Raw genomic sequence first — 72,089 nt, 5'->3', positions numbered from 1 at the left:
AGGCAGCTTGGGCAATATTGCCATGCAGGTGATTGCAAAACAACCCTTACACATATGACTGGCTTAAGGCATTTTAAACTACAGTGCAAAAATGTGTGCTAACTCAAATCCACTTTCCAATCTTGTACACTTAAATACAGAGGTTGTGGAGTTTGATAAAACTTAACATTAGAAATTACCTGAATATTGACTAATACATTCTGCATTATTGCTTTCAGTTATTATGTTAGCTTTAACTCAGTGCTGCATAAACCAGTTTAGGATTGGTTCTTGTTTTATTTCCAGCAGCTATACTTATAATAATTCATATTTATAGTTGCAATATTTAATTTCCAGTTGTTTTGAGTGAAGGGAAAATTAGATTTGCTCTTAGATTTCACAGTCCTTTACAGGAGTCTATACGTTAATTATTTCCTACAGGAGTAATTCTGAGTATTTTATGGACAAGAATAATGTTTATTATTCATAAATAGAAATATATTTGGTTACTTTTGTAGTCTTGATCAGGTTTCATTTCAGCAGCCCATCGATATTAATTTTTGGCAATGTTTATTTGTGTCTTTTTTTTGTTATTATTATTTTTTTTTGCTGAATATATGCTTCAGTCTTCAGTTGTTTTCTCTTTTTCATTTGTTATTTTTGTTTGGTTGTTGCAACTCTTTGCACCTGGCTATGCCATCTTTTTTATTTGCTTCAACCATCTCTTATTTTGTTGATCTTTTAATTCCCTTTTAATTTAAATGTGCTTTATTTGCAGAATAAATAAATGGATTACATTCCACATGCTATATTGTATGTTCTAGGATAGATAGTTTTGCTCTGCTAATTATTTCTACTGTCAGATGAAATGGACATATTCAGTATTAGCATATAAAATAAGAATCAGTTCCTTGAGAAAAGGCAAGGATTAAAAAATGCTTAGACAGTCCTATTTTGAATTTGAACTTTTTGAGTGTGTGTATGTGTGTCTGGTAACATGGTTTATTTTGTTATCACTGAAATGAAAAATAAAATTTAGGATTTGAAGTTCTAGACAGTTCATTGAAGTAAAGAAATAGAAAAGCAGATCCCAGGAAGGAGTTTGTTTTGACCAAGTTCTGTGTGGTTTACAGTGCTACAAGCAGGAAGTGAATGTTATGTCTAGCACAGTATATGTCTAGAACAATTCTTAAATATCCTTTGCATTATTTTCAGACTTTACTTACTAAGTAAAGGAACTCTTTAGTGCAGGGCTCTTGAAAATCTTCCACAATTCAGTATTTGATATGCTCAATAAAATCCAAAATATCCCTTGAAAGTTTCAGCTAAGTTTTTGTTTTGTTCTATTTTTAATATTTCTTGACGTTTTTCAACAGAAAGTAAGGTAATAATTTGTCTAGCTTTCGGGCCATCTATGTACAGAATCCTTGGCAGTAGTACCTAAACACATGCTGGGTTTCTTGTTACTTTAGACAACATTTTGTCTTCATTCATCACCCCATTTGCTCTGCTGCAATATTTTTCTCAGGTACCTTTCTTTTATCTGTCCATAATTATAAAGAATTCAGAGAGATACATGAAGAGCCCTCAAATTACATTAAATGCATGTTAGCATTATAATATTTATGTGTGTTCATGTTGGAGAATATACTTTCATTATTATGTTCTCAGTGCGAAACAAGAGCCTTCTGTTTAAATTCAATTTCAGAACAAATTGATTTCTGGTTCTAATATGACAGTCAGGAATGTGGTTGAAACAATTGAGAAAGTGAGGCTGCAGGTTATCAGAATATCTTATATCTAATCAAAGATATAGGTAGAATGGGTGTTTTGATTTTATTTTTTATAGTTGGGAAATTTATATAATGTAGTGGACAGTAATAATAGTAGTTTTATTAATCTTGATGCATACATAGAAAATAGAGTGCTGGGGAAATTCCTGACAATGACATACAGAAAGAGGACTCTGGAAAGGAAGATGGCCCTCTGATGTTTCATTATTAGAAAGCACTGCTTAGCATACAGATTAATTAAACTTCTAAATAGATAGTGGAGGCCCTAACTGAAACTAGAATAGGAAATAGGAGGGCAAGAGGTGCTCCAGGTGCCAGAGCAGATGTTCCTCTATGGCCCATGGAGAGGTCCACTGTTGAGCATGCTGTCCCCCTGCAGCGCTTGGGGGGAGGGTGTAGAATAGGGTGGATGGGAGGAAGGTGTTTTTAGTTTGTTCTTAGTTTCTCACTGCTCAAGTTTGTTAGTAAGAGGCAATAAATCATATTAATCTCCCTATGCTGAGTCTGTTTTGCATATGATGATGTGGACGATCTCCCTGTCCTTATCTCAATACTTGAGCCTTTTTCATTGTATTTTCTCCTCCTTTTCCTTTGAGGAGGGGGAGTGAGAGGGTGGCTGTGGTGGAGCTTGGCTTCCCAGCAGCGTAAAACCACTACAGCTTGTCTTGCATCTTCTACACCAGTATATTAACCACTAGTCCATTCATTTTAGACTTGTACACATTCACCATAGAAAGAGCAAGAGGAATGCATAAATTTATCTCTCATATTACTCAGCAGTGTTTTCAAACATAATAGTTTGTTGAGGAAATTATAGTATTTTGTAAGAATTCTAATAGAGTCAAGTACATCAAAAAGCAAACCTGATTTTGTAGGCTTTAGTGACAGTGAAAAATTTTATCTTGGGTTGTTAGAAAGATTCTTTTGAATGACCTGAGCATTCCTGGGTCCTGGGTTATCTTCATTTATTATTATACCTGTTCTAGCTGATACTACTGTTGGCTAGCAGTTACCACCAATTCAGTCCTTTCCCACAGGCAGAGCTACCTTCAGCATCCCTGTAATTTTATTGCCTTTCTTAAATTGTGAGTTCAACATCCAAACTACTCTTAACAGTCCACAAAGCCATTCTATGTACCTTTCTCTCAGTTAGCAATGATGCTGGTAGCTGTTACTGCACAACCACTTTATTTATGCAAGCATAACTTGTATGCCATATATTTATATAGGGCATGCAAGTACACAGTATAGTACTTAGTAGAACAGAGTAGTGAAATACCAGATGTAAAATAATTATGGATATGCCCTGGCATGGAAATTCAAACTCTTGTGCTGGCTCATTTTTAAGGTCAGTACAGGCCTAGAAATAAGAAGCTGGGGGCAGGCAAAAAGGAAGTCCGTAAGAAAGCACTGTCACCAAGAAACCAGCTTGTAGAATTGCATCCATGTTGCCCTCGTGAGAGTTCAGGCTTTTATCAACCAGTGTGTCATTGGTGAAAGTTAGTACCTTGATTTGAAGTCAGTGATGCATGGGGCATGTCTGGGAATACTTTTCTTCCTGACAACAAGTGTAATATTATTAAGTAAATAACAGCAGCAGCCAGTATGAGCTGTATATGCAGTCTCCTCATGCTATTGGCTTTTTCTTTAAAAGTCACTTTAAAATGTAGAGATCAATATTAAACTACATTCGGGGTGTTTCCTTATTAAAAGCCACAATTTGTGGTATTTTTTTTTTCAGGGATTATTTATATTGAACAAATCAAACCAAATATTCTTTTCAGCCTAGGAATATGATAATTTGGTTTAACCTAGTGTATGTGCCACCAGAAGCAAAACTTTGTATCCCACAGTTATGAGACCAGAACTGTCAAAAGACTTCCATGTCATGCTGGTGTACAGTAATTGTTGTTTTAGAGAAGATTCTGACTGTAAAGTTTATTTACACCAGAGAGCGTAATAGATACATCAAATAGCTTTGCATAGGAATGAAAAAAAGGCATCAGGTTCGCTAAGATACAGGATACTTTATTATGTATTCTTTTGGTCAATGCCCTCAGATGTTTATATTTCATTACAATCACCAAAAGCTTTTGTTTTCAGTTTTGGGCAACAACATCTGCCATTTATACTCTAGACCTGTTTTAACACCTATTTCTTTGGCCTCAGAGGGAAGTGATAATAGAAATAAACCATCAGTACCATTCTTGTACATGTTTTCTTGTGAATCTTCTGATCTTGTGATCAGAGGTGCTCTCATCAGCTGAAATACCATCTGAATAGCACATTACATAGGAACAGCCAGCCAGGGCTCTGTCTTTGCTAGAATTCAAGCAATTTTAATTCCTCCTGTAGCTGATGAATTAGTGGTGTGATGAGGGGAGATACTGGGTACAACTACCCTCATTTTGGGCTAGCTTAAAGCAGTAACTTCAAACAGTTTGGTAAACTGTCCATTTTCTTAAAATAAAAAGTTCTTTAGAATATGTGAGTTAAGAAGCTTTTCAAGGTTTTGCTTACATGTTTATTCAAAAAGGGAAGTTTTATTTAAATTGTGCATTTATATGCTGTAGAAGAAAAAACATTTCCCAGTTGTACTGTGAATCCAAGCAAAATAATCATGCTTTGTGTAAGAACCAGAAACTCAAACTGATGATAAACAAAAAAGTAGGAGGCTTGTCCTCTGCCATTGTCTCACCCATGTTAATTCTGAAGAGTATTGGGGTGGAGGCAGAGGAAAGAATAGAATGGGAATTTAGAACATCAGTATTAGAAGTGCAAAAAGACAAATATACAAAGTCAAATGGCATATCATGAATGATTCAAAACAATAGAAGCAAAATAAATAAATAAAAAGTAACTATTGATCTTATATTTCATGATCATACTTTTTTCTTTAAAAGAGAAAAATAAAAATTGAAAATGTAACTTAAATTAAACTCATGGTAAGTACTGGTTATATAGTTCCCCTGTCTTTTCTGAAGTGCATTTAAATTTTATTTATTTATATTTATTCAGCAAGTGGTTTAGGAGTCAATATTCTTCTGCTTTCTTTTTAAACGAAGTTACATTTACTGTGCTGGTATAGGCCTTGCACCAGATCTAATTGAACTTAGGGGAAATAAATCTCTATGTTTAAATAGGCTCATGACCTTTTCAGACAATATGGCAATCTGTGCAAATGCCAATGTAGTATAACAGAAATGACCCATCATATTTCTCTTAGATTCAATGGATCAGAAAATCTTCCAGTTCATGGGTGGCTGGGTGGGCCATCAAATTTATAGAAAAAATACAAAGTGCTCACTAGTTGCAGGCAAAGATAGAGAAAACCTTTATTACTATTTTTTTTCCTGAGGTAGGAATTTGTCTTCCTACCTTGCATTTTGAATTTATTACCTATTCAGGCTCCATTTTATCTCAATCAATTGCATCTAGGACCCGGATAAGTGTACTTTGTTATCGCTATCTTCTAGCAGCCTGGAGGGTTACATTCTTTATTTTTTGTTAAACTTTTTACAATATAGTCCACTAAAATTTATTTGGGATGTCCATGCCATTATTCAGTCTGGGTGGGGAAAATGGAGAATTCTTAAGGTTTAACAAACTAATTATACTGCCCTCTATATATTTAAGACTCCAGTAGCATGCCCAAGTCACTAACAAAGCTGATATTTTCAAAAATCAGTTAGCTGCTTTGAAGTCCTACATTTTTGAAGTCCTACATTTTTGAATGCCAGAATTGTAATGCCTTCTATAGAAATGGCATTTCATAAAATGATTAAGAGTTAGATGTTTTACAATTGCCTCCCTATGAGCACCTTGATACTGAAGAGTGTTCATCATTTCTATTCACTTGGCAATCCAAATCTACTTTTCTTGTGCCTCTATATTCTGGTTTCTCTCTCTGTTTCTCTCTCTCTTTCTTTTCCAAGTTCAGTGTAGTTAGATATTAGAAATCCTAGCTAAACTCTTCCTTTAACTTCCCTCTAGTATCCAGTGTGTCTGCAAGGGACCTGTACATTGAATCTTCTTTCCATGTGCAATAAGAGATTTGAAGTGCATACACAATATCTATGGTCCTTGGGTGTGCATTTTAAATAACAATTCTTTCACATCTTTTGGGATGGTGATATCATTCTGGAAATGTCTCAGAAGCAACTTCTTCACCATATGCTCCTGTTTCTCCTATATGAAAAATAAAGAAATGAGAAATTACCATTAATTATTTTTAAATGTAAGCTGAATCCTCTTAGCAAGTGAACATTATTTAAATTTGTTCTGATTTAGCTTGTGTGTCAAACTGCATTGTTCTTTGGGGTCCTCTAAAAAATAAATAAATAAATAAATAATGTACCTATCCTTACCAGAAGCATAAATAGATAGGCAGTTGGAAAATTCTGCAAATAGAACTGTATGTATTTCAATGAGCATGCATGTATATGTCTGTTCTTATTATTTTTCCTGAAGGAGAGTCAATCATCTGTAAATACCTTTGATATTAATTAGTTATTACAGCAATCGGTGAAAATAAATCTGTAAGAAATCTCATTTCTATTGCCTCTTTGTCCTCAGAATTTTGTGAGTAGGATGGAAAGAGACAGTCATAGTTAATTATAAGTAGCTCACAATTACCTCAAATACCATAATGTGTCTGTATATACAGAGATTTTTAAAGACACTTTCTTACTTTGGAGACGATAACCCACTGGAAAATGTGTTACCTAATTAGCAGCGGTATGCTTGATTTTTTATTATAGTAGTTGATCTCACAAATAATGTCTCAGCTTGCTCCAGTCATGGGAGATAACCTTTAGTTTGTTGCTGAGCTCTGTGGAACTGAATTATGTAGGTTCTAGCCTACAGATTCTGAACATGTGCCCAATTTAAATAGCTACATCTGTTTTCTGAAAGATATAGATTTATTGTAACACTTGCACATCTCCGCTGTGTTTGTTGATGTCTGTAGTTAAAAGATTTTGCATCTAAGAATATAAAAAAAATCAGACATACAGAAATTCATCTGTTGTCTATTCCAGAGCAGTTCATTTATATAAAATGAAATGGTTTAGGTATTGATACATTGATTGCACACATTCAGGGGGGTGGGAGTGTGGGGGAATCTGCTGTCATTAAAAGTTTAGGTGAATACGAGCAAGCATCAGTATTCAACAGTTTATGTCAAAAATAATTAGACTAATATCTGCCTTGTAGATGTTTAACTAAACTACTGTGTTATGTTAGATATCCAAGACATTACACAAAGGTGTATATTAAATACTTATATTCAAGGATGTCAATGTAAATTTCTTCTACAAAGACATTTATGTCAGATACAAATTTATTTCTCACTTTGAGAGAACTGTAGATAAGTTTTGAATTGGGTAACAACAGTTACTGTTTCATTAACTGTCAATACTGCTAAACAGATTGAAAGCCTGGATTTAGTCTCTTATTTGTGTGTCTCATCTCATATAACCCTCAAGGGCTTTCTGCATATTTGATTTTAAATACCCAGCATTTAGAAAATGTGAAGCAAAATACAAAAGGAATATTAATATTTAAGATAAACAAGCTTCATAACTAAATTCAAGAGAACTTTCACATCAGGCATTTGGAAAAGCAGCCTAACATATGGTAATTATATGAAATGAACTGCATAATATTCACATGATGACAGGTTTCATGAGGTCAGGAAGGGAATTTAAGAGTACAGCAGTAATAAATGAGTTCAGGTTTTCAGTGGCTCAGCTCCTGTTTAGGGGCATTTGGCCAGTTTTCTGTAACTATTAACTATAGGAAAAAGGAGAATGGTGAAAAGACTCTAGACTTTGCAAACACCTCTGATATCAGAAACGGTTCTTTAATACATGCCTTTTTTTTTTTTCTTCTGAAAAAGGATTCCACTGGACTAGGCATTTATCATTTTCTTAATGGAGGAATGTGTGAGAGGCAGTGGAAAATTGGTGCCATGAAATGTGTATTTATTTCTTTATATTTATTTAGGATATAATAAATTACATATTAGGTAATGTGGGAAAAGAAAGAAGAACAGAGAGAAGTTTAAGCAAGAAAAAGATGAGTGACAGTTGAGGAAGGGCAAGTGCAAGATTGTGCCAAACAACCAGGCAATGTTGTGCAGAGCAGACAAAATTGTAGAAAATTATCTGCAAAGCTTCAATCCTTTCTGTTGGCCATTGTGGCCTTTTTTTTCTTTTTTTTTTTTTTTTGCCTTTCCGATTGAGGAGCTAACTGAATTTTTGTGCCTCTTCTTTCTTCTTCTCCTTCTCCTTCTTGTCCTTCTTCTTTCTTCCTCTCCTCATTTCTGTTTTGCATCTCATACAAAATAAAATAAACCAAATAAATATTTCAATCTATCTTTCTTGCAAAAATGCATCTCCCTTGATTTTAAAAATAAATATTGCACTTTCTTTCAAATTATGCTAATACTTCTGTGCTTCTGATATAAGTTACAGGGTATTGCAAAGACTATTAGGTGCCTCAGAGTATTAGGATTATTTTACCCTAAAAGGCATTAGCAGAGTTTTAAAATATTCACCCTATAAATCAGAAACTGTATTTGAATTTCTACATATGCTGAAAATATCCAATATCATATTATTATTCTGCTTATCACATAATTCTTCTCTATAATGTACAGAGTTGATGGAAACAAACAAAATGTTACTGATACATTTTTTCTGTATAATCACTTTCTCAGTACTTCTCCTCCTAATACCCCATTTTGTCTGTTTTTTCATACCTGTCTCAGATTTTGTAGCACTTCTAAATTTTTTAAAGAAAACAATTTATTTTCAGTGTCCTGTAACCTTTCTGGAAATGAAGAGCAGAGGAAAAGTAATCTGTTCCACTTCCACTCAAAATTTTGGTACTCTCTCATATTCATGAACTTCTACATTTTCTTTGCACACTGCCCAAATTTCAACTAAAACTCCTGAAATTAAGATATGAAGGTAATTTGGTATTAGCTCTGTAGCTCTGCCAAAAATAGGAGTCAAGTAATGTTACTGCTGAAATGAATTAACTGTTAGGAGATTGGGAAATTCCTGTTTTCTTCCTAACATTCAAGAAAGTCTTAAATTTTAATAAAGATTTTGTTGTTTGTGTTTGAAGTATATATTTTGAGATCAGTTTCTAAGCAATTTAATACAGAGATTCAAACTTTGGTTTGGTTCAAACTTTGGTGGATTTGATTATTTTATGTAACCATTTTGTTTTGACATTTTCCTATGTGTGAAAAATACAAGTGCTCTAAATAGAGAAAGAAAACTTCATAAAATTCCTTAATGAACGTTGTGTGTATTTCATTGGAATGTACTGCTGTGCTTACTAAGTGTTCTAGTGAGTGAAATATTGCACTCAACGGCACTCACACTCATTTTAGCTACTTGGGTTTACAACACCTGTGCAAACAAGTTACTATATGCAAAAAAACATGATGAAGTTGATTTAAGTGCTTTCTGGATCTCTGACTGCCAGGTTTTTATGGACTCATGATTAATGCACAGTGATTGATTCTGAAGGCCCAGCAAGAAATAAACTGTGGGTCTGTGCCTATAATGGTAACACCATTAAGTTATTTCCTTCTGTTACTAAAGCTGGACTAATATTAACAAAACTCTATGCATTAATATTTAAGGAAAGATGTTATATCATAAGTGACAAAGTTCTGCCCTTCTAACTAACTAGCATGTTTCATTATGATACAAATGAATTCACGTACTCTTTAGGCCTTGTGTTAGGCTCTGCCCTACAACAGGACAACTATCATGTTAGGTAGGTCCTGGTGAATGAAAACAGAAATGAAAATGAGAATTTTTTCTGAATATTAATTCAGAGCAGAGGAAAGAAATCATCAAATTGCCACTTTTGGTTTTATCATTGTATTACACTTTCAGCAGTAAAATTGTTAGTTATTTTTTCTCTTTTAAGATTAGAGGCATTTTGGGACTTAGTGTGTCTGGAAACAAAATTTTATTTCTATCCTGAATGCCTTCTGTCCAGAAGCTTCCTGTGACAATCATATCTAGTGATATGATTTTACTGAATGTCAATAACTCAAATTTTTTGGATATGATACAATTCAAGAATGATACTCTCATGTGATTAGGATGCAAAATAAAAACGTAGAGAGACAAGTAATGTTATTAGTAGTTCTGCAAAGGGATCTTTGCAATTAGAAAATAGGAAAAATCTCTGTTTAAAGATGGGGATTTATATATCATTCATGTGCTCTCAGTGTCTAAATTAAATTCCTATGGATCTTGGCTTTCTGAATGGATACACAGTTAATTCTGACAGGTCAGCCACTATGCTGTAGCATGAGAGGGTGGCAAGTGGGATGAACAGAGCCAAAACTGCTTGTCTGTACAGAGTATCTCTCCTTTCCATGTGTCTTCTTTTTGAGATGATCAACATGCAGGCCCATTGAAGCTTTGTCTCTCTATGTGAGATGCTTTCCTGTGTTCTAAGTCAGCTCCCAGGCAGGGCAATTTGTTGAACAAAGCCTGCTGCTTCTAGCTATCAGTAGGAGGAAGCTCAAGTTACATTAGTTACACTTAAAATCAATGCTCTCTTTTGATAACCTGGTAAATATATTTGAAACAGATTAGAAGAAAAATAGTAAAGCCCTCTGGCTGACAGGAAAAGCAAGCAGTTTGGCTTTTATGGTCAGGTGGGTAGCCTGCTTTCAACCGCTGCTGCCATAAATTATGGCATATCTGATTACTTAATCATAATACCTCAAGAGAAAGATTGCAACTACTGAATGTGTTTCTATAAGCATTGAAGTATTGCCTTTTGTAAACTCAGTAGTTCCATTAAACTGGAGATTGTGAAACTTGAGTTACTTGCTTATCCGTTTACTAACAAATGTATCAATTTAATAGTTATGTTGCTTTTCCATAGGTAAAAGGTTTCTCACTTAAATAACTCGTTTACATACTTTTCAAATATTGATTCTGCTAAAGCCATAATCAGTCTGTTATAAAAACTGTTCTGAGCCCCAAATGGTATTCAGGAGTTTTTCAGAGAAGAGGCATATACCATGAGCTGTGTACATGATAGCATTTCTAATGAACTTTTGCTGCACAACATGTAGGCATCATTAGCACACTATTAAAATAAATAAATAAGTAAATAAATAAATAAATAAGTATATAATGTAGACCAGCATTCATGATTTACTTGGTGATTTAGTCTGGAGGTTTGATTTTTTATTTATTTTTTTCCTCCTTTAGAAAATATGAGTTTGGGTGCATTTTAATCTGATTTTGTTTGTTTGTTTGTTTTTGCTTTTTAAGGAAATGAGTTTTTATGACAGAGTGAAAGAGACAAATAGCATGATTTTTCTCTTCTCCCCCTACAGCACCCTGTCACCTAGAAAAAATATTGAATCTGTTGGTGAGTTTTGAACAAGTCTGTCCAAGAGACAGGAGTAAAAAATTTATACTTTTTCAAGTCTGGGGAAATTGATAGCTGTTTGGAGGATAGCTATGATGAGTTTTCCTTCGGAACTAGTTTACTTCAAACTCTAGTCAAGTTTAAGGGAGAATAGCCAAAAAAGTAGTACATGCATGCTGGCCATCGCAGAAGTTGATTCACTACTCTAAGTTAGCCCAAGCATATACTTCACACTTGCTTATCAAGATGAACATGTTTGTTAAAGGAAGAGATGAGGAGATGAGAGATGAGGAAAAACTTGTGAAGTTGGTATATGAGGAAATGAAGTTGGCTCAGAGGTATATGAGGAAATGAAGTTGGCTCAGAGGAAAATGCTTGGGAAAATGTAGGGACACAAGCATAGAGAAAACCAAGTTCTGTTCATTCTGCTAACATAAAATAGTTGTTTCTGCATCCCTTTTTAATAATGAAGAAGTGTGAATAGCCTTTCAAAATATGCATTCAGAAATGCCAGAGATGAGCCAAGTGGCATGGTACTGCTTCAAGAAGGCAGCATCACGGGCAAAATTTATCCAATTTTGAGTCTGAGGTTCTTTCAAAAAAATGTTGTTACTTTATACAATGTTTTAATATCAACTGAACGGATAAAAGTTGAGCATTTTTTCCTTATATATAGATATTTTGAAGCAGTTTTTAATAGTGCATCTTAATTGTGTATATGTCACTTAACGGAGAAACTCAACTCTTGTCCCATGGATTCAGAATTTTTTTTTTTTTTAAATGCCTATTCCAATAAAGAACTTGTGCTAGTGAGAAAAGTCCAACATCTTACCAAAAATTCCAGACTTTTGGGGTTTTACCTGTAGGATGAATGTTTTCCTTCTTTCGTTCTTTCTAAATGTGGTACAGGCTTTACTGCATAAATGCATTCTTGCATCTTTAACAAGGAATCAAGGAAAAGCATCTTTAATATAAATCAAGGAAATCTGCATATGCCGCTCTAAAAGTATATATACCGTGCACGGTAAGGCATCTTATAAACTAGCCTTCATTACTCTGTGTTAATCTTCACTTTCCTGTCTTTTGTATGTAGGACAAGTCAATCTCAGGCAAGTGAACCTAGTAGGGTATAAATCACATTGTCTGAACTCTTGCTTCCCGTTTACACTTATCTAGGTAGAGCTCCAATAGTATCGGAGAAAGAGATTGTGACAAAGTACCACCCGAGCTGGAGGAAGAGAATTGAATATAGCATGAAAAAAGTACTTCTACCTTGTCTGTTCTCTGCCATCTATCCTCTAGAAGGTTTTCATTCTCAAATACACCTGTCAAAGTCCTTTTCTGCTTGAGCAAGTAGAAGTATCTTGATCTTTGTAGGAAATGATCCTAAACAGAGCCACACGCTTCATCAGACAGTACAATGCAGGTATATGTGGAAAAGAAGACCTTAAGGACCTTTAAATGTAAGGAGGGCATTTGTTGCTTGCCTAGAATTTTCCATGCCCTGGTAGAAGCCACTTATTGGCCCTTATCTGAACAAGTCATGTTCCAGAGTATTTTCCCCTCATGCAGTCCCCAGAGCCTTTTGCTGCAATAGAGGAGTAGGGCTCATAGCTGGCTACCCTTTGCATCTAAGCCACCATCCTCTGTTCACTGAGAAACAGGATAAGATTTGGCTTCAGGTTTTTAGCTTCCAGCAGAGGAAGGTAAACATTTCTTTAGACAAATGTTACAGGCACCAGAAAGTCTGATTTACCGTGGGAGATGATAATTTAGGCAATGGCTATTTAATAGTGCAGGTGGGAGGAAAAATGATTGTTTTCCTGTCATCGGTGATAAAGGAAAGCATAGGACCAAAAGACTAGCAAAATTGAAGCATAAAACTCCAAAGATCATAAACTAACTCCTAAATCCTTTTTTTTTTTTTTTTTTTCCCAATTTATTTTATATTTTTAAGGAACAATGCACCTTTATCAATACATCTGTATTGTTGCTCTGTATATCTTTAGATTTATATCTGTAACTTTTTTATTTCAGTTCTAAGTTCTCTGTAAGAAAAATGAAAACCTTTTGGAAGGGGAGAACCATACAGAAACAGCAAATCCTTGAATAGTTTTCTGCTCTTAATAGCCCAGGTGAGCATGGAAATATGCTCACTTGCTCTATTGGCTTAATCTGTGACCTAATCCATACATACATTTTTAGATGGATGTAGAATCATGGATTTAAAAATTCATTTGAAAAAATGTCTTTACAACCATAATTATTTACAGAACTATCAAAATACTTTTCATTATTAATCTTAATTTTTAAAATAAATGTTTATTTTTCTAAAAGACAAAAAGAGAAAATAATTATCAAACAATCAATTTTCTGTTGTTGTTTTGTTTTGTTTTGGGGGTCTTAGGCAGCTCTTAGAGCCCTTCTAAGAAACCTGTACAGACTGATATTGACTCCTGATTAAATATTTAATAATTAAATTATTTCAATGACAGATGGTAACTCACCTGGAAAATTCAGGTCTTCAGAATTTTTAAAGTCAGATTTTCAGTGTCTGTTAAATCCTAATGAATCTAAAATATACTGCTTGGGAAAACCGTTTTTATTTGTTTGTTTTTAATTCAGTCATAGTTTTAAACATGCTTTGGGACCTCTTTTCTACAAAGAAAAGGGTAATAAAATTCTACTACATATGAATTCAGCAGACAAGGTATTAAATGGTTGCTACCATTTAAAGTATAGTAACATGCCTACAGAGTTACTGAACCAAAGAAGAGAACACATTCAATAATTTCAAATACAGATCATTCTGAAAGATTTAACTTTTATTTATTTAGAAACTTTTGAGAAGGGAGTGAGCTGAACTAAGTGATAAATTATTTCTAGCTACTCTTGTCCTCATTTATGCAATATTCCATTCAGCTTGTGTTTCTACAGGCAAGATATGTATCTCGTGGTTATTGAGATTGTTTGTTTCATTATTCTATACACAAATTGGAAGAAAAATCAGGGAGTCAAAACCTGAATTTCTAGTTTTGGTTTAATCCTTAAAGTGAATAAAATATATATATATATATATATATTTTTTTTTTTTTACATAGAATTCTAATAAATTTTGATTAGGAAATGCTGAGCAATAGTGTTTCCAGTGCAGAATACAAGTTCCAGAACTCTCCATCAACACTAACTGATACTGATATTCCTCCTGTCAGATCTATTGCTTACCACCTGTAGATAGTAGTCAAAAAATTGAGAAATGATTCCCTAAGCCACTGAACTCAACAACTTCCACACCTACCCCCCAAGTGTATGTGTTTCTTAAAAGGACATATATTTCTTTTTATAAAATTATTTATCTTAACTGGAAAATGCAGTTTTAGGTCAGCCAAATAATATTCATTATGTGGTTTTCTCTGAAAATATGAGGAAAGCAGGTTTGAATGTTTCTTATGTTGTTTTATTCATACACTTTAATTTCAAATGGAGGTTTTATTTCAGAATTGAACTAGATTTATTTGTATCCTTTGCATGACTTATTTCAAAAATGAAAACAAAGCTCAAAATCTGCTAAGATCTCTTCTTCATAGTTTCTTAATTTAAGCCACCAAACACCAAAATAACCAGTATTCACTCTGCCTTACCCATCAGTGCTTTGTAGTTTTCAGTATAAAATTTCTCCAAATTCATTGTAATTCCAGAAAATATCTGCAATAGAAGTTACTCAAATGTGTATATGGAAGCAGGGAGATCAAAGGGATAGTCTCTGTAGCTTCAGGAAATAAAAGTAATTATCTACAGAATTTTATCACTAATGGAAAGCATTACTTCCACTATTTCTTTACCAAATTCTTTGTGGTCTGTCTGAATTTTCTTTTCTGAATACAAAACAGCCTTTTTTCCTTTTTCCCCTTGTTCACTCTTTTTTTTTTTTTTTTTTTTTTTTTTAACCTCCCTGTTGACAGTTAACCAGGTTACTTGCATTAGCTGTGTAAGCATTCCATGCTATTTGACTATATTCAGGCTCCTGCAAATACCTGGACTTGTTGTTGTTGTTGTTATTGTTTTCCAAAAGAACTCAGCATTAACCTCAGTCTTCTTCTGAAAACTGCAGATAAATTGCAGTAGGGTCCAATGCTGCAGATTTAGGCCAAACTGCACAGAGTTTCTAAATCGAAGTCTTATTATTGAGCATCTCTAGAAGCCTGATGCCACATTAGAATTTCTCCATTGATACAGCATTTGATTTACATAGTTATTTCCATGCCAATAATATGATATTATTATTATTATTTATTGGAAAAACTCTACCTTGTAAGTTCTTCAAGGTCTTGCTGATGTCTTTCCTCTTATTTTTCCTCTTATTTCTTCTGATACTTCCAGGAACTTTTCCAGAAATGAACATGCTGTGACTGCAGCACAGCAGTAGGCCTCAGAGAGATTGTCTTTGGCAGTTTTCACTTTGCTGCACACATAACTTGTCCATTTCCCTAAAGAAGCAGAAAAGTGAATCTTACCAAAGCAAGATAATTGGACTTGGAAGATCAGTATTTTGATGGAGAGAGATATAGAAATGCAACCAGGTGGTGAGCTGAAATGACTGTGGGCAGTAGAAGAAGGTCTGTATAGATGCAGGAGAAAAACAAACAAACAAACAAACAAAACAAAAAAAAAACCTCTCTCATTATCTTGGAAAATGTGTTTGCAAGTTCTAATTTGTGGGTTACATTTAATTAAAGTACCCCACTTCTCAATTCTCTTTCTCTCAACCTTTAAACATTGCTTCTAGTAAATGAATCTTAAAACTAGGCAGTATTTCCTCTTAGATTTTTAAAAATAGTGAATAAATTAACCCTAAATGAAATTTATGCTAATGAAGGGTAGACAAATTGCAATGAAATCTTGAGAAATTTAAAGAAAATTAATCTATAAGGTATTTGTTAGATGTAAAGCCTAAAAACAAAACAAAACAAAACAAAAACAGAAACACACACACACACACACAAAAAAAAACAACAAAAAAAACCACAAGATCTGCAGAAAGGAATGATTACAGAAATTGAAAAAATGACAAGCTATTTAATGGTGCTGTATTGTATTAGGATTACACCAGCATTACTAATGTATTTTCGTAATGATGATTTAATTGACATTATTTCTAATCGATCCTGATAGAGTATAACTTTTCTCAATTACCATTCTTACTCAAAATTGACTAGAAAATGCCCCAAACTGTGAACAGTTTTGTCTAGTTTTTTGTTTTCTTTTGTTGTTGTTGTTTTGGGCTTGTTTATTGTTTGTCTTTTTTATTGTTTGTTTGTTTTTCCTTCAAAAGGGGAAGAGAGTCTGTTTTCACACACTTCTAAACAGGATAGTTACAATTACAATCAGTTTGTCAGTGAGTATTTTGTGACAGTCTAATTATAGACCAAAATAAAGAGAAAAATATTACTCTGTCTTGTCTGATTTATGTATAATGCATATGCATTTATAATGCCTGAAGAATATAAGTACTGTTATCATAGTAGCTGAATGCTCTAGGTATGATTTATGATAATTTATTCACATTCAGTAATTTCTTGGGAAATTTGTTTAGTCTATAAATTTATACGTTTGCAAGCCAAACTATTTATTTATAACTATGAGCAGTGAAAATTCATACCAAAACAGAAAATAATATTGTATCTTTTTCAGAGGCAAGTGTCCTGGTTTCAGCTGCGATAGAGTTAATTTTCCTCCTAGCAGCTGGTATGATGCTGTGTTTGGGATTTAGGATGAGAATAATGTTGATAACATGCTGATGTTTTAATTGTTGCAGAGCAGTGCTTACACTAAGCCAAGGACTTTTCAGCTTCTCATGGAGGCTGGGGATGCACAAGGAGCTGGGATGGGACAGCTGGCCCACACTGGCCAAAGAGATATTACATACCATAGGACATCATGCTGAACAATTAATATGGGGTGGCTGGCCAGGGTAGGAGGGACCGCTGCTCAGGGACAGGCTGGGCATCAGCCAGTGGGTCGTGAGCAATTGCATTGTATATCACTTGATTTGTACATATTGTTAGTAGTAGTACTATTACTATTATTATTATTATTATTATTATTATGATCTTTATTTTCTGTCCTAATAAACTGTCCTAATACACTGCTTTGACCATGAGCCAGCAGTGTGCCCTGGTGGCCAAGAGGGCCAGTGGGATCCTGGCGTGCATTAAAAGGAGTGTGGCCAGCAGGTCAAGAGAGGTGATCCTCCCCCTCTACTCTGCCCTGGTCAGGCCTCACCTGGAGTACTGTGTCCAGTTCTTAGCTCCCCGGTACAAAAAAGACAGGGATCTCCTGGAAGGAGTCCAGCGGAGGGCCACAAAGATGATACGGGACCTGGAGCATCTTCCCTATGAAGAAAGGCTTAGAGACCTGGGTCTGTTCAGCCTGGAGAAAAGAAGACTGAGAGGGGATCTCATCAATGTGTATAAATACCTGAGGTGCAGGAGACAGAGGGATTTGGCCAACCTCTTCTCAGTGGTGTGTGGGGACAGGACAAGGGGTAATGGCCACAAGATGGAACACAGAAAGTTCCGCACCAACACGAGAAAGAACTTCACGGTGAGGGTGACGGACCACTGGAACAGGTTGCCCAGGGAGGTTGTGGAGTCTCCTTCTCTGGAAATATTCAAGGCCCGTCTGGACGCCTACCTGGGCAGCCTGCTCTAAGGAACCTGCTTTGGCAGGGGGGTTGGACTCTATGATCTTTCAAGGTCCCTTCCAACCCCTATAATTCTGTGACTCTGTGTGATTCTGTCTTTATCTCAACCCACAGGCTTTCACTGTTTTTGTTTGTTTTTTGTTTTGTTTTATTTTGTTTCTCTCCCCCATCCCACGGGGTGGGTGGGGAATGGTGAGCGAAAGGCTGTGTGGTGCTGAGCTGCCAGATGGGTTAAACCACAACAGTCCTTTTGGCGCCCAATGTGGGGCTCAAAGGGTTGAGACAACGACAGATCTGACCAGACCATGTTAAAACAAAATTGTTATAAGCATTAGATCAGTTTAATAGTTGCTAATCACAATGTTGATTTTTTTGACCTCAGGTCTGCTATGTCTGTTCTCCAAACTGAGTTACATAGGTGCTAAAAGACTTCTAAACATATCTGACAAGTCATTTGGTAATATCTGATACAGGACAGAATCCTGTTCACTCTTCCAGGGAGTCTGGATCTCCAGGTCTGTCACCAATGAAGTTCAGGGCAATTTGGAATCTGCTATTTCTGAGCTCATTTCAGGTCAGCTGTCAGCCTGAATGTAGCAATCAGGTTGCATTGCTTGTGGAAATCAGTCATCTTTTCTTCAGCACCATTTTTCCTTTCCCACTACCATATCAGAGGCTGGAATCTGGAGGGCAGCAGTTAGTCGAAAGTAAATGTAATGTGACAGAAGTGATTTAAGAGAGCAAACATATACCAGGTTTATAGTTGGACTTCTGAACTTTGCTTGTCCTCTAGTACTGAAGAGATTGAACTTTATGGTTGAAAATGTACAGAACTCAAGGTGATCTTGAATTCCCAGGTAACTTCGTAGTTCAAGTTTCTCATCATGGTATAGCTTGACCTTCAAGAGACCTCTGTTTGATCCAATTGTGTTCACTGCAGTCTGTCGTGCTGTACTGCTATGGTAGTATTTGTGTACTGATTTTCTCATTCATGTTTCAATATAACCTCAGGTTTAAGAAGGTGCTAGAAGTTCCAGGTGTGACAACATATGCTTGACTTCATAGAAGGTTTTATAATATTGATTTATTTTATGATGTATTCAAACATTTTAATTTTCTTTTTTGGTAGGATTCTAACTTTGATTTATCATTCTTTGTACTACTGGATTATACTATTTTGACTTAAATATAAACTATAAAGTAGAATTTAGCTTTATGCAGTGTACTTATGATGCAGTGCTTTAAATAATAACAACAAAAAATCTGAAAGATTCAGTCTAGATATCAAATGCATTCTCTGTGTAATTGTCTTGCATTGTTTGAACATTTAGATCAAGTTTCACAGTCCTCGTGCAGATGTATAAGCAATGTGTTAGCTCCACATTTTCCTAATGGTCACTTGCATCTCAGTCCAAAGCTTCTGGAATTACCTACTGTCCGTTGTGACAATTTCTATATTTTTCCACAATCAAATTCCCCAAAAGAGAAAGGAGGTCCCAAATTTGACTTGTGGTAAATCCAATTAATACTAGAAGTGATTCCAGAAGTGATTTTTATTCATTCAATCATGGTAACGATACCACAGCTATAACCTCTTTGACATCATGAAGGACAGTAACATCCTTTTGGAGTGCTTAATATTCTGATCCAGGACTAGAAAGTTATATTTTTAGCACAGTAGAAGTGATGTGTTTCTTAAAATAGATACCAAAGATGAAAGTTCCACATCCTATTCTTGACTTCATCATTGATTAATTTTTTCTTTGGTGCTTTTCTTAGTACACACACCTATAGAATGTATTTCATTTCATTCACAGTACAGATGTTAAATTCCTTTGTTAGTTTAATCTCTTAAATCTGAGGGATAGTAAAGGGTGACTTTTAGTTCTGCAGATTTAACTTCTACTCTTTAATTTTTATCCTGAGTTTAAATTGGCTCAGATGTGCCACATATCTTTAAAGGGCTTCTGTCCTTCCGATCTGCCAGGGACACTGTCATGACTGAAAACATGGTCAGATCCTGGGATCAATCCTCCTTCCCCTTCTTTCCCAGTACTCCCTTCATGTAATTTCTTGACTACTTTGAATTCATAAAACCACAGAAGAAAATGACATTAAGTAAAAAAGCAGCAAGCTCTGCATATGCTCTTCAATTTACAAAAATGGAGATCTAGCAGTTGCTAAGGAAACAAAAACCACTTCTTTTTTCCATGCACCTGAGGAATTATCAAATCATTATAGACCAGAAAAGAGATAAATAAGAGATAAATATAAATATTTCAGTAATGTGATATGAATATAGCTTTTTTTTTTTTTTTTTTTTTTTTTTTTTTCTGGAATGCTTTCAGTTCTCACTGCTGTCACTTTGAATACTGAAATCCACTTTGCCATGAAAACCAGTCTGTGATATATGTTGGCCAGCTTTTTGATATCTATCCATATAGAGTTATTAGCGCATCTTTTATGTTAAAGCAAAAATGCAGTACATTATGTTTCACTGCAAATTATAGAATGAAAGCTCATGAATGTCCCATGAAGCAATGGGAATTCTATCAAAAATGCAGAAATGTTGTGATATGCAATTAGAATGAAATCTTTAGGATTGCTCCTCACCTCCCCCTTGCCTCCCCTCACACCGCAACCCTAACCCCATCTCCTAACATGTTTCACTCTTACCTATTTCAGAAAATGCTTATTAAGAATCTGATGATACTGAGTATTTCCTCTTACAGTTTTGGATACTGTTAAACCCAGTTAGCAAGGGAAAGTGTAGAGCGCTTACAATGACACCGTTTTCATTTCTTACATAATCCTCTATTGGGGACCTATTTATGAGCTATCAGGATTACATAAATGTACCTCCTGAAGAAACATTTCTGTCAAATGAGTGAGAGACTCAGAAGAGATACCTACCTTATCAATTCTGAACACTAATTAGCCATTAATAATAAAATTACATGTAAGAGACTTCATGTCCAAAGCTTTTACCTTGTCTTTTTTTTTTTTTCCTTAGTCCTTTGCTAATATCTAACTACTTATAAAAAAAGATAATTTCTAAATCATTTAATGACTTTTATACCAAATTCAGGCACCTACCTTTTCCTTTCTGATATTTATACCAAAAAAGAACGAGGTCTTTTAAAACACGCCAAACATCCATCCAACATGCAAAACATGCCAAACAAGTAACCCTGCTTATTCTTACCCTATTATGGGGAGAATAAAATAAAATAAAATAAAATAAAATAAAATAAAACAAAATAAAATAACTATATCCATTGAATTAAAAACCTGTGTGTAATTAATTAGCTAACATTAATTAGCATTTAAACTTCTTAGAATACTGTCTTGTCTACAGATCTGGAGAAGATCTTGTTAACTGTAGAAATATACCTGAAGAAATATCTCATTTTGGAATTACTGTAACATAGTTTCTCTCTTGGCTATTTTAAATTTACTTAGAAAGTACTGAAAATCTAACATAATTGTCCTAACATAACCAACATAGGCCTACATAGTAGATGGACAACAGAGGTAGTTATTACATGAACAACAACAGAAGCCTTCCAATCCAACTTGCCATCTCCAACAATGACTAGCAATAGATGATTCAAAGGAAATGCAAAAAAGTTATCTAGCCATCTGGAGTTAATTTGATTTAAAATGGAATTTTAATATGACAGTAACATTTGAATATATATTTAAGATATGTGATAATTATATTTTAAAATAGCCCACTTCCCTGTGATTTAACATAAGACTCCAATTGCATTCCAATGTTTTTGGTTCTACTGTTGTGAACAGAAGTAGGTTTAAACAAACAAACAAAAATATGATATTGTATTTCATGCAAGATTTCAATATTTTAGTGCTTGATTTAATGCCATTTTAGAACACATATAGAACGTGCCAAAATGTGTCTAAGAAGAGAGATAGGATCCTGCCCCTGAGAGTGGTAGTGGCTGTGGTACAAAGCATAGGCCTGTGCTCTGGAGCCTTCAATCCCTTCCTACTCTGTTTCCAAACTCCATGTTGCTTGACTGCCATACTGAAAAGAAAGTAGGTTTTGGAGCCTTCCTTTCCCTCCTCCCATCACTTCATTGAACTGGGAAAGATTCTGTTTCAGATAAGCATATTGCACGCACATAAAAGTTTATTTCAGGTACCGGTATGATTCTATGTTCACTATCTACATAGTAATGTGACTGATAGTGTTTAAGTATGAGCAGAATGGCTTTTTCTTATTGTTCTTTCAATTACAAAAATAAGATTTTATGAGCAAATACAGACATGGTAAACCAATAAGATGTGATACTGTTGTAATAAATTCAGATCCAATAAGGATTAGTACATGTAAGTGGTGTTTTCTTCTGCTGCATTGGGGCTGCTACTAACCTCACTGGTATGGAGATTTCTGCTTTCAATTGCTTGAGCCAATTGAAAGACAAACAACTATAACCTTTGGCCCTTAAAATTACAGATGATGTGATCTGAAGAACAAAAAGAATTGCTTTCAGAGAGAAAATTTTGTCTGTCATATATTCTATTCCACAGCTTTATGACAGTCATTTTACTTTGATTTATAATCAAGATGTTCTTATTAGCTCCATGCTTGCTGTCTCTCATTTATGCTCCAGCTTGGGTTAAAACCAAGAGTGAAAAGAAATGATACAATGAAAGGCTAAAGCCTGAAGTAAATTGAATTGCTTAGTTTACATGAATGAATAAATAAATAAATAAAATAACAATAAAAAAGCGCTGATAAAATGATTGATGTTATGAAGGGTAAATACATTATTTTATTTTTATTATTATACTTATTACAGTCATTCCCAGCTTAGGAACAATTACAGAATAAGTCAAAGGTCACTGAAAAACAATGTTAGATATCAAAAAGGAGAAAATGAAATTACAAGCAGAACCTGAAGCGGCATAAATGCAAAATCATAGTGAAATTCCTTGGTGCTGTAATTTAAAGTGATACGACTGAAAATGCCATGCCATTTGGCTGTATTTGGTTTGTTAGAGCATGCTGCTTGTACTCAATTGCTGTCAGGAGGCTGTGAGACTGAATACAAATGTGTACCACATATGATGACAAAGGAGGAATTAGGTTTCTTACTAGGGCTTAGAGAATAAGCCACTATTAACTTACTCCTCATGTGACAATGGTGAGCCAGCTGTTAGTATTGCTTTTATTCTACATGTTGCAGGGCTAGTAATATTGGGGTGCACAGTAAATTATGTAAGTGAGGTGCTGCAGTGTACAGTGTCAAAGAAATGTCACAGAGTTGGGGCTTTCTGAACTGAATTTATAATATACTGCAGGATAGTAACAATCAATGAAGATCAAATATTTTCAAACCTTTGGAAAATAGGTTTGTATTTTAAATGTATGAGGTGATGTAGAGGTATAAATCCCACTGTGTTCTCTGTACACTGTCTGATTTTGGAAATAGGAAAATGTACATGGGTATCGAAAAGGATAGAAACACAAACACTGTCTGTTGTAATTCTGTGGGTTTGTATTCCCTTGCATGAATTTAAGCTTAAGCAAGATTTACACATCCAAGCATCTTAAGTCAAATAGGTACAAGGCACTTATGATTACACTAACCTAAGTCCTATAAACATAAAACAGATGTAACAAAATACATTTCCTCATAGAGATCACAGTGATTTGTTTTTGAGTGGTTTATGGAGAGAGGGGGCACTGATAGTGTTACAGAAATGTTGTAACTCCATATCAAAATCACACACAGACAGTGCTCTGCAGTTTTTATCCCCAATATGGTGGACTTCCATTTCTTGTGGGCAGTATATGTTGCCATTCCTATATTGATAACTTGTACTGATTAAGTTAGGAAACAGGTGATATTCAGTCTGGCTTTGGAATCAGACACAGATTCCTAGACTTTCATTGATTAGACATTGAGATTGTTTATGTATTTGTTTGTTTGTTTGTGTGCTAGTAAATACCAACCATTACTGAAATTCATAGGGATTTTTAGATTCTGATTTTAAATCAGGATGCCTATTAGTAAGTATTTGAGGGGAGCTAAATCAGCATCTCTGAATACTACTACTCTTTTACTTAGGTTCTTAGATATGTATTCAAATATGATGATGTTTTTCCTATGTTTGTATAAAGTAAAGTCTCCCTTTTAGCAAGTCCAATCTAAAGTATGCAATTGTAAAAGAATACCCTCATAATATAGCTAGAAAGTTTAGTTTGTGTCTATCAGCTGGATTAGTTACATGACTTTATGACTTAAAATATAAGAAAGAAACACCGTATGCCACCAACAATGTCATAGGAAGAAGATGCAAAATCAAAAAAAAAAAAAAAGCAACATGAAATTTATCAAACAAGTATAATGTATGAATACATCTCCTTCTCAATTCTGATAAACTAAAAGATGCAAATTCAGGAAGACAAACTGAGGGGACCTTAAAGTGAAAGGCCAACTCATGTGCCTAAAGACAACAAAAATTGTTCCATCAGGGAGAAAGATGAACAGAAAGAACTGAAGTTGTAGTGAACTTATTGACACAAGCTAGCTCACCACCATGGCTAAAATACCCTGCCTTATTGAAAGTGTTCATTCCACTGTGGGTAGAAGTATTGTAAGATCAACGAACAAACAAGTTGAGGTGTAAAAAAAAAAAAAAAACAACAAAAAAAACATTTTCCAAGAATTATATTGACCTGAGTATTTGATGATCTTCTAGTGGGCCATGTGTCTCTTCAGAAGCCTTGTTTCTGGAGCAACAGGAAACAACAATGCGGAATGGGTCTAACTTGTGGCGTGTAGCTAAAAATATATCTACTAACCTTTTTGCCAGTTTATAAAAAATAAAAGCATAGCTACATGCAGAAACAAAGCAAAGAAATTCTAGAATTTTGGTGATTAAAGCTTTTATTGGGCAGTCAGAAATCAAAAATCTTTTTTTTTTTTCGTAATAACTATATCAATCCCCTAATAAACACATTAGTAATTCAGACAGATATGGCTCTTCTTATACATCAACTGTTTCCTAAGGGAAGATTACATCTGTGTACGCAGAGTCATAATTACTCACAGAATCAAAAGTCAAAATAAGATGATTTTAAACTGAAATGACATTGATCAAGAAATTTCAAATGCAAGTTAATAGTAGATACTTTAGAAATCACAGAACTTTGTTCACGTTACATATAATTTGCAAATTCATAGCGATATTGAGAAAAAATGTGAGGTTGTTCAGACCCACTCGATTAAAGTAGAAAAGCCAGGCTATTTCCAATTTTGTTGTTGTTGTTGGGTTTTGTTTGTTTGTTTGGGGAGGGGGGAATTGGCTTGGGAAATATTATGACATTCTTGAAAGAATGGTAATGGTAGAAGAAGATGGCCTTGGTAGTCAGCTACCTATCAAGACCTCTGTTCATCGAATAAGACTGTCAGCTTGCCCTGCAGTTCATCTGCTTGTCATCTGCATATACTGTGTTTTCTTAAAATCTAGAAAGTGTAGAGGCACAAATTAATGCTTTTTGTTTTAATATATGTGCTGTGTGGGTGGAGGAGGAAGAGTAAATCTTAGATTTATTCATTGTTTCAGGTATAATGTGAAAATGTAACTTTGAATGGAAGCTATAAAATTTGCATTTTCAAATTTATATCTAGTTTGACACCCTCTGGGCCATGACAAGGAACAGATGCTGTCAATACAAATTACAGCACTTACATAATATTGAGTCATATTTGAGTGAATTCAAGTTTTCATCTCAACTGCCTACCTTTTACAAGGACAACCACTTTTCACATCTATCCTTCTTCTTTCTTATATTCTGTACCCCATTCTTTAGGAAAAAACAAACAAACAAACAAAAAAAACACTAAAAACCATTTCCTACAAATACCCACGAATATTCTTGCATGTGAAAAACATTTACCAAGAATATTATAGACGTTGATACTATGCAGTGAGAGTGGTACATTCCAAAATTGCCTTGAAAGCCAAACAATTTCACTGGAAACTTTTCCCTTCTTTTGCTTTTCCAGCCATTTACTTTAATACTGCACTCCTACTTGCTAGGAGTAAGATGATATGATTTTTCTAGTCTTAGAATGATATACAAGAAGGCAGACACCTTTCCTTTCATCTGAAACAAGATGTGAAAGAAACTAACAACAAAAGGGAAAATACAAAGATGATAAACATCAGGTGATTTACCTTTTTGCACATTACATTTTTATTCAATTGCAGTGCATGAGAAGAGTTGTACCGTTAAACTGTCTGCAATAATCAGGGTGATGACTACAGTGGATATTTTTCACTTCCTACTGGGAGTTGTACTGGGCTGAAGTTGACTTAAATATGAGAGGGATAAAAACTGGAGCAACTTTTATGACAGGGCCTATGGATTCACCAGCCATTGCTTATCAAGTAGTTAGTATCAGTTTCACCAAATGGCTTATCCTAATTAATTTTAATTAAAAATCCTAATAATTATCTCAAGACATTTATTCCAACCTCTTGAGGTCATTGGCCAATTAAGGGAAAACTCAGTTGAGACAGGTGGTTAGAATGTGCCTGAGAAATATAAGTAGAATTGAATGCCAGTATTGTAAAATTCATTAATCTGAATGACCTGCTTAGCTGAATTTTAAACTGCTCTTGTCCCAGCTGCTTATGACATCATTGCTGCTGCAGGGATTTGGTGTTGGTTTATGACGTATAAAATTGTTTCTTTTATGTTCTAAAATGATTTTTAAAACTTTCTTAAGAGAAAATGCTAATAGCATATCTGAAAAATACATAGTTATTCTAGGAGCCCCAACACACCGTGTGATAATCTTTGTCCAATTCAGTCAGGAGCTAACAGCAGAAGCCTTTTTAAACTTTTCGTTTGTTTGTTTGTTTCCAATTATTCACTTTTTCTACTAGTATATGGACATAAGTAATTACACACATGTATGCACGCTACATGCAAGCACTGTCAGCTACATGTTCAGCTGAAATTTTTGGAAGCAGTTGCTAGAACTTATCTACATCAGATAATAATGCAAATGGTGTAAGGGAAACAGTTAGAAGTTAGGATATCAAGGCAGCTGAAAAAAAAAATATTAAAAGTAAAGAATACAATTGCTGCTGGAGGGCAACTTTGCTCCAATATACCCACTCTTTTGCATAAAGAACAGCTGAAATTTCTCACAAATCACTCCAGAAGCATTAAGCCCAGGTGGTAAAAGAATTACATTCTTAAAAAACACCATTAATTATGGGATGATAAAAGTAGAGAAATACTTACTTTTTTTTTGAGAACTCTTACCTGATGGTTCTTTCTGAGTGAATATTATTCAAGGGGTAAAAAAAACAGGAGTTTTTTGTTGATTTTTGTTCATCAGGTTTGGAATTTTTATGTCTGTCAAATATGCTCACAGGACCACTGGAGGGTAGGACTTGCTTCAGTCTACTGAGTTTTCCTGCTTATCTAAGGCTATGTAAGTAGAATCACCAGTCACTCAGAATGTCATTGCTGAAAACAACTTGGACATCTTCTACAGATGCATAGTATGTCATAGGTTTGATAGCCACAAATATTACATTAGAGAACTTCTCCTCACGTGTTTGTTTTTTTTTTTTCTTTCTGACATTAACCTGTGTTGTTTTTTTCTCAATATACCTTTGTTTTGATCACCAGTCTCTCTGCTTCTATATTACCCTTTCAGATATCAAATTCATATGGGCTTATAATTTACGCAATGAGACCTAAAAGTAGCATGGCCAGTTTCCATGTGAGAATAATAGGAACAAAATGTCCTCCTAAAATACAATACGACAAAAATAGCACACATTCAGCCATTAAACGGCATGCTGCAGGGCTCACACAGAGTGGTGGGAGAAAAGTGATCTTGAAAGAGCACTCAGTGTCAGTGGTCCTCATCTCATTCACATTGAGGTCAAAACTTAGGAAAAGATGAAAACTGTGATATGTTTCCTTACAGAGAGAGAAACTGTCTCAGAAGATTATCAACAATAGTTTGCCTATTTAAAAGGCAGCATTTCTTGGCTCTGACTGAGTTTCTGCTGGCAGACACAAACCTTGGAATTTGGGAAAGACAAAAGACAGTCTGGCAAGCTCTCTGAAAGGTGTTCAACCTCTATACTAAGTTGCATGCACAAAGATCTGCACACACACACACCTCCCCCCTTAATAAATTATCCGGGTTACCCAACTTATTTTTTTCTAAACATATTGTAATAGCTGTTTTGACATGAACTACCACCATTTCACACCTATCTGTCATGCAGAAAATATTACCTCCCAGTTGTCCTTAATTGAGGCATAGAAAATTGAAATTAATTGTAATCAACCAGCTACTAACTGTATTAAACTTTAGTGTCTTTTCAACAGTGTATTTCCTATCTTCAGTTTATATATACCTATATATATGTTAAAGACATGAAATAAATTTGGTTGTTAGCACCCTAAACAGTAGGAAGAGTATATATTAGGCTAATAACTACATTTCCTTTGCATCAGTATTTCTTTCATATCAGCATTTGTGTTAACAGGAGATATTTCTCTATTGCTACCTATATTCTTTTCTTCTATTGATAATTTTATCACACCTTCATATTGCTATTCATCTTTTTCCTGTTTCATCCACCTCAGTAGTATCTTCTGTGCTGTTTCATTTTAAAGAAATTCTTCTTATTTAATGTATAAATGGCTCGGTCCTGGAAATCTTCAAAATGTTCACCTCTTCTTGTGAGGATACCTACTGTGACCTCCACATGTAACTAACTAATTCTATAGAGTATGCCATAAACACTTTTAACATTTAATGTTAAAGAAACATTTTAATGTTTCTTTTGGAAGCAGGTAGGCTTATAAGGCCTTTCAGTAGTAAGTTTCCTAAAGCAAGATTTTTATTTTTTATTTGGCATCTTTCACCTGTGATACAACAGTGTGTCAGCTGGTTGATTACATACCTGACAATATCAGACAAGTTACGTGCAAACTTTGGGTTATGTTCTAGATTTCATCCATAACTCCTGTCCCAAAATTGCTGGCTAGGAGTATTGGCTTATTTATTTCATGTTAAAAACTGAGAACTGTTACAGACTCAAGACAAATCTACATGTTGCTGAAATTTAAGACTGGAATAAGGCATGACAAAGAAAGATGATTTAACCTTATTTCTTAAAAAGTATTTAATATCATCATCATGGGCAATACTGGTGCATTGATTAGTATTTCAGCTTTTAGGAGCAAAAGAAAATCTGAACAAAATTCGAACTCTTCAGACTAAAAAACAGAAGTCACAGTCCTTATTGGCTTTGACAAGCCATGTCATCATCTTTCAAGAAAAAAAATAAAAAAATGGGTGAAAACCTGCTGTTCTAGGGATCCTGTCTCTGTAAAACAAAAGAAGCATTTGATAAAACAACAAAACTTTGAGGATCAGGGAAATGTAATCCTGAATTACACACCCTTTTTCTAGAGTAAGATTGGTATGTAGAAGATGAAAAGGTACAGTGAAAATGAAAAGGTTTGGTTATTTGAGTAAGTCATCTGTTCAAATTATATACATTCTTACTCTACTTTTGAAATTATTATACTGAAATTGTAGGCAGCACAGGACAACTGCTCCTTAAGCAACAGCCTGCCAGGAATAACGGGGGGTCCCCAAAGGGGCATGGTGATGGTCCCACCGCCCCCAGTGAGGGTGCAAAGCAGACTAGTGTCAGTGGAAAAAACAGGTTCAACTGAGGCCCAGCTGGAGTTGAGGTAGGGCCCAGCACTGGAGCCTGGGCCCAAAGTAGCTCCTGCAGGATGGGGCGGGCCCTGGCCCAGCTTCCTCTCAGTGCTGACAGGGAGTTGCGCTCCAAGGCCAGTGCATGAGGGGACTGCACTTGGCTGCGCTGGCCCTGGGCCCCCCAGACAAACCCCCCCAGAGGGGGATGCACCTGAGGCCGTGACAGCAGTTTCTCCTTTCATCAGGGCTTGTCCTCACATCTTACACAGCTCTGGGTGTGCAGACACCTGGCTATGAAACACTGGTTGTAGCTGGTGGAGTGCTGGCTCCTAGGCCAGGGCAGGAGCCCCTGTGAGGCTACTTGGGGGGCCTGTAGAGCTGTATGGGTTGGAGTCACAAAGGATCAGTCCCTGGACACTATGGGGCTCACCCAGGCAGGTATTGCCAGGGAGCAGTTATTAGATAAAGGGGTGTGCAGGGTCTCAGATCACCACTGAAGAGCTTCCAAGGCCAAGTGGAAGATCTGGGCTGCCCCTGAGAGGCCTCTTGGCTGGATGAAGGGGTTCAGGTCATCACAGAGGAAGTCAGGTTAGGGGTCAGCACTGTGGGGAAGCCTTGGGGCAGGCCTATATCACTCAGCTCATGGGAAGCTATGAGAACAATCCCCTGCGTTGCCAAGGGCCAGAATCCATGCTGTTTAGCTAGGGGATTGAGACAGCCTGATCTAACCATCAGAAAGCATGAGGAACTGGGAGTCAAATGTGGTGCCCTGGCCAGTCCAGCAATAATCCTTATCTCCAGGTGCAATCCCACAGCACAAAGCCCGGCAAGCAGAGGAGGATGCTGACAGCAACAGGTCTTACTGACAGTACAGTGACCAGCAGGCAAATACAAGGTCACTAACCAGGCTCAGATTAATTCCAGGAAATCCAGGCAATCCAGGAAGAGGGCTGGAGGCTGGTACTGCTGACTTGTTTGGGCAGGGACTGATGGCCTCAGGCTGAGCTGAAATGGGACTCCTAGGCCCGTGGACAAGGGTCAGGGAAGGCTCCAGGGAGAAGGTTGTTGAAGTCTATCGATTCACCCAGGCCCTGACATTTATATTAAACGATCATACCAATGGGTGCCTCTGTTCACAGAAGATGTGTCAGACATCCATCTCTCAGAGGTCAGGCACTAAGGCAGACAACAGTAATGAAATACCAGGTTATTGGAGTGGAAATGTCTGGCCCAGTGAATGTCCTCATACCTCAATATAGGGATTGAAGTCTGGGGACTAGTATATGATCTAATTCAGAAGACAGAGAGGAAGGTGCATTTATTCAACTAGGAAAATTATAGAAATAGGGAGGATTAGTGAAGCTCATATAACAGTAAAGGAGTTGTGCCAATAAAGAAAGAGTATGCATTTGTAGTAAGGATAAACTCAATTTACCTGAAAAATAGCTAAAATAATTTTCTACAGAGCAGAAAGTAAAGAAGTTTAATTTGTAGACAACTCCTGAGCTACAAGAGAAAGTTCATGTGTCTGACCTGTGCCCATTTAATGCTCAAGAAAAATAATGACATTGAAGCAGGACCATTACTGCGAAGCTTGTTATTTCGACAATACAAGTGTATATATCATAAAAAATAAGCAATTTTAGAATCTGACATTATAACTGATTTTTTTTTTTTGGGGGGGGGGGGAGGGGGTTCTTTTTTTTTTTCATCTTTCTCCAGTCATGTGATACTGAGCAGACAAAACTTAAAACTAAAAAACTTGAGAAGAATAGTTGCAAAACAGTGTATATTAAAGAGTCTGGAGAGTTTAGGTGCATGCTGCTAGTCCTTGAGGAAGAGAAAAACGTAGCAGAGTTTAGAATGAGAGCCCTAGATTCCTAGCCCAGAATATTTGCCAGACTTATCAAGAAGATAAAATGTGGAGCAGTTTGTTAAGGTCAAATACTGCTTGTTGGGGTCCAGTACAATGACCTGGCGAAAGTCTACACTACACCTTGTAAAACAGGTATATTTTTTCTATTTATGCAAGCCCTCCTGTCAACTATTCAATTCGTACGGTCATGGCAGATATATGTTGTAAATTTGGTGGTCTAATAGCTATGATAGATTTGTTAATATTGATGTTTACCACCTTGAAATAGAAGGTGGAATCTTTTTCTAATGAAGAAAATATTTACAGATAAAACCAAAAAAAAATGTCATTTTGGTATTTTTTTGTTAGTTACTCTACTAAATTTACTTGCATATGTATGTTGCAAGCATACCTCCAGGCACCCTTTCTCTTCACCTTCCTATTTATGCTGGGAACCGCACTATCAGTTAGTAAGTAACAGAGATTTTCCTGAGAAAAACGTCTTCTAACTGTCATCTTTGGCCAAACCAAAGGACTGATGTGGCTGCAGCAGGAAGAAATTAAGGCTCCAAACAGAAACTTTTATTCCTACTTCTGAATATGAAATTCTTACTGAGTTAAAGAGTTTTCTTTACAAGTTATTAGTCTTGAACTCTTGCTGCCTCCATTTATTCTCCATTATTGTATTGCACTTATTTATCTTCTGTAAGATAGCCACTGGAGAAAATGTATAGACTTCCCAATATCATACAAATCCCTATTAAAAAGTCTGTGTTCTAGTTATAGTACATTTTTTTCTTCATTATTAGTTATATGCTCAGTGGTGACAATAAATATAGAAGTGTCTTCTGCCTCCAAAGATTAACCCTATTTACAAAAAGTATAAAATCCATTTTGCTGAATTAAAAAACAAACAAACAAAAACTACAATACAGATTACATATTTGAACCAAATTTATTTCTATACCCATGAAGGATGCGGTATTGGATATGTTTTGTGAAACGTAGCCAAATATTTTTCAAATTCCAAATACTTGCATAATTATGCTGTTTGCTTTGACTCATAACTTGGTTGTTTCAACAAGTTCAGAACAAATATTAAATTCGTATTTTTCTGGCATCCATTAATAAAGATGCAGATATGACAGGGCATGGTAAAATAATAGGAAAAATGCAGTTATGTCATTCTCTGTTATTTTTATGGTATAGAATTTTCTAGATAGATTTCTAGATTATGGAGACTAGGTTTATGATTCTGCAATAGCTACGTGAAAGACGAATTGAGTGTGCCACATGTCCTATCTCTTTAGAAATTTATCATGAAATGGTTTTAGAAACTGAAAATAGATTTCAGCTTGGGTAATGACAGAGAAAATACTTATTTTAAAACATACGAATTGCTTTTAAATTTTGGTGGAACAGACTAAAAATGAAATTAGATTAATTTTAATACATGTGAAATAGCTGTGTGGTTCCAGACCATTTCACAAAACGTGATCACAGCAGAATTTTTACCTCTTCTATGGATGTTAACAGAAATGAGCTGAAAACCTGAGATGACAGTGAAAACTGAAAAGCTTCCCTCAGTCATGGACTCCCTGTAAGGTTTCACAGGATGCTTTTCTCACAGTAAGGTTGTCAGGATGCTTTATGATAAACAGATGTCAGCTCATGAATGAATAAATTCAAGAATGAATAAAAAACTTCAGAGCAGGCTTTTGTCTTCCCTTTTATTCATGACAAGAATTGTATATGAAGTAATTTAGATCCCTGACATTAAAAAAATTGTGTATATATATATAAACAAAAATAATAATGCTAGGTGTCAGATCTCAATGCCTCTTCCACTTAATAATAATTTCCAAAGAACAAAACTGGCAACAGCCAGAGATACTTCATACACTTAAGAAGAGAGCCAAGTCTCCATTTTGCCCTCCTTGATTTGCCCCACTTTCATCATTTCCCAAGTTCCAGACTTTCCCCTGCAGATCTCCCGTTTCTTTCCTGCTTAATTCTTGCATGACAATTGTTGTTGGCATTCTTGTTCCTTCAAAGATATAATTCATTAAAAGTTTTTATTTGTGTAGACTTATGATTCTCGTCAACTCTATGCTTACAGTATATTATCAGAAAGATCATCATAGTGGAGTTATCTTGTTGTGTTCATTTTAATTACATATTATTCCTTATTTTACATTGTATAAACGGACAAAAAAGGAAAATAAAAAGAAAAAGAGACAGGAAGTTAAGCCCCTTAGAGACTGACTCACCAGAGCCAGCAGCAGAGTCGGGGTTAAATACATTTTACAGTTATGGATATTCTAATTTCTTCTCTAGTGCTTTCAGCACTACTCTCCTGTTTACTTCTCAGATTAATTTGCTGTGAGTTTTTGTAACTAACAAATCAAAAAGCATAAGGAATCCTTTAAAAGTCATTTGGAAAGAGAATGGTGGTGCTGTATGAAGCTTAGAAAAAATGACAAAAAAAAAAATCTAATTGAAACAACAGAAAGCTAAAAAGGATCAGTTGCCATATAAACTCATTACTTTCATGATTTGTATTTCTTAAATTAAACTACTCAAATATATGACCTCGAGAAAAAACATATTGTTCCAGCTCAAATATTGAATGAAAGCTGAAGAATAAATATTTATTTGCATTGGACAAAGAAACATTCAAAGCAGTTCATTAAATCAGTGGCTAGTCTATGAAAGCATAGAGCAGGATTAATTTATGTCATTTGTTATCCCAATATAACCAAGAGGAAAATTTTTAATTAAAATCTTATTTGAAGTGCTTGATTTATTACTTCAAATAAATCAGTTTAAAAATTTCTTTCTGTGTAAATGTAAGGTATTCTCAATTTCTTTATTAAATGCAGTTCCTTGTCTTTAGACATTGTAGAGGGTTATAGTCCTGAACTAGACCTTCTTAAAACAGGGTTTACTGAGGTAAAGCCCAGCTTTTCTTCCTATGTAATGATCGATTCCACAGATTTTGTTAAACTTGACATATCCAGGGGTTTCATTTATTTGTTTATTCTAAAACAAAAAACACAATCTAGCTGTAATCGTGTTCTATATAGTTCCAGTTGCCAAATGCTCTTCTAGGACTTCACATTGACTACCATTTTGGTGAAGATTCCTTGACAGTATTAATCACAAGAAGGTGGCTCTTATTAAAGATTTGAAATTAATTTGAGTTTATATCTGTTCAGACAGTGTAGCTTCATAGTTCTGCATGTTAGTAATTTTCACATTTATTTAATCAAATGTGTCTACTTCTGAACTCAAGCAAGAACATGGAGAAAAAAAAAAGAAAAGAAAAGAAAAAAAAATATTGCCTGCTTCTAGATTTTGCCTCTGTCAATGGAAGAAATAAATGTATGTGTATATATATATATTTCTGAATAGAACAGATAGAAGAGTTCAAAAAGGAATGACATTATGTACAAATGTGCTTTGAAGGATCAAAATGCCATCGAAAGACAGATGCAGAAAAGGACCTGAGGGTTCTGGTGGATGAAAAGCTTGACATGAGCCAGCAGTGTGCGCTTGCAGCCCAGAAGGCCAACTGTATCCTGGGCTGCATCAACAGAGATGTGGCCAGCAGCCTGAGGGAGGTGATAGTCCCCCTCTGCTCTGTCCTTGTGAGGCCCCACTTGGAGTGCTGCATCCAGGTCTGGGGCCACCAGCACAAGAAAGATGTAACATGTTAGAGTGGGTCCAATGGAGAGCTACAAATATGATCAGAGGGCTGGAGCACCTCTCCTATGAAGATATGCTGAGAGAGCTGGGGATGTTCAGCCTGGAGGTGAGCTCTGGGGAGTCCTCATTTTGAATGTTCATTGAAACCGAACAGGGACTTACAAAAAAAGGAGTGTGACTTTTTACATGGTCAGATGGGGGAATGGTTTTAAACTGAAAGAGGGGAGATTTAGATTACATGTTAGGAGGAAATTCTTTACTGCTGTGGTGGTGAGGCTGTGGCATGGGTTGTCCAGAGAAGCTGTGGATGCCCCATCCCTGGAGCTGTTCAGGGCCAGGTTGGGCCCTGGGCAACCTGATCTAGTGGATGGCGTCCCTGCCCATGGCAGGGGGCTGGGACTAGGTGATCTTTAAGGTTGCTTCCAACCCAAGCCATTCTATGATTCCATGATGGTTGCAGTGTGCTTCATGTTATCTTTTCATTTTCCAAAACTTACCTGCTCAGCTTAGTTGTTCTTTTCAGACTATAAAATTGAATATGTTTGGTATTTATTTTTGGGAGAGATGGAAACACTGATAATTTTAAACCAAGGCTTGCTATGAATCTGTAGTGATTTGCTACTCAGGCCTCTATTTTGATGGGTATAAAGCTGACATCATCACACACATTGTACAAGAAATTTCACCATGGAGGGCTACATTTTCAAATATATAGCCTAGAATTCAGTGATAACTCAGCAATAATTTCAATTGGAACAGGGTTAATAATTTGAAAAGTCTACCCTATTTGTCTGTCTGTCTTAGTAATTATATATATCCTTTTATTATTGAAACACAACTATAAACCCAATTGGATGTCAGTTAAAAATCATGGCAAATGAAAGGCATATTTGCTTTGAAATATTAGTCAGTAATTTTGTGGTTTTGTATGGTATCTCTGCATCTAACACAGCAGCTGTTCTGGTATGGGGGCTTCCTCTTGGATCTTCTTTGTAGTTCTAGAGGCACAATAATAAAATAATACGGTGTTTGAAAACACATACACTTACTTTACACACTTCAAAAACATTTAATATTCAAATTTTTTAAAGTGATAAAATAAAAGCTAAATGTAGATCTCTTGCTTCTTTGTAGGGATTTTCATGCAACTTGACTAAGGCTATGATGTACCTCCTCCAAGTTGAAAGTTCTAGATGTTAATCCGCTTGCATTCCCTAAGTAACAGCACCTTTAATATTAAGTGGGTGTGTTCTGTGGAGATCAGTCTCCTACAACACAATGACTTCTGAGTGTAAGCCTCTGTTTGTGCAAATAAAGGATTAACTCCCATTCACTACTGTGATAAATAGCTCATAAATAGTAGTAGCTTGAAGAGAAAACCCACTGATTACACATTTTTCTTCTACTCTTTAATGGATGATTGTTCATTCTGTTTCAGGGCAAGACATAATTAGTCTGACCAAACATTTGCAGATTTTGGCTCTATGCTGACAAGCTTTCCCAAGCTTCATTAAAACATAGCCAAAAGCTTATTAAGACACATGAATAACAACAATTAACTTGTGTGGGTTCAGATGAGGTTCAAACTGGGTTTCAAATGTAATGCTGTCAAAGAAGCTGAACTGGAAGTTACCTATGCCACACATCAGAAGCTTAAACATGTTCACAGTGCTACATGAATGAACTGCATTGTTTATCATATTTAATACATTTCAAAGTCATAGAAAAATATTACAGCAATAAAAAATCATAAACTGGTGAGATACAATGTATTGTGCAGTATATTGTTCAGAATGACTCCAAGGGGCTAACAATAACTCATGCAAAGGAATAGCACAAATGATCCAGAAAAAATAAGTTAGTGGTGCTCATATACTTTATTCTCTCCCAAAATGTTATTTTTTTTTCCAGAAGTCAGCCTAAGCCAAACTCTTTATAGGTCATTAAAACTAAATACTAAATTAATTTGTCTTTTTTTTTTTTTTTCCTCACTCTATTTTAAGGCATAGTGTTAATTCTACGCTATGATTCAAAGGGTATGCTACACTCTGACCAGTGCTGCTGTGCACTAGGATGCATTAATACTTGTTCAGGAGCCTCTAAATGGCACCACTTCTGAAAGAATGAAAGAGGTTGACCAGTATCTTTACAGATTTGTAGTGTGATCTTACCATGTATTTTATTAAACTGTTAAAAGTTTCTACAAATTAATTTAGAGACCTGTTACCTTGACTTTTGTATAAGAAGATAAAATAGAGCACTAGGAAATATGCGTTAGAGAATTAGCATGCACTGACAAGGGGACAGATTGAGTGACCTATAGAAATGTAATCAGCTCTAAATTTCAAGACTTTGTTAGTAATCGCATGCCTAGGGCAACTGGTTTTTGTCCTTTCAATTTTGATCTAGTCTAGTATTTGTGGTTAGAGACAAAAAGAAACCTCTCGGGTTTTATTATGTTTTCCTCTTCTCCTCTTGACATGAAACTTTATTGTTTATTTAATTGCAAGTTTTCTATCTACTTTGTTAACATCTGGTTTAAATACATTCAACATTAGCCATCAGTAGAAAACCATACCAGGAAAATGACAATTTTCCTTACGTTGTTCAGTGTTCCTGTTTATAGGACACTGAAGGAGTGTCATTGAGGGTGTAAGTACATCTGGCTCTACATATCTGCACATTCTGGAATAGATTTAATATTAGATCCTCATATATATATATATATATATATATATATATATATATATAATAGTTGCTACTCCTGATTAGACAAGTTTAATACAGAAATAAAAATCAAGTGAATACAAGGATTATATTTCTCTTGGATGACTCAAAAATAGCTAGTAAGAAGTAGAGGAATGTTTATCAGTGCAAACAAATTCCACAGAGATCTATATTGAATTTACCTCACTGGGAAAAGCCAATGTAATACCTCTGAAAGGAATAAAACTTTTAAACTGGCTGTATTATATACTGGGACACCATATCAGGTTCAATTGTTTTAATTTAGTTATACTCCAGAGTACACCCAAAACTGTGGCAGCCAATTATCCATAGCATATTCAAATTTTTTTTTTCCTGTCCATGCTGATCTGGCTAACAAACAGCAAATAGGGACACTGGTCCTCACCATTTGGTTGCTCTGTGCACAGTCTAAGACAGTGTCAAGGTGCAGTGAGGCTGGAGACTCCCAGGAGCAGGAGGGCCCATCCCACCACCCTCCCTAGGCAGCAGGGCAGCTGGGGGGTAGCTGGTGTGCCATTGGGTCCTCAAGGTGCTCCCAGGGTCCTGGTACTAAGCACCCAAGTGTTTTCTGCTCCTGTTCAGCAGGAGTAAAATGCCAATTATTTTTCATCAGCAGTCTTCTAAAATATTGCATGGTACAGAGAACGAGACTGTTCTAGTATAAGTATGCTGACATGGAAGTCCATAATTAGAATTTAGTACAGAGGTCCTGAATTAGGTTGTTAATACTTTTGTGTATTAACAATTAATTTCTTCATTAATAAATAGCGTGTGATGTTACTGGTGACAAGAATTATTAAAAGCTCAATATTAAAAATTTTATGTCCAGAATGGATTTATAATCATTTATAGGTTTAAAGGGAATTTTTCATGTAGGTTTGGAAAACTATGGTTTCTAAAAGCAAGAGATTTTTCTTGGGAGAGGGTGGGTGTGTGTTGGGTTGGGAATTGGAACCTATCTAAGACAGGTTACTTTATGAATTTTCAATATTTCTTAGCAGCCTCTTACAGCAGCAGTCTTGATTTTTGTGATTCAGAACAGAGCTGTGTGAATAAACAGTTCTTAGGATTAGGTCTATTCACTGGCATTCATGGCTGTTGAAATCTAGATTTCAAAGTATAGAACACTGTTACTTCCAGGCACACAGCTAAATCATATTGTGTTGAATTTGACACAAAAATAATATTTTCCTATCCCTTCATTTGGTTCCATGCTTGTAACACTGTGAGGCATTTGAAAACAAATTCAATCCTTCAGTGTCACAGAGCTCACTGTAGCACTCCTCTAAGTGATAGAGGATTTCTTCACATGGCTTGTGTTAGGTGCATTGCACCCTGTACATTAGCTATTGGAGAAAAATTGTTGCATGTGTGAGGCAGAAGTAAATATAGCAGCTACCAGCATTAAATGTTTTAAGCATCTTCTTTCCTGCTTATGTTTTACTATGACACAGAATCTTGACAGAACAGTATACAAGTGGTGTGAATTTATACTCTCACCCTATTTTTCTTTTCCTCTCTCCTAGTAGATATGCATTATGTCCACTCCTCCTTTTTGGCTCATGCCAGTACTCTTAAAATGTTGTTCAAGTTCTCTGATCATAATTATTCTTCAAGAAATATTTCAGGCTTTCTTGATAAGAATGTATCGTTGCAAACAACAGACCTGGTAGACTTGTGTCAGCTGTCTCCACAAAAATCAGTAGATAGCATGCTTCTTTTTCTTTCCCTGTTTCATTCTTTGTTCTGTTGGAGAGGTCATCCTTCACCTACTCACCCACTCTTCTGGATGTTGTTGTGTTTGCTTTTTTTTTCTTTTTTTTTTCTGTATTCTTCCATCCTATTTTTTATTTATTGCATTACTTCCATGATCAAACCACTGAATGTTTCTCTCTAAAATCCAGCCTCAACTTCCCTATAACTGTGTATGCTAAATTCAAATATCAGAAAATGAAGCAGTGCAGACATCTGAAATTAACACTGTATTTATTATTTTTATAAAAAATGAAATAAGATCTAACTGAAAATGATGAACTGTGGAAGTTAATAGCCTATGCAAATATGTTATATTCATATTACCTTCTTTTTCTCTTCTTTTGTCTCTTTTATTTTGTCTTGGATCTGGCTGGAGGCTTTGGGAGATATACAGAACTGTTCTGTGCAGCTTCATGTAGTGAAATACAAATCTTAAATTGAAGTCATAGGGGCTACGCTAAATCAGTTAATAAAGGATAGTAACTCATGTCTAATTCCCATCAAGAAACATCAACTTCGAAAACTCTACTGAAATGAAATATGGTTCTGCAATAAATTTAGTGACACTTGTATTTACTTTATTTTCAGGTACCTTTCGAGAATCAGATTTTACAAGGCTGATCTTTCCAGCTTAAACCAAGAAGCAGGGCATTCCTATGGTACTGTGCAGCTCATCACTGATGGAAATAAATGGCAAGTTACTGAAAATAACCTTCATCCTCCCTTTATAGCAAGCCCTTGCCTTGAATGTCATCTAGCATTCTTAGCAATAGCATCCTGTATGTGTTTTGATGTAAGATAGCAGAGCTCAATTGTGTTGAATGACCTTTTGAAAATAATGATTTGCTGCCTATTCACGGTGCCTCTTGCTCTTAAAATTACCGGTAATCTTTCCAATGCTATCTCTGAACCTTCAATATTGCATTGATAAGTGTTTAAAGGTGTACTGAAAATCATTTTTTCTGAGCTGTGGGACACCCAAGCTGATAGCAGATTGTATAGGTAGACCTGAAAATAATACATATTTGTTTTCTAAAAACAAGAGGGTGGAAAATCACCTTCCTGCTTTCATTTACCTGCCAAGACCAGAATTTACATTTCTATTTTACCTGAATTGGTTATTATAGCACTTAGTTCCTTCATCAAAAGGAACAAAATTTTCAATCTCTTTAAAGAAAGTTAAGCTAGAGAGTAATTATATCTATCAACAGGGAAAACTCAATGTTTTGGAAAAAAAGTAGAACAAAGCAAGGATTTTCATATGTGATTCACAGTGCATACAAGCCTGTATTCAGGAAAAACTTGGTCATTGTAACAGTAAACGTAGGCTCCTGACCTCCTTGTAGAATGGCAGCATTTTCAAAATGTGCAGTTTTCTTGATAATGCAATGATTTTAAAATATAATATAGGATTGTTTCTTTTTGCTGTTATATTCATTCCTATTTGTGATATTTTCCTGCTCTTTCTTATTGTTTATGTAGGAAAAGTTATGTGATTTATTACACAAATAGAAGGGTAAATTGGTGAACTAGGCATGTTTGGGAAAGGAACAATTCCATTCATTCCTATTTGTATAAAGACTTATTCCTTATTTCCTTAAACAGAATTTTTCTTCAGTCGTTGATATGAATGAGGTATGTGTAAATATAAATAAATGCACAAGGAAGGAAAGACTATTATGTAATATATATGAAGTTGAATTGGCTCCATTTAGTCAAAACATCATATGTCTTTCTGTTTTTAAATAATAATATTCTACTATTCTACATAATACTGTTTCTATATTTCCCCAAGAAATTATATTCCTTATGCTTTTGAATCTTTTTGTATAGCATTTCCTCATCTTACAGCCACTTATGTTATGTCTCTAAGACTGCACATAAGACAGCATCTAGTAGATACTTCTTATATGATCATTACAAAGAGCAGCAGTAAATTCACCCCAAATACACATACACAGTCGGACCTTTGGGACTACCCATGTATAGGTTAATAAGTGAAAGTGAAATCCTAAACCCCCTGAAACTAATGATTTCAGCAAAATCAGAGTTTCAATTTTAGTTTGTCCGGGTGAAGAAAGTCATACAGAACAAAAGAAATGTATTCAAAAAGTATTGCAATTTGGATAACTTTTGTGGTATGGTCTCTAATTTCATTGTTTTTTATTGGGTGATGAATATCTCTTTGCTTAAACCCTATTTAAAACTCTAGACTAAATGTAAATTGCCATAAGAAATCCCTCCTCCTCGCTTTCTCTGAATATATAATATAAATCATGTTTTTTAAACTTTGATCCAGAAGTGTACTCAGGCACCCTATATTGACTGGAACAATTCACATCTAAATTTAGGCTGTATCATTTTGTCATTACTGTGCAATATTTATATTTCATTAAAAATTAAATGTAATATTTTTACTCTAGAGCATAAGCTCAATTTCTTGTATGAAGGCTACATAGAACATGTTGAGGTAATTACATGTCTAAGTGAAATAATCTGCAGAATGATGATGAATATGGAAAAAGTCCGGAAGAATTACCATTCCCCTGGATACACAAGAAAATGGGTGAACTTTTCAATCCTTGGGGTTTGCTTTCAGTGAAGGTACACATACCACACAAATATCTTATCCTGTGTATTTGTACTACTACTAACAATAATTAGAAAATATTCAGAAAATCAATCATTCTTCATGCACATCAGCACAAAATACGGTAAGTTTGACCAACTTAAATGATGTCCTACAGTGGTCACTTGTGAAACATGACTTTTTTCCTGCTAAGTAACTTATGTCAGTGGTTCTCTGAGGCCATTAAAAATGGAAATGTTCTGTTACTTCTCAAAAGAAAGGCAAAACTTTCAAAAGGAAGGCAAAAAGAAAGAAAGAATGAAAAAAAAAAAAAGAAGGCATGTTAGCAGTTTCTCTTGTGTACATGAGGACATATCTGCTGTTATGTAGCTGGATTTAACATCTGCTATGCCAACATGAAACTAGTGAAAAACGTTCTAGTGAAATAGTTCTTCATCTTCTGAGTTGTATATTTAGACTATGAATGAGTGAATGGATACTTTGGAAAAGCTCAAGGATTGTACTGTTTGCAATTGATATTGCCATGTGTCCAAACATGTCACCTGCTGTGGAGATGTTTTAGGTTGCAATATTTTATCAGAAGCTTTCAAATGTTCATGAGTGAAGATTCCTCCTGTTTTATAGGCTGAAAGAAATTGCTTAGCAATGTGTATATGTATATGTATAAATTTCACAATTAAAAAAAAAAAAAGGAAAAAAAAACATCCCTTTAATTATAAAATATCTGCCTATTATTCCATGCCACAATGACAGCGTCTGGAATTTTCAAACACTATCTTTCAGTCCTTTGAGAAGACATTTCCTCTAAAAAATACAAGTTTTATTTTTACCACATAAAGAGTATGTTCATCTTTATCTCTGAAAAGCAGCAAAGTTTACATAGCAAGGTTTTTTTTTTTATGTTTTAAATAATAATAATGTTTCTTAGTTACTTCTAGATGTATAGAAAATAGTCCAAACTTACCTCTCTTTAAGGGCAAAAATCTACATGTACCAACAGTGATATAACGTCTCCGCTTGCAATTAATTCCATCCAGTATGGATTATGCCAGAATGCCACTTTGTAGACATGATCTGTATAAAATGGAATGCACAGGATTAACATGGTGTATTATTACCATTCAAGCTATTCAGGATGGTTCTAGATTTTTGCTTGTGACCCTGTATCAAAATGTGGAGTGCCTGAAATGGCAGATTTTGTCTCCTTATTTATTGTACCTTTCCTCTTCCTCCCCACTTAGCTGCCAGTTGAGATTATCATGTCTCCTAATATATAACAATACCAATGCCTAGAAAAATGAATGGTAATAAGCAGAGAGTTCCATGGGTGTTTTGTCCTAGCTTTACAGGTAGCATGAGTGTAGTTTTGAATAAAAGTCTTAAGAAGATGAAGTTTACAATGAAAGAGACAGCTGACATGGTAGAAAGGAGATATAATATATAGGATATATATATTTTTTTCCTTATATTTTGGCCAAAAGGAGGTAGATCATACTAGACAGATTTAAAAAGAAAGAGAAAAAAAAAAGTGTTATTTCTAAAAGTGTTAATATTTCTGAAAGTGTTTAATATATTTTATCCCTATTAATGTTTGTTAGAGGCCAAATTTAGACTATTTTTAGACTTTAACTTACATAAATTTTCAGCCATTTTAACAACATTCTCTGCATGTACGTCTGTGTTATATATTCACGAAACACATCCAACTATCTTAATGAACATTTATCTTATCAATGTGTCCGTGCCCCTTATTTCAAAACAATGTTGTAGATGCTGCTTCCAGGAATCAAAACATCCCATTTTTAACAAGTGCAGTGAATGGCTTCATTTTTTACTGTGTTGAAATTTGGCAAGTAAACCCCTGTCCCTAAAATACTACTTCAATTTATAGCAAATTCGTTCTATTATGAAATGTTCAACTCATGTTCTCCATCTTCTCAGCTCAATGGGCCAGCTGAGCTAGATAATGGCTACAGAATTACTTTTCAAGTGTTCTGTTAGATGTCAGGCTACCATTTCACATGCCATTCTTCCTGCTTGTTCAAAACAAACAAGCAGAGTTTCAAGCAGAACCGAAAAATCTATATATGAATCTATTTCAGAATAAATTATACTCCCTGCTATGAAAACAAACTTTTTAGTTTATTTCTGTAAATTCATATTGCTCCAAAACTAGTCTCGGAAAGCCTAACTAGAACAGGTTCTTGTTATGTTTAGGTTTCTCTATTCATTTTCTCTGGTTCTTTGACCCTTTTTATTCTTATTATGCCTGAAAAAAAATTAAAAAAAAAATCAATCAAACAAACACACACACACACACACACAAAAAAAAAAGCTCCAAGGTAAAGTTTCAAACAATTCAGAGGATTTGAAATGCTTTATATTAAGAAATATAGTTATAATTGTTTTGAAAATATTTATCCAATACAAATTACTAAAACAATTTATTGAGAATTTAAAACATGATTAGCATAGCATTCAAGAACTATTTCTATATAGAGAAGTTATGTACATGTCAATATTTAATCTACTTTAACCCAAAAGGAGGTAAATATTTTTAATATAAAGTATATAATCTAAGAAATATTTAATGCGTAAATTGAAATGATTTCCAGATATGGAAAATTACACTGTATTCCAAAACTTGTTTTTAACTGGAAATGTTATATGCCAAGAATGAATGAAAGGTATAAATGAGGGTTTTAGTCTTAATGTGCACATTTATCACATTTAGTATAGGGAAGAAGAAACATTCTCTGGTTGAGAAGTAGGGTTGGGAGTTAAGCAATCCAAGGCAAATGTTTTGCTCTAGATTTCCCATGTCATCTGCAAATCATCTGGACACTCTGGGTCTTCTCTTCCTCATTAATGCGGGTTTTGCACCAGTATATTTCTAGTGGTACTGTCACAGAGAGTTAAGGTCCTAAAGCTTTCATTTCCCAACTCTTAAATAGCGATAGAGATGTTTCTTATATTCTTATCCTTGGTTTATGGGTATTCATTAATTCATATCCATGTACTCTTCTCCACAGAAAAGTTGTAAACCTGGCAGTATAGAATGCTGATCTAGTAATTGGCAATGTAGTTCCAAAAGGAAGGCAACCTCAAAGGAGGATAGGAAATACAGAGACTTCATTGCTCACTTACACTAGTGTGCTGTGTAACCCTTGACAATTGTTTTACTGTTCTCTGCTTCTTCTTTCCTGACTCCATCTCTTGTATTTAGTGAAGTGACTTTTCAGTACAGATGTGTCTTAGAGTGATCATACTTGTATATCTGTTATGGTTTCTAGGTGCTTCCTTAATATAACTAACATGGAAGAGTAACACTTCCTGTTTCACTTTTCCTGACATCTTCAAGTGTGCATTATAAAAATAAAATCAAAACAGGCCAATAATTACCCACTCTGCTAAAATGATTTCCATTGTTCCTGCTTGAGACCACTTTTTCAATGTTCTTAGTTCTTCACATTTTTAAAATGTGAAATGTTGAATTCCAAGAAATAGTAATGAATTGAGGAAAACTTTAAAAAATATATAAATATTCTAAAGTATATTCATGAGGTAAATTCAACCAAAAAATGAGACAGTTTTATTTTGACTGTTGATTTTGACTTTAATGAAAAATCTTGAAAAAGAAGAGATAAAGTATTCAAACAGATAAAAATTAGGAAAATGAGAAAAAAAATAAAGTGTTCACTAGCTGATTGTTTTCTTAGCTTTGTCTGTAATTAAAAGATAATGTCAGTTTGAAGAAATATAAAAACAATTTATATATATATATATTATTATATATTAATCATAATAACTTGTATTTTAAAGTAACTGAAAACACTTCCTATAGAAATACTCTTGTTGCAATTCATTGGAGTGTTTCTCATGTTGGATTTGATGATGGGAACTTAGATTGAGTACTTACTCATGATGAAAATGTTACTCTCACTTAACATTTTATGAAGTACTAGAGATAATTTGAAACTTACTGAGTTAAATCCTGAAATCCTTATTCTGACAAAAATCTCTGACAAAATTCAAGCCAATGTGAGTTCTGCCTGGAAAAAAACAGATTCTGTTTGCCTAACCATATTCAAGGCAAAAGTCTCAAGTCTTTGATGGAACAAATTCTAAAGAACTTGATCCATGCAATGTTATTGACTCCAAGCATCCACAAATATATGTATATATATTATTATTTTTTTTTTTTACTGTAATGGGATTTTAATTCATTTAGCTTTTCAGTTAATGCATTTATGTTTTGTTTTGTTTTTAAATTTTATTTCACGTCTTTAAAAAAGCAACTTTAGGGGCTAGATTTTCAAGCTGCTATTTTCAGCACTATGGACAGAAATTTCCGTTTTCAGAGATAATGCAGGCTTATGATCTCCTGCAGTTCTGAGAGGAGTATCAAGTAGCATGAGAAGCACAAATATTTGATAACACTATCCATAATTTGGACTGAACAAATACACTTCAAAAATGGTACATTAATGAAGATTCCTTGTAATGCCTTTGAAGAGGGGGTACAGAACATCCAGAAGACAATTTAATGTCTTACAGTTCATTTTGCCACTTTCCAGATGGATTGTGTCCACGAAACTGCTTATTATCAAGTATTAGAATAAGGATGGACATTGTTAGTTTTAAGGCAATTACACAGAGGAAAATGTGCTTGGTAAAACCTTTCCTTAGACCTTGAGGAGTCACAAATTCCCATTAATATAAAAATAAAAATATAGAAAAAGAAGATGGGGTTCTTTTTCATTTTAATTTACCTGTGGATTCATGATATTTTATCTAGTGATTGCTTTTTGAGTCAATGTCTGTTAAGTATGCTTCTCCAAAGTTCACTGGAAAAACAATTGCCAAGGTTTCTTCTTTCTTAACTGAGAGAGAAGTGTATGAATACAAAATTTCAATAAATAGCGACATATACATGTTCATTCAACAAAATTTGCCATACTTTTAGGATTCTTGAAATCATAATATTTCATTAAGAGGGTTTGTATTGAAGTTTGAGAGTACCATTGAGACTTTGATTGTGCAATATATTCTGCAAACAAATCATTTAATTATTTGACACAAAAAAATACACTGGGAAGACGGTTGATGTATTTTATTGAATATTTAATTCTGTCTATATTTGGAGAATTGGACTGGACATTTGTCTGCTTAGCTCCTACCAGTATTTTTCTGGAGACCAATAGTTGTCTTCAGCTTTGCACAATCAAAGTATTCCAAGGCTTGATTTCATGTCAAATATAAGACAAATTTCATACGTTTCCTAGCTGGCTGTTTCTTGAAGTGTTAAGTTGTGCCAAGAAAAAAAAAAGTCTATGGTGTTCGTCTTAATATTAATTTTCCCATTTAAAATAAATGCAGTTTAACATGAGTTTTTTTATTCACATTACATCATAGATGAGATACTCAGGCCAATATAAACATGTTTTCTTGATGCACTTTATTCATGACAGTATAGATTAATTAATGCCATAATTTACTGTGCTTATTAGTAATTTAATTAGGATTGTGCTTATTTTTAAATGACTGAACTGTTAATTTGAAATACGTCTCAAAACATTACAGATTTTTGTTTCAGAAATGCAAAAAATAGTTGAGTACATTAATGATATCAACATAAGTATTCATTTAGATACACTCATTTAAAGGAAAAAGATTGAGTAGTGTTTTTTGTTGTTTTTTGTTTGTTTGTTTGTTTGTTTGTTTTAATACTAGTTAAAAAATATCTATAAAATAAAATATCTGTAAAAATAGAATGAACGACTATGGAAGTGATTATCCCCTTGCATTGGTGGGACTGCACCTTGAGTACTGTGCTCAGTTTTGGGCGCCTAACTACAAGAATGAGTTGCTGGAACACATTTAGAGAAGATAAGCACAAATATATAACTTAAAAATATTATTTTAAGTTTGGTCATCGTACTAACAGCAAAATAAAAGCTCTGAAAGGGTGAAAGCCTGCTTGCTTAATCTTAGCTTGCTAAAACTTAGTTGCCTAAGTGTTTAGAGTAGTTGCTAAAATAGGTGGCAATTGGAATGGAGTTTATTGCAATATACATTAAAGAAATGGCTTGCACAGTTATCTAGACAGCTGATTTATGTGAAATACTGGAAGGTTAGCAAAAGTATTCCAGAACAATTAAAAACCGTGAAGTAAGCACCTCAGAATCATCCGGTAGCAGGAGGTATCTGTCTGACTAGTCTAATTCAAGTTAGGTGCGTAAATGTAGCAAGTGTGAGTATCCTCCAATATCTCTATTAAAAATGAATTTTGTATATAATATATCCTTTTACACTTTAAAATTATATCAGTAATAACAAGGCAGCACTAAGCTCTACACATGACAACAATTGAACTTTAAAGTTAAATGTTTCCTCCAGCCATCTCTCTGTAGGTTACACCCTGATTTGCTGTCTGAAAGGTGCCAGCAAAAATTGTCAGAACCCTGAGAGTAGGAGAGGAGAATCAAATGGCAGAACAAAAAGAAAAATAGGAATTGAAAGTACTTTTTTTCAAAGACAGTTGACAGACAACTTCGGTCTAGTTTATGCACAAGTGGAGCTTTGAAGAGCTTAAATTTTCTCTGCCTAAGTGGGTGCCAAAGTTCATTATTTGAACAGCCCCTGACTGTTCCAAAATTTTACTTTTTTTTTTTTTTTTGTAACATTGCTTTTTATTTAGAAAGTGCAGCAATGACTTTCCCACAGGCAAGTTCCACCTTTTGGAGTATAAAGCATTATTTTTGATTTCTAAATGAATTAGGGTAAAGTATCTGTTTACTCCTTCGTACTATATATTTCTTTCTTTCTTTCTCTAGTGAAATCTCATTTGAATGATCTTTTAATTCTGAAGTGCCATGGGGAACTACTGGCATGTGATTATGTTTGTCATGTATTTTCCAGATAAAAAAGTGAAGTGTAGTAAATCCTTTAAGTATTTGAAGCGCCTCTGATACTTACAATATGTGGAAATATGTATGTTAAATATATCACCATAAACTATCACCTAGCTAAAGAGAAATGCAGTTAAAGAATTTTACACACAGTAGTTCCCTATATATGCCTATTATTGCTGTGTGTACTAGTGTTCCGTGAGTACTGTAATCAGTGATAACAGACCTATTCTTTATACATTGAAATGGTTGATAGTATGAACTAGCAATAAAAATAATCATTCCTAAAGAATATTACTAGATAAGTCTTCTGGAATTAGTTTTGTCATTTCTTCCAAGACTAAATTTTCCAAACATTACAGAAGTAGACATTTTTGTTTAATCAATACAAACAGTAGGAACTTGCAATAGTTTTAGTAATCATTCAGTTACATGCAAACCTTTACACACTTAAGTGTGCTAAATTCAGAATTTAAAATACTTTGTGCACTTCAAGTAACTGTCATCAGTGACTTGCTCTACTGCTGGGTTGAGAACCCACCTCAAAACGTGTGTTTCATGACTGTACTCTAACTGCTTATTTAGAGGCGATGATAAATGCAAGATTTAGTTTTTGCATGCCAATGTGCAAACAGAGAAGAGCAGAAACCAAAACACATATCAATCAAACAGAAAGGGAATTTGGGGAAAATTAATTTAATCTATTGCCAATTAAAATAGATTTAGGTATCGAGAAACAAAGTCAACATTAAAACAACATCTTTCCCCCACGCCTCATTCTCAGTTTTTTTCAAGGCTCAATTTTACCCTGTACCCTTTCCCTGTGCAGTGCAGAAGTTGTGTTCAGTCCATAAGAGCTCCTCTCTGCTGCTCCTACCTCCACACTTTTCCCCTTTTTACGGCTGTGGGCTCTCCACCACCCAAAATTCCTTAAGGAAATATTCATCTGCTCCAGCATGGGGTCCTGTGTGGTCTTCAGTGTGGATATCTGCTCCAATGAATCTACCAATATCATTTTTTTTTATGTACTCCAAGTCTTATCCTTTCTTTCCACACTGCAAGTCATCTATGAAATTGCTCTGTGCATGTCTTGCTGTCAAATAAGCTCATCATGGCTCATGATCTTATCATAGAATTCTTCAAGAGCTATCCCCTGTTTCTTAAACCAATAAAGCTACTGGCATGTTTATTAACTTCCTTTTCTAATTAAACTCTTTTTAAATCCATGTAGTTGTTTTTCTTCAGCCTCTTTGGGAACTGGTTATCTTACAGCCTGTACAACTAAAATTATTATTACTACCTTTGCTATTTCCATTTTCTGATTTCTGACATTTTTCCTTTCATTGCTTATTCTCTGACATCCAAAATATTGTCCCATTGTTGTCCATCAGAAATAGTCCATTAATTTCATCTTTTTTTTTTTTTTCTTTTTTTTTCTAACCAGTCTGACTTTATCCCCCTTCCTTTGGTCTCCCCAAACAAAACACACTTCCAACATTCATTTTTGGAATTAGGTTATCTTTAAGTTCTTCTGTAAGTTTTAATGCATGCATCACAAATAACATCACCGTGTTCAAATGCATTTTCTTTTACATCTCTGTGAGGGATATGAGGATAGTCTCTGTAATATCGTGTTTGCTAGACTTTCACATTTAGAATGTTTTGTCTTCATGACACTATAAATAAGGAATGTATTTCCAGAGGAGATGTATAGAGACACATGAGGAAGATAACATCCAAAAGCTAATATGATTATTTAGTAAAGACCTCTACATATCCTATGCTTATTTACAGTAACTGTTAATCCTCCATTTTGATGTGGACTTACACTTGCTGAATAGCAACATATTTAAGAAGATAAATATAAGTAACTTGTCCAAACTCAGACAGTGTTGGAATTGAAAGTAAAAATCAGGAGTCCTTTTCTCCTACAACCTAATTCTATACTGTGCAGACAGGGCTGTAAGTGAGATGTGAGTCCCAGCAGAAAATATTATAAATTTCTCATTTTGAACCTGATGTTACCTTACAGGCCAACTTTATTTATGTATTTATTTATTTATTATTTTTTTTAACAATAGAAATAATTTGACTCACAAAATTTGATTTTTTCCCTAAGTAAGTATCAATGGTTGTTTAAAGAACCTTCCATTCAGAGTGGGTAAATAGCCCCATTTCAAAACTACTCCTTAGTAGTTATGATTAAGTAGTGTGAAGAATAATGAGGTATCTGAAATGAGAGTACCAATGCTTAAATTGATTGCATGAATTCTTGGATTAATAAAATCCAATTATTCTCATATGTAATTGACACAAATTTTATTTGTATCTCCTTCTTAATAAGTTTGCTAATGCTATCAGAAAGTAAACAAAACAAACTAATTGCAAATGAATACAAAGTTCAATTAAACCTCAAAACCCTGCCAAGCCAGCTTTGTGTACAGATTAGTCAAAGTCCTCATTTATCCATTGAATGCATACAGAGCTAATGGGCAGAGCAATACTCACATGTGAGTAGATGATATGGAGAAATTGGATCAGCATGTTACATGCCTGGGAGACAACTAGATATGCAAAAATTGGAACAGAATGTTTCATGCCTGGGAGAGAACTAGAGGTTTTTTAGTTTGTTTTGTTTTGTTTGTTTGTTTTTATTTTTTTATTTTATTTAATGGGGCATATTTTTCAGATCATGAAATTATAGAACTTTTACCTCTTATATATATATTGTCTTTAACAATGAATTGTGGTTGCTTTTATAGAATAGGTAAGCTTGGTGCTCAGGACGTAGAGACAACTTACAATATTCTAAGGAGATTTTTAGGGGGATTTTTTAATATGGATTTGAGGAAGACCCATTAATTGATTTCCCTTTATTTCCAACAAGAAAACAGATTTTATTTTGTTAATAATCACTGGAGATTATTACAGATGATCAAGAAATAACTATTTATAACAAGAACAGTCTGAACTAGAATGAGAAAATATCTCAAAAAATTTATAGATGGAAGATTAACAAAATGTAGTCAGAGGCTTGGTGAGAGTTACTGAAAAGAGTAACACTTGTTCAAAGATATGAAGATGGGTAAAAGGCTTATAGGAATGAAATTACATCCAAGTAAGAATTTAAAACAATAAAATATGTCATAAATACATGCATATATGTAAAAATATTTTTAAAAGAGTGACAGGTGGTTCTGACCATACATGGTTAGAACAAATATTTATCTAGTTCAGTGTTCTTCTTCCAGCTGTAAAGGAAGGGTAGAAATGTGAAGGGTAGAAAAAAGATATATATATATTGCCAGTACAAATTTTGTTTAAAGAAGGCAACAGAACTGAGTTATGGCAAAGAATTATTATTGGTTCTCAACATTTCAGTGAAAACGCTTCTTGTATTTCTTACCACATCTGAAACTCGGGTTTTATAAACCAGTGGCAGGAAAAACTGGAAAAGCCACAGCAAGAAGGGCTCTTCCCTTATTCAATTTTATGGTGTATTTTATTTTATAGCAAAAGCTATTGATTTGCTTTTTAATGCAGATTAATGTTTTTATCTTGTTTGAGGGTCTCCAAACTCGCAATACCCCCATGAGTCATATTAGACACTACAATCAATTGAAATGGGAGTTGCCAAGATAAAATGGCTATTAAAACACTCATTTTTTTCATTGTTATTCAGTATTTGTGTAGGCGTGATGAACCAAAGCTGTAAGGGTCTTAGTGTTGCCTGTATGGTTTAGAAATATCTAAAGGCAGACCATTCTCTGAATATTTTTACTTTTACACATTTGAGAAGTACATTGCACTCATACAAATAGGTACATTTAAGTATTTATAAAACTCAGTGCTGAATAAAAAGCAAATTAAAAATGAGGAAAAGAAGATGTGAGATGTTTTTCAAGAGGAAAATGAAAATACTAAGAATACATATGTGGTTTTGCCAGTATGAGAGAGGAATGCCTCTTTAGGTTCTTTTGTCTTTTTTATGTGCTGTAGGTCTGCATACAAAAACCTATGATTAAACATACAAATATCTGCTTTAGAGAATTATCTGTCTGTTTGAACAGTTTGAGACTCTATTGTACGTAAAGCGATGAACACAGACATTTTGCTATGATCTTGTTTTCTCTACTGCTTTTTTAAGCTGTAGATAGCATTCCATTATTGTGCTGTTTTTGCTACTGCTGTTGTTCCCCCAGTATTCAACTTAGACAAATCCATACCTTTTCTAGCTTTACTTTGTTACGTAGAAAAATAGTTTCTAAAGATGTCACAAATACACAAGCCTAATGCCTTACTGATCACTCAGAGTCTATGGTAAAAAATACATAATCCTAAATAGAAATAGTCTGATACCATTCTGGAAGATACTACTGCTTCTAAGTTTAATAAAATAAGATTGACTTGCTGTCTTTATCATGACCAAGATCACATTCTTGTAACAATACAAAATGACACACTGACAATCACTGCTGAAATGCAGAACTTGGAGGCTTAATATTCAGTTCAGTAAAAACTCTCTCCTTTTGAAAACTACTTTTCTTGTGCTGCAGTCAGACCATGTGCTCTCTTTTCTGTATAGTCAGGTTGAAAACGTTTGCAAAACTTTAAAAGAGCCCCCAGTGTCAAAGCAAGCCTGCCTAATTTCTTCTCTGAGACTGTACCATCCGTAGCTGTGGCCTTCCCTGAATTCTCAGAACGGTCCATAGAAAGAAATTTGCTAAAACTTCTATAGTATGTGAAGAAGTAATATGACCAGATGTAATTACACTGATTCATGAAACCTTTTCAAAATGAAACATTGTTTATTAATCAACTAGAATCTACTGCACAAAGCCCTGCTGTTCACACAACCAAGCCAAACCTTGACTGTGTTTTAGCAAAGCTCTCTGCCTTGTTTGTAAGAGTCTTTGTTTCTCTGTTCTGATCTTCTGTAAAAGGGCTTTAGTCCTTAGTTGTTAGAAAAAAAAGGATGCCCGCTCATAGGAGTTTAAAAAAATAAAATAAAAAGGCAAAAAAAAAAAAAAGCTGAATTGATCATATACATGATTACCACTTTAAATATATAGAAAGAAAAAATATGTTACAACTTGTGTTGTTAACATTCAACCATTTTTTCTTTCTGATTTCTTTTTAAAGCTTATTCAAATGAATCAGACAGTAGCATTTGTGTGAAGGTTGATATACCTTCCTGGTCATGTATTCTTGTGGAGACACAAAATGTCTGTGCAGTCACCTATGACCAGAGCAGTAATAATGGCACATTTAAAATAGTGTAGGACTGATGCGTGGGTTATCACAAATTGCTGTGAATTTAGCAAATTATTGGTCTTCCATTTGTATGAGGTGCAAATCAGTCATAAATATGTCTGATAAATAAGTTACTCAAAAGGCAAACCATTTCTTTTTGTCTTTTTCTTTTTTTTTCCCTCTACTGTCTATAACTATTAAATGCAAGCAGACATAAGAATATATTTTATATTCTCTGTCCAATATGCTTTAAAATCAAGTGTCAGGAATAACCCCTCCCCCAGAAAAAGTCAGTTTCATGTGTTATTTGTTTATTTATACATGCAGACATGCACACACATAACCTTGATAGTCCACAGTGAAGGGCAAGTGCACATCTTCCATTTGGATTTGTGTTAAGATAAAATGTCTGATAATTGTAGATTTTATATTCTTTATTCATCCAAAGAGACCACAAAGTCTAATAAAGTTATAGAAAGAGATCATGAAAATTTGCTGTGATATTTTGATATTAAAGCAAGTAACAGAAGAGGGAAAATACCAGTTTCTAATTAGAACAACACAAATATTGATTTCTTTCTGGCTTTGATGCTTAACAGGTTAATTGACATGAAATATTTTCTAGTACATGTTTTTAAAATGCATTTACAAATGTTTGAATTGTGGAATACTGGTGTCTCTGAATTTCTTCAAGAACCGGTGGTGAGATACAGCTTCTTCCAGAGTATGAATAACCTTTGCAGAAGCCCTTCACTCTTTACTGAATGTAGAACTGGTGTTCCTGGGATAAAATTAGCTTTTGCAAACTGCTCTTATTGAAACAAGATCCACCAGTTATCAATTCTTCTTGTTGTTGTCCTTTTTTCATTTGAGGCAAGTTGAAATGCCGTATTTTAAGTGATCATACTAATGTTGGGTCTCAGAAATGCTCATAGCTAGACGCTCTAGTCATTTGAGTAGTGAATGAATTGCATATTGACACATGTAGGTCTTATTCATTACTATACTGGAGACTCTCCTGATGTGAAGGACAGACTGGATTCAGTTGCCCACTTGCAAAGGTGCGTGGTAAAATTGGCAACCAGCATTTCTTTCACCCTGCTGGGAAATCTGGCCATTAGATTTTAATTTTTATTATCTCCAACTAAAACTCAAATGCTTTGGAAGCGTCAAAATGAAGTTAACTGATACAAAACTCAAAATACAAATTCTGTTTCAGTTGAATCTCCTCAGTTAATCAGGCTGAAACTATTTCAGTCCTCTTGCAATTACCTTTTCAGGCTACTAACCAGTTAAACAAAAATTCACCAAACAAACAAAAGAGAAACTGTAATAAACTCTCTAATACAGCTGTAATTCTAATGTCTAAACTACAGTAATATGAGGTTTCGGAAAACCATTGGGTACAATGTCCAAGTACAGTTAAGGGAGGCCATTATTTAGGTAAGTGTTATCTTCTCTTTTGATAATGCAGCATAACATACAAGACTTAGTCAATTCATAAACCAGATCCCAATTCTCTCAACAGAGGTTGTTGACATTCACAGAGACCTCTCAATTAATACTGGTGGGAGGATAATAAAGCAATCTTGTTTTCCTTCAGGATAGATTGCTAATTAAAATAATAAATAAATACGTTTGTCTATATTTGGGTTGAGATCTACTTTACTCTTCTGCAGAGCACCTGAAATTTTGCCTTTGAAGAAGATAAAGATAAGACACTTTTTTCCCTGCCTAAGGTTTTCTAATATTCTATAGTTGTCCAGAGGATATAGAGTGAGTAAAAAGAACATTCTGTGTAAATATTATGGGTTTTGGAAACATTTTCCTAGGAACTGTTAGACACAAATTCTGAACTTTCCTTAGCAGGAGTATGTGCAGTGCTTTGCCACAGGATCACATTTCCTTCTTCTTCCTCAAAGAAAGGAAAAAGTCCGAAGACAGTTAAATAAAAATGTAGGCATGTATGACTAAGGCATGTTTAGAGCATCCTACCTTACATATACAAGCCTTCAGATTCCCAAGGTGATGTAAAGACCCAACCCTACAAAGCGCTAAATGTCTTTGTCAAAGACTGAGAACACTCATATTAAAAAATGACATTCCAGCACCATGAAAATAAACACAATATCAATGTTTAAATATGCAGAGTCAGTATACAGGAAGTTTGTTTTAACTATATCGACACATATTCAGAACCTACTTCATACCTTTGTGTTTATCGTGGTGCAACACAAAACACCAAAGTATTTCAAACAGAACTCTTAATAGGATTTATGACAGGATTCTTTCAGAAAACATAGTTAGCAATAAGTTACTGAAAATACAGTGATGAAAAGAGGACTAAAGCTAGATGATCTATATATCACTAAATCTGCAATCCCCACTCCTCTATCTGAAATAGCATTCCTTTATATCACAAAACAGGGAAATGTACAACCACAATGAATATAACAAAACAGATGCATCCTCTCTTGCATCTTATATAAAGGGAAAAAATAAATAAATGGGTCAAACACAATAGCTCTAATGTTCTCTTTTAATTCTACTTCCAGCACTTGAAACACACATTAAAATTTAAATCCTGTTGAACCGTTAGTGTGCTAACTCTACTATAAACTATTCCCTATTAGCAGCATGGTGTTTTGTTACATTACAATAAGCTTTCAAAATCAATAGCTGTCAGTTGCACCAGTGGAAGTGATATTAAAATTTATCTAGTGCTTTTGTTTAAAATACTGTGGAAGAACTCTGTACAGTTTAAACAAAATTTCTTTGCTTGTTTTCTATTCTATTATACTGATGACCTCCACAGACAGAAAAACTACTTCAAGATCCAGTGAAATTCATCATTTTGCCACAGCAAATTATTGTGGTTTACATCACAGCTGAATAATTTATTGGAACTTAAGCCTGTCCTTTTACCTTGAGTTATCCCAATATTCTTGGCTTAAATAGATGCAGGTTCGCAGAGTACTTAGTAGCAAGGAAACATTTTTCCTCATTTTCCTCCAGTGGTAACTTCTGTAATAGCAAAGACAAAAAGAAGACGCACTATCTAGCATTAGAAAGTAGACACAAGGAGCCCACACTTCTCTAAGCTGAGAGACTTTCCATTCATCTTCTAGAGCTCATGGTCCACAGCTTTTAGAAGAACAGCTGAGATCATCTTGATGACTCTTGCATCTATGCACAGCCTTTTTGGTCAAAAGAACCCTTAGATAAGAATAATTTTAGGACTAACTTGTGCTCAGCTCAAAAGTTAACTGTACAAAAGTGTTGACTAACCCATTCCTAGATATTATTAAAAAATCAGAAGCATGAAGTGTCTTGAATCTTGCATTACTTGTGTGTGTAAAGTTCTGTTCAATTCAGACTGGAATCTCTCAAAGATTTTGATAAGATTTCCATATGATCTTCAGCTAAAAGAAATCAGGACCTCTTTCCAGCCTTGATTTAATTTCTTTCTTTCTTTCTTTCTTTCTTTCTTTCTTTCTTTCTTTCTTTCTATCTATCTATTTAAAATACCATCTAGAAATGTAGCCTAAATTGGTTACAGAAGATCCCTTTCCTTATTGCCAAATTCTACTTGGTATTCTGTTGTCTGCTCCTTAGTGAAACCAGTTTCCTTTCTGGTCTATATTTGGAAGCTGAGTCTTATTGCTCATAGAAATTACCTGTATGAAGAATAGACAAATAGTAGAAGATTTTGTAAACTTAAGGACAAAGAAATTTCTATTGTCAGCCTCTTCAGAAGAAAAGTGGGAAGCTTCATCTTGATTAAACAAGACCTCATCAAATAATGAACAGAGACTGATAGTTATAGCCACTGTTGGCTTTTTGTGTGAAATGAATTAATCTTCTACATTTTATTTCCATAAGACATAAAAAGAGAGAGAGAGAGAAAGCTTTTATATGAAAAAATGAGAAAATGAGAAACTTTTCGTATGCATGGGAAAGTACAGTATGGATGTAAGCCAGCACACTGACTAAACTGCTTCAGTCATTTGCCATAAATTCCTGTTAGTTACAGCAAGATAAAGAACATCTCATTCAATGTAATGAGGAACATTCACAGAACAATCACCTCTGAAGTGTAAACAAACATTTATTACAGCATTTCGGCTTTGTAAGTCTCTCTTTTATTGTTTTCACAGTCTCAAACAGGTGGAGATTTTTAACACATACATCTTGTGACATTCTTTTAAATAAATGCAATTTAAACAATACTAATTTTAAAATAGTATTATTGAAATATAATTATTTTCCAAAATTATTGGATAATTATTTGAAAATCTTCATAAATTAGATAAAGCTCTGGATAGTTGACAAGAAAAGTTGCTGAATCCATGTCTCATATTATAGTATACAAACAAAAAAGAGCAGAATTTTTACCCAAGTTATAGAGTTCCTGTTTTAAGAGAATATGACTCTTCACTCCATTTGACAATGAAAGAAATTGTGACTACTCAGTCCCTGAAAATCAGAGATTAAGTGCAAGAGGAATAATTTATCTTTTATGGATGACTCTAATAAATATATTAGTTCAAGCAAGAGCAGAATCTGGCTTTCAATCAGCAAGTTTCGTCCAATTGTAAATAGTCTAATTCCTGTTATTTGATACTTCCAAATAAAAGGTTAGTCATGCTCCAAAAATAATGTAAATGCAACTAAAATAAAGGTTAATCTGTCTCTCAGGATTACATGGTTTTAAGGTTATACAGGCAATTTCTTTAAAGGAGATGTGTTCAAGCCCACATAACCTGTCAGTGCTAGGAAGAACATCTGGAAATATTGATCTAGACTGGGTAATTTGTTATTACTTCCAGAGAATGAAATACTAAAATTAAGGCAGCATCCTGACAAATTAAGCTCAGGCATATTTTATCTTCTTTCCTTTGTTCTAAGGACAGAAAACCAGTTTAAGTGTATTGGACGGCATTGTGTAGTTCTACCAATTATATGGAGAAAACTACCATTGATTGTGTCCCTTGGAAACTAATATTAGTAACAAATAAAAAGTTTCTATCCAGCTCCCAGTTTGCTGCTGGAGAATTGTTTACTGTTGTCATGTGCCCAATTTACTACTTCAAAATGGCAACTTAACTAAACTGAAAAGGAATTGAAATTCATCTTTGTTTATTTTTCTTTATCATCCCTCTCTATTCACTACTATATGATCAGAATAGCCTTGTATTCCCAGGCACAGAGTGTGGAGTGGCTTGGGTTTTCTGCCCCCTGCATAACTTGCAGTCCACTTAAGGACACTAAGTATTTTTAGTAATATTAAATAAAAGCCTGTTCTTTTCCCTTTCCCTTTCCCTTTCCCTTTCCCTTTCCCTTTCCCTTTCCCTTTCCCTTTCCCTTTCCCTTTCCCTTTCCCTTTCCCTTTCCCTTTCCCTTTCCCTTTCCCTTTCCCTTTCCCTAGGATTTCAGAGTCCTGATATTTTGCACTTTATACTTCTAGCCTTTCCTGCGACTCGTGCAGGCATTCAACATGAGAAGTATCTTTCTCTTTTTTTTTTTTTTTTTAAAGTTTGCTCATTTTCCTCATTTACTAAACCACTGATTTTTATTTTTTTTTCTCTTAGATGTTATTTTCATTCTTCTCCCTTCAACAAAAATACATATGCTAACAAATTTATCCTTGCATCTAATGTCATAGTGGTCTGTACTTTGATGACACAGTACAAGTCTGTCACCTCTCTGACTCTGCATTGCTTATGATCCATGTAACAATCAAGTAAGAAAATAACAAAGACATTGTGTCATTTGGGAAGTGGACAGAATGGCTAATTATCAGTGAAAGGCATCAAAACTAGGCAGACACCATCTTATTAAACATTCTAGGTAATAAAATACCAACTGGTAGACAGCAAAATTCCATTTTTGGGAAACAGTTATCTAATGGATGACTTCTAAAATACAAACCAATAATCAAATCAATAAAAATCAATACAACTTAATAATAAATATAAAAGAGAATCATGACTATTCCAACACTAACTGGAGAAGGGAAGTGAGCAACATAAGAGAAAATAAACATCTGTACTAGGAATCTATGTATCATTACATTTCTTCTGTAACACAAGAAATGTCAACAGAAACCTGGAATTTTAAGTCTTCTGGTGACTTGAGTAGCTCAGCTGGGGACGTGCATTATAATGAAAAAGTAAACTGAAGTTCTACCTATGGATATAAGACTCATTTAGATGTTAACTGAGTTCTTGATTATTGAATCCCAATCCAAGGAATGTGTACTCTGAGTGGGAAACACAGTTCAGTTACTAAGCTAAACTAAGAATTTGTCTCATAGAGAGCATAAAGGTACAGCTCATACAATAATCCTAACTGTAAGAGCTAATAGTGGAGGAATAGCAGCAGCTAATGTATTGATACCAAAAATCTGATTACACTTATTCTAAAAACTCTGGTTTCAGAATATAAACTAAACAAGATTTTTGGTCTGCATACATTTCTTACTGTCATTTACTAATTTACTAGTTTATTCTTTATTGAATTATGTCCTAATAACTGGAGCAAATTTTATTTTCTGAGAGAAAGCAGTAGATGGAGAATCAGAACTTGAATATCTGTAGGTTTTTTTTTTTTTTTTTTTTTTTTGGAACCTTAGTATTACAAATAACTGATACAACCAGCAAAACTTTATTCTCTGAAGAACTCTGAAAAAAGTGATCAGAAGGCAACTTGTTCATTTCCATTCATTTATATTTTTAAAATTTTTGCCCTAAGATAAAACTCACTAAAAGAAAAACAAGCAAACAAACAAAAAATAGCCACAAATGGAGAAACAAAAGCGATTCAGAAGAAAATTTAGTTCAAAGCAGAGGATGTTTTGTGTTGAAGGGTGAGCAAGAGAAATTTCCGTGTAAACTGTTAACCATCTGTGAAGTCTTTGTTTGCTGCAATGTTTGGATATTAAAACTAACTTACCATTTATGCATCTTACAATGAACTAAAATAAAAATAATAATAATAATAGTAGTAATTAAAAAAATCTATTACTTAAAAGAAAGCAAAACAATGCAAACAGAAGAGCATGCAATTAACGAGTCTAAACCTTGTATTTCATAAATTAAATTATATATGAGGTTATAATTTATGTCTCATAAACCAGTTGCACAAGTGTAAAATACGTCAAGAAAAACAAAGCTATGACAATTACTGTCCACATAATTGTTTTATCTCTTTTATTGCTTTCTGGGAGTCAAAAGCCTGCCAAGTGTTGTAATGTTCAAGCAGAAGACCAATGAAATGATCATAGCTCCTAGAGCATTTTAGTCAAAAGTGCCATTGATTGTTCCTTTTCTGACTTTTGAAAGACATTCTAGGCTCTTGAAGTAATTGACATTTAACACTTATGGAGTAATGAGATAAATTCCTTTAGTAACCCACAGACAAGGTTAGGCATAAGTTAAATAAGGATATCACGAGTCATATCTTTAACATTATGGCTGGTATATTGCACTAATTCAAGTGTACCACCATATTTAACAGTATCTTACAAACTCATGAACTGGAGTTTGAATTTAAATTTAAAATCAGATAGGAGAAAATACAGGCTTTCTATATATCATTAGCCTTTTAGATTTCCCAAATCAAAGTATATTTAAAATGTGTTTTCCCCACACATACATTATTGCTTTTTTTATTTTTTATATTATATTATATTATATTATTTATTTTCCAGGATTGGAGCTATCTACACATTTCATTAAAATTACTTTTGTATTGTAATATCATTTTTTTTCCTAATATCACTTTTTTTTTTCTTTTTTTCTTTTTCTTTTTTTCTTTTTACTAGTTCCAAGCTTATTATGCAAGTTCCAAATTGTCTGGTTCTCAAAAAAAAAAAAAAAAAAAAAGCACCTTAAAATTCCAAGCAACACCAAACAACACATTTGATCATCAATGATTCTACAAGATATATTTAGAAACTGCAGTACAATCTTACCTTTTTCTGTTGTTGCAATGCGATAGAAATTTTACCCTTATGCTCTACCTTTTGTAATCATGGATGTTCTTTATCAAACAGGTGTTAAACTTCACCCAGGAGAAATTTTTTCCTTAATAACAGGAAAAGCGACTTCATTATACCCTGTAACTTCATCAGAGGGCTTCCTAAAAGTTAATATTTTTAAAACATTTTGAGAATCTTGATTTATAGTTTATTTGGAGATATAGATTCTCATTGTCTCATCAAAGCCTTTATTACCATTTTCACCCATGCATTCTTGAATGTTCTTTAAATTTTGGGGAAAGTTAGGAGATGTTATAAATAACATCCATCTCAGCCTCTGCAACTAAATAGCAATGACCTTTCCAAAATGCAGAAAGCATTTTGCAAGTAGTTGCAGGGAATATTACTGTGCAAAGCAGAGCGGAGTCCTCCCTGGCTTCAGTGCTCTAGCACAGCTGACTTAATTTACAACATTTGAGCAAGACTTGCAACATCAGACCATATGTTTGATAACTGGAACATTTGCAGTAGGGCAAAGCCTGGGTGTATACTGATCACTTGGCTGCTGGCTCCTACATCTGCTGTAACAAAGAAAATACATGTCTAATGCTGCACCTCATCTGAAAGGAAAATTACTACTTCTGAAATGGTAACAGTTGAACAGACTGCCAGCTATTTCAAGGGGTACTGCCAAGATCTGATCACTAGAGGTTCTGAAGTAAGGATCAGCTTTAATAGGGTTGAAGTTCCTTGAGTAACTTTGAAGAGAAAAAGGTTGCTGTCATGTCTTTCTTTCAGTATGCAAATTGCTTTTAAATTCTTTTGCAGAAAAAGTAGCTTCATAGTACATTATGGAAAAAATAACAGGGCTTTACCTTTTATAGTATCTTCCTTCCAAAGACTGCAATATATTTTAATACCGAATAATGAAATTTCACAATACCTTTTCTAGATTCAGTTATATGAGGAACTGAGGGCAGGAAACTGTTGCAAGATTGCATCAGAGGCCAAGAAAAGATATTGGGAAATCTAAGTCTGTACTTTCTGGGAGGGTTTTTGGTTTGGTGTGGTTTATTTTGTTGTTGTTGGGTGCAGGTTTTTTGTTTGTTAGTTTGTTTTGCTTTATTTATTTTAATTAAAAAAGTCTTTGTAATTTGGTCATTAAATATTTTTATTAAAAAATATTTTATTAAATATGATTAAGAAAGAGGTTTTCTTAATGTAAGTCTCATCATATTTACTATGAGCCGCAGATTGTTCTGATCTTGTCTAACAGCCCGTTACATTGCATTTATTGCACTTTATTCTTCTCATCCTTAAACGAACCAGCTCCCAGTCCTTTGATCACTCAACATCATACTTACTAGACTTCTACTCACACTCAGCCTGCTCCTCTGTCCTCATTCACCCTTCCTGAAGTGCTGGTCCAAAAACATGACTTCAACTGATGTTTTGTGAATATTCATAGAAACAGTACCCTGTTTCAAAGTCTACAACATGATTTTCTTTTCACAAAAAGCATAATCCTGTGGTCAGCTTGTGGAAAACTAAAAATCCTAAATCTCTTTCTGCAAAAGAGCTGCCTAGCCTACAGCTGTTCTCATTTACTGCTTCCCCTCTGTGCAAGAGACCTTTCACTTTTCGTGAACCATTGACTTCTGGTTACTGCCAGTGACAGTACAGAAGGCTAGATGCACCTTCTTTCACACTGTACAGCTTATTCCTGACCATTTTTAGCTGGAATATAGTCACAACTAACATTTTGACTGACTTAGAGTAGTTGATTTTCTTTTATGATGGATATTTTTTCTTGCTAAGCATAGAGATGATGGTATTCCTGCTTCTTCATAGTATATAACTTATCAATCCTCTTAGCTTTTTGAAGGAAATTTTAATACAGGCAGAGGAAAAGTACGTTTAATGGGCATATGTTATCTGTTTTTGTGGGAACGTCAGGCACTTGTTGTGAATGATGGCAAAACAGATAAAAGTATGCCTTTCTCTAGGTTTTTCTACAAAGTGCAAAATTTATTCTATTTTAAATTGTCCAAAGCTGAATCAGATGCCCTGTATTGAGAATTTATGACTGGATTATGTACATGTGGCAGAATATTAAGAAGAAGATAGTAGAAGGAGAATCAGAGAGGAAATGCATAGTATCATTTCACAGTTATCTACGAGGAGATATATCTATGATATATCTAAAGAATGAATATCGACATAGGGATGAATTTCTGATCTGGAGTTTGCCTCCATTGCCCCATAAGAAGTCATTAAAGAAATGTAAGCTTTTCAAAAATCTAGCTATCTTGTTTATGTAGTCAGTGCAGTGAGAAAGAACTTACACCAAATTGCAGAAGGCGCCATATTCATGCACAGGAAAAAAATGTGTTTACTCTTCCTGATCCATAACTACCATTTTTTCTTGGTTCTAATCAGCCTCATATTACTCAGGAAATATTGGATTCATTCTGTCAGTGCAAGTGAAATATTCTGTAATTACTGCATATGTCACAAGGGCTAAGAACAACGGTAGAACATCTGTGATGGAACTGAAAGAGTATTGCAAAAACCTGCTTGGCCAGCAAGTGCTCTTTCTCTCTTTATAGCTAAATAAGCTCATTATGTAAACGCACAGGATGATATTAAGCAAAGAAGTTTAAGACTGAACACTAAGAAAAATTTCCCATGATGATGATTCTGTTAACTTCCTGAGAAATGTGAAATATGTAAAAATGGGTTAGATAAAAGATTGGTAAATGTGTCTCAGGAACACCCAGCCAGCACTCTGATACTGAAAGATGATTAGATATCCTCAAGGAACTTCCAATTTTGTGATCACAGAAACTGATGACATAATGTTCCTCAACCATTGTCCTCAACCATTGACCTTCTGCTACTGCAAAGTGTATTTTGTTACCTGAACTCTTGGTGTCTGTACTACCACGGTAGTCCGTTGTTGTGGTAAATGCCAAAGAATAACAAGGCAGTTTGAAGGAAGATAAGACAGGCAGTAGGAAGCTCAGTGTAAACTCTCCGTGCCTGGCTTGCTAAGCCCAGCCATCTCGGGAGAGAGCTATTGCAGTTCCCTCTGCTCAGCAATGACAGTATAGCAACAGAGCAGAAAGTTAGAGGTGTGAGGGGGTAAGCACAGCCTAAGTGATAAGAAAAAAAAATAAATAAAATGTTATGGTGGAGAATGTCTTCTTCTGTCATGGTTTTGGTCACAAAGCACTTGTTCAGCTCTGAGGAACCCTTTGGAGATAGTGGATGAACTTCTCTCTCCTTATATGTGGAAATTCCAGTTAGCAAGCATAAGGTATGAGTGTGGTAATTTAGGAAGTTCAGAGACAGATTAATAAAGCAAAAGTTTTGGCTAGGAAACTACAAGGGAGAAGGGGAAGAAACAGGGTTATGTGTTCCTCTTGCATAAGATCCATTTGGTCCAGAGCAAAAAGTGGGTACCACAGCTACTCCAGCTGCCAGCTGCAGCAGGTATTACTACTCCCTCTCTGACTGTGAAGTTCTCACTTTGGCTGTGTAACCAAGCAACCTAAGTTCATTGTCTTTTTGTTCTAGAATCTCAAAGTTTAGCAAATGTAGATATTTTAGAAAGTGTTTTAGTTTCAGGCTTAGTTACAAAGTCAGTTACAGTCATACAACCTGCATTCTGGCTACCATAAACAGATGGGATTAAAAAGCCTCCCACTATATATATCCCAAGGAACAGATGGATATGAGTAGTCAGATCTCCTTTTCTCTGACGTGTTATTTAACTTTATCCTTGGGACAAGCCTTGTCCATGTTGATACTTGGGAAGGAATTAAATCCTTATTACCATGTTTCTTGTACCTTTTGTTTTTGAGGATTGGACAGAGTTCTTTGTATCACCCCCTTCTTCATACCTATTTAAATGTCCTGAGAAATAGGTGTCCCATAAAACCTGTTTTCCCTATCCTGCCATTCTATTTCCTTGATGTGATATTATATCACTTCATTCCCAAGAGTAGTGTCTGAAAGTCATAAGTTGCTATAATTATTTTTTATTTTTTGCACTATATATTGAATCAGACCTTAGATATCTTATTTAGGATTACACAGTATTCTAAGAGGTTACAGCTATGTAAATGAGAACACACAACTTCTTTAATCTTTTTTGATTCCTTCATCCCAGATCAGTTTAAAATAATAGAAGTGAGCTGTTCTTTTTGCATCCTCTAGATGCCTCATGATAAGCTAACACCAGGGCTTTTTAAATTTGAAATTCATTGCTGTGTCAAGCAGAAAGATGCTTTTATTTAACACAGGAAAACAATTGGATGCCTGAGGCACCTGCATTCTATTCTCATCTGTCGTTAATTCACTATGTGTCTTAAGCAATTCACTGAGACCAAACTGTTTACATTCAATCAGCTAAATATATCTGAATAAACAGCCTGATTCTGCAATTTTTAAAGAATCTGTGGATGTTTAGTGTATCAGAAAATCATACTTCACCATCAAGTGCTTTCATGTGAATTGAGGTGCCTGTTTTCTACATTTGAAAAGTTTAGACTGAAGATTTTGAATTTCCCTTGGCTTCAGCATTTTTATTTTTATTTTTCATAAACGTAAAATATCCTAGGCTGAATTCTCAGCCTTTTAAAGGGTTTTAATACATTTGGATAAAATTATTCTATAAAAGCAGAATATAATATTATTCAAGGAGAGAGAAAAATATAGAGTATAGGAAATAAGGAAATGGTCACCATGTTCTCTTTCTCCCTGTTCAATCAATCTACTTCCCTCCTAAAAAGTCAGGAAAGAACTTGCATCTTGTATCCCTGAGATTTTCCCTGTGATTTCCTTCAGCAATCAAGCTCAGCAGTGTTACACCTTGCAACGTGATCTGGATCATTTTTTGGCCATTTCAGTCCCCTCACGCATTTCTCCTTTTTTTTTTTTTTTCTTCTTTCCTTTGAACAATGGTATTATTAGCACGAATTACATATTTTTTATTGAAATTAATAATTTCTAAAACATACCTTTGGATCAGATATGAGACTTTGGACAGGGCTCTGAGACATGGGGTACTACACTCAGATTCCAATTGTAACCTTAAAGTCTGCAAGCATTTGAAAATATGTTCTAGGCTGAGCTATATTTTAAATTATGATAGTAAAATCAAGAATATTCTTAAAGCTTGGATTTATTCTGCTGATATTACAAAAATATGAAATATGATCTCCAAACCTGAATTACACTTGTGTTAGTTACAAAAGTTAGTAACTAAGTGCTTATCATACAACCTGTGCTTCAGCTACCACAAACAGATGGGATTAAAAAGCCTCTCTCTGTATATACCCCAAGGAACAGATGGATATGGGAAGTCATATCCCCTTTTCTTTGACCTGACAGCAATTTCTCATCTCCCACCATGAAATTAAACTGACATGACCTTTTGGGGTTGACCTGTTCATCTGCAAGCCACTGTTTGTATGCTCTGTCTTGAGAATGTTTTCTGGTGCAGTAGCTAGTGTTGCAAAGGAAAAAAAGGTGTTTCCACAGACAGGAAGCATTAATGCACGTTCATCTACACTTACGTAAACATTTTTATATAGTTGTATCCAAATAAATGGCAAGTCAATATAGTCTACCAAACATTGCAAATGTAAAAAGGTTGGTATTTTGTTACATTTTTTGTATTTGCTCTAAGTTAAATGTTATAAATGTTTCTTACTTTTTGAACTAATTTATCAAGTGCCCTACTGAATATAATTTATTTACAGGATGAGATTGTGCAAGACTGATATAGATTTCAGTTATGAAGCTGTAAATCAGATGTAGCTCTGGTGAAATGACTGTGAGAATCAAATCTGTTATACAAAATAATGTACTTCCTTCTTAATCAAACCTTGTCCAACATTCTAATTAGGGATTTTTCTTTCTTTTTTTTTTTTTTTAACCTATTTCTGCTGTATCTGCCACTCCAGAGGTCTGAATTCTTTTGTAATGAGAAGGAAGAAGCAAAAAATTAATTTGTCTGCCCATGGATTTTATAGTATATGTCTCAAAACCTCTTTTTAAAAGTGCTCTTTCTCAAACCTGTCCACTTCCCAGTATATTGTTTATTTTATCAGGAAGCCCTTCAGTTCTCTGTTCCTTGGTTGTGGTGGGGTTGTTTTTGTTTTGTCCATCCACCCCATCCCCCTTCCCCGATTTTAAATCATCAAATGCAGGTGTTTCTGTTGATTTTTTTTTCTTTAGTCAATATTTCTATATTTCTTGTTTTCTCTTTTACTAAAACGCATTTAGTTTGACTTTGGTAATCATTCCGGTCCCATAGTGTTTGAAAGATCATTAATCAGTGAGACAGTTCCAGATTCTTAATGAAATGGTATTTTCTACATTTTCATTCATTACTTCCTGCTTCTGAAAGACACATCTCTTAAAATTCCAGATATCATAAAATTTACCTCATGCATTCAAGCCTTTTCATTCTTTTGAAAATCAGAGTGGATCAATTAAAAAACAGCAATGTTATCAAAGATGAAAGAAAATGACACGTTCAGCTTTTGAATATTTAATTATGTGAATGCTTGTTTGAGATTTTTGTTAATTTCCAAGTAGATACTAAGACAGGAATTCATGTACTTCTTACACAAATTTAAATTTTTTTTTGAATTGTGTAGGATGAATTTAATAGTCTCCTTCATTATGCAATCTGAAGAGTGTGAAAAAGAAATCTCTGAAAATCCATAAACAAAAAATCATGATCATATAATTAAGGGATATTCAAATAGGTAAGGTCAGATAAAAGAAGCTTAAATCCTAAAGTTATATACGTTTTAAAATGGTAAAGTTTTATGGCTGAGCCTAAGCCATCCCTGTTCAGGATTTCAAAACTTGCATAATGTTATTGTTAGAGGTGCATCATCAGGATAATCTGTAGTGAGTGTCTTTTCTTTTGAAACGATCTACTTCAAAACTAGTTTTATTCAAGTACATTCTGCCCCTGTTAACAATGCAGGGCTTTTGTTGTAAAATTTCTTTTTCCCTTTTTCTGACCTACAAGCTGAATGATTGATTCTGATTTAACATTGACTAAGAACTGATTTTTAGCTTTACAAGTACTCATCTGCCACCTCACAGGTTAACCAGTCAAGTACTAAAGAGATAAAGCTTCCTTATAGTTGTGAGTGAAATATTAGCATACAACAAAGACTTAGTATATATATATATCTACTTCTGCCTCTTGGTGGGAAAAAAAATAGAGCATTAGCTCCTGTTTTGTTCTGTGCTGGATTTGGCTGGGATACAGTTCATTTTCTTCATAGTAGCTCATCTGGTTCCCAAGAAACTTGGACAAAAATTTGAGATTTTTCTCCATGGGACTGCCTCAGGCTAGAGTCCACCTAAAGGAAGTCATAAATATCTTTAAAAGTACCACAAGGTATTTCATAGTAATATGCTGATGATATTTAGCTGCTAATTCTAAATGTTTAGACAACTCCACAATGATTTGCTGTATTTCTGTAATTCACTGTTGAAACTGAGACAATCTGAGCTTAAAACATTTTGTGCAGAAAATGTATGTTGCCTCCTAACTTAGTGAGTTAAAGACCAGAGTGCCAGTTGGGTCACACATACAATCTGGAGAAGGTGAGGGAAACCCAAGCTAGCAAGAAAACTCAAGACATCACTATTGAATTACTTCTTTCCCTTCTATATATAAACACATCCTTATGTATAAAAATATGGTTTCTCAGTATTGCTATCTTTGGTTGGTTAAGCCATCTGGTTCATCTCCTAGTTGATAACAAACCTGAAGGACACATTCTGGCTGCTGATAAAGAGAGAATAAAGTTAGTTAAGGACAAGTTTGGTGTCTATATTAAGCAGGAGTCAAGAAAAGTAAAGGTTCTCTAGGAATTTTCAGTTAATTTGTAACTATTTCTGACTTAAACATCCTCCAGGCTTCCAGGCTTCCTTGATTTCTTAAATCAGTGAAGCTGAAGGAAGGGGGGGGGGGGGGGGGGGGGGGAAACCCCAGAATAAATAAGGTCTATTAAGAATGCCACTTTTTTATTTCTTTTTTGTTTGTTTGTTTGTTTTGAAAAAAAAAAAAAAAACAAACAGGAAGATTCACATCTTCATACTAGGTTACTGATATCAGCTAAAAAAATGTTGTTTCATGTGTTAATAAGGCTGTGGAATGGTCTTGCCTAAGTTTATGAAAGACATGACTTGTATGTGGGAGGCCTAGTAAGTGCCAGACTATTTCCGTCCACTTAATAATTTTATTTAACACAAAATTATCAGATTGTGTTTTCATTTTGTAAACTTGGTTTGTTGTTCTTCTGCACTGATTATGTACCTTATAAAGTGCAGGAGAAAATGATTTTTGATAGATGATTGCAATCAGGATGATAATATATAATTTTGATTAATCAACAGAGTTCGATTAATTTTGACGTTGAACTTAGAATAATCCTGTACTGGAAGAAAGCTGTTTGCTGTCATTCAAGATGAGTTATAATACAGAGTTAGGGGAATGCTTATTTACAGCTTCTCCAAACAGTGAGCTATGGCTTTCCTACACTTTGTCTGGAAAAGGTAAACAAGGCATAACACTGTATAGTGAATTCCACATTAGTGATATAAGTACGTATATTATATGAGATGACTGTAAGTTGCCTGAGATCTCTGGAATACCTCCCAATTTTTTTATATGTTCCAGTTCCTAAAAGACTTCTGTGATTATTATTTTCTGCTTTGTTTCCCCATGTTACCTATAGTGCCATTCCTAAAAGAGTCACACAAAATGTTACTCTGTGGGCCAGAGTTATGTCCACTTTACAATCTATTGGTTACTGTATACCCGAGAGTCATTTTAAAGTAGTAGCCAGTTGTCTTTATTCAGTATTGTAGATTTGCTTGTATTTCCTTATAATTCTCAAAGGACGTACTGAGAATGTATTTAGCTGGTCTTTTTGGCAGTTTTGTATTGGTATGCTCTTTCTCCTCTTTCATAAATAGGAGAACCACATGTAGCCTGAGAGGTCATGAGAAATGATACCAAGTGACGCACACTGCATATAATTCAAAGGGTGTATTAAAGAGATAGAAGAAAGGAACCAATAGAGTTACAATGGGCCACTGACCATCATTAAAATCAAACCAGCTAATCCTGGCATTCATATTAATTTGAGAATAACTACTATAATTAATTGTTATTCACAACAAACAGTGGGGGTATCCAAGTTTGGAGCTGACACAAATTGTGATGGAGTCAAGAAATGCAATTTTAATTATAACATGTGTTAAACTCAAATTACAGGTTGCATTTATTTCTCCTGTATTCTCCTGAGCTACTTCTGTGGCCATGTTTAACTTTATGTAAAAGGTGTGTATTCCAGTGCCAAATAGAATCACATCTACCTGTGACAGAAAAAAAAACTTATAATGCATTTCATTCAGTTTTATTGATCTAGATTTTTTTTTTTTACAGTTTTATACTGTTAATTTCAGCTGAACTGCCAGGGTTACAGAGAATAGGAGAAGTGATAAAGATACCTTTCAGTCACTTTCTGTGCATGCCCAATGCCCAGATAAATCCAGGGCACTGAACATCTGTTTTAAACCAGAGAGAGGCATGAAGGCT

This window comes from Cygnus atratus, chromosome 5, assembly GCF_013377495.2.
Source record: "Cygnus atratus isolate AKBS03 ecotype Queensland, Australia chromosome 5, CAtr_DNAZoo_HiC_assembly, whole genome shotgun sequence".
NCBI lineage: Eukaryota > Metazoa > Chordata > Aves > Anseriformes > Anatidae > Cygnus > Cygnus atratus.
The sequence above is the reverse complement of the archived record's forward strand: the minus strand, read 5'-3'. Positions refer to the sequence as shown.